The sequence below is a fragment of the Nelumbo nucifera genome, chromosome 2 (assembly GCF_055504915.1).
Source record: "Nelumbo nucifera cultivar China Antique chromosome 2, China Antique-T2T, whole genome shotgun sequence".
NCBI classification, from domain to species: domain Eukaryota; kingdom Viridiplantae; phylum Streptophyta; class Magnoliopsida; order Proteales; family Nelumbonaceae; genus Nelumbo; species Nelumbo nucifera.
The window spans coordinates 29598047-29658994 of NC_142650.1; the positions used below are offsets into that span (position 1 = coordinate 29598047).

Sequence of the window (60948 nt, forward strand, 5' to 3'; positions counted from 1 at the left end):
ACTGGGTTTGGGTCTCATATTTAGCTACCTTAATGTGAAATGACCCGACCCAAAAAAACTGGGTTGGGTTGGGTTGGGTCATGGGTCAAACCGCTGACCCGATTGCAAGTCTAATTGGGATTATTTATGCATTGTTAGAAGTTTCCACTCTTTAATTTTTTCCATTTAGTCTTTACTTTTTATTGTTTACTCTTTAAATTGTTAAATGTTCAAGTTTTTTATTTTATAATTGGAATTTTAAGGTTAATTCTTTTAATTTTGACATTTTTCATATAATTTTTCTTTATTTTTTTTAATTTCAATTATTTTTTGGGATGACCTGAATCAGCCCATGGGTCAACCCTAACCCGAACATTTACGGTTAGGGTCTATCATTTGACAACCCAACCCAAAATCAACCGGAAGTACCTTGACCCAACCCGAACTCAACCCACCTAATCCAATTGCTAGGTCTACTTCCACAATAATCTTCATCTCTTTTTTGCTTGTATAAAGAAACTTGGGCAGAACAACATAGTGAAATCATGTAGGGGTCCCACTTACAACTATAGGAAATCTCTAACAATTGTATCTTATTCCTTCACCAAGTTAATAAAGATTGTATCAAGTTCAAAGCTAGCTATTTATGGTCTTGAGAAAGGTAAATTGGATATGAACCCAATTTACCATTTCACCAAGCAATAGCCCTTGCATTAGGTTCCCTCATCTTTTCTTTTCTCCTCTAATTGCCTATATAGCATCAACAACTAAGCCACTTGGCATGATTTTCCATCAAGAACAAATTCATAATTTATGAAATTTAAAATAGAATTATGCCTAATACCTAATTGACATAAATACACTCCCCCATGGGAGTCTTATATTCTTTAGATTTTTTTTTTTAACTATAGGCAAGATTTCATAATTGGGCCAAGTAGGGAGTTCCATACACAACTTGCTCTATTTGAGAGATATGTAAGGATGATATTGTCGAATCAAACCGTTTCAACGAAGGGGAGATTATCTAGACATGCCAAGTGTCTAATCCACCAATCTACATCAGCTTTGCACTACACTTTGTATTGGTATTTTTCCAAAAAAAAAAAAAGTAAGCTAATATTTTGGATCAATTAGGGGTTGACGTTAGATATCAGTTGGTCCACTATAAAATTTGTTAGACAAATTTACACCTTACTAGGGGTTGGAAATACTTAATTTGCCTCCAAATGAACTGAATTTCATAATCTATATTGATAGTTGTGATCTCTAAAGTGACAGTATTGGGAAAAACTTTAATGTTGTACAATTCGAGGTATTTTTGAGATACACGATCGCTTTCAATGCACAAGGAGAGAGAATATAGGAGAAAGCTTTTTGTGTTGTTTCCCACATATGACACCAATCTGATGTTGTATGATTTGAGGTGTGTTGAATCGGAACGTAGGAGATAATCCTTATAACTGGATGAAGTTGAGGTAGAAGGACGAAGTTGTGCAATGAGGAGATCTACAAGAAGAAAGGAGTCAGAGGCCCAAGGATGAGGTTCTCGAGAAGGCACTCCGATGCTCAAGTCAGTAATAAGGTGATGAAGTTGGTCAAGCTAAGCTAAAGAGAGCAAGCTAGTCTGAGCCAAGGAGAACAGTAAGAGAACAAGGGAGCTAAAGAGTTCGGAGAGTTGAGTATTCGTGTTGTAGCCAGACAGGCTCTTTGTGGGGGTTAACAGGATGAGGTCGCCCACCAAGATCTTCGAGAGGCTCTGCCTTCCTCGGTGAGGGCGCTTCTCCTTGTCCGTGTAGAACTTTACTTCTCTGCGAGGTCTTCAATAACGTAGTAGTCCACTTGGGTGGGTAATGTGCTCACATGGTCTGAAGACATCGGCCACGAAAACGTCTGCGTAGCAGCTTTGGCTAGCTAGAGCACCGCCCGAACAGTGAAGAACTTAAAATGACACGACTTCCTTAGATGCCCATATATGTATAAGCACTACAAAAATTCAAATCCAATAATAAGTTATTCTTCCTTAATTTGCATTGAAATATATGAATAAAGCTAATTATCAATCCTCTATTTTTGGAACAGAATCATTCTTTCCCAAAAAAATCATTATGTGATAAATATATGGTAATAAAATTTACTACCTAAATGGTATGTTCTACCCAGATCAATATCTAAAACAATGAAAGAACAAAAATATACTTTTGTTTCTCAACTATTAATCACTTGAATAGGGAGACAAAACATTGTTTATATGTTCATAAATATTATGCCAAAATACCTTAAGTCAAGATTGACTCTAACAAATCTCAAGGCATTTTAATTAACATGAATCGAAAAGTATCACATTCATCAATGCCATTATGTTACTTATAAGTATGATTTCATGTACTTTTCCCTGCTAAATTCCCACAAATAATATTCTTAACAAATATAACACTCAAACATCATTTTCCAATACAAGGAATAGAAATTTAATCATATAAAAATATCACATCACATACATATAAAGCTATAATTGGCGTTGTAGCCTAAGCCAATATTCTTGAATTGAATTCCTGGTTTGACTAATGAGATTTAGAGCAAGCTACATATATATATATATAGAGAGAGAGAGAGAGGGAGTAAGAAAAATCAAATAAAGAGGAGAGACAAAGAGATTGAGAGGTTTATGAAGAGATAAATTGAAAAAGAATGAGGGAGAACAAGAGATTGACGAAGAGAGAGACTAAGAGAGAATGAAGGAGATTGAGGGATTGGCCAAGAGAAAGATTGAGGGAGAACGAACAATTGACAGAGAGATAGAATAAAAGAGATTAATGGAGAGAGGGGCTATGAGAGAACATGAGATAGAATGATTGAGATGAGAGAGAACATAAATATATAAACTATGAGAGTGAGAGAGCGGAAATGATATGAAGAGAGGAGGGAACGAAAGAGAAATAGAAAAACCTTGTTTTCAAATCACCCAGCATTAAAGTCAATTTGGGTATAGGTGTTTTGCTATGTTCAACATGGATTGAGAGTTTTACGTTGGCAACAACCACATAAATCTCCAATGACATGGCATGGTTTTATAATTTGAAATGTTGAACTGTCTATTAAAGTTTTGAAGGTTTATGAACCAATCTACAACCTAATTTTAAATGTATAACCACCTGACTATAACTTTCCAAGTACTTAACTCGAGTATGGATGCAAATCGAATTAGGCTGAGTTGAGAATTTATAGAATTTTGAAGAAGCCCAAGCCAAAATCAAAATTGGAGCCTAATATACTCCAGTTCTTGAAATTCTTCAAATTAGGCAACCCAGCTTGTACTAATAAACTGAGAAATAAACAATATGAATGTTTCCTTAAAGCTCCCCTAAATTGTCTAATAAGAATTATGGGGCCGTTCTATAACATGAATGTTTCTATTTTTCATTTATTTTTTAAATTGCCATGTCAGCATAAAAACCAAACCATATTCCCAAGCTGTGTTTTTGTTTTAAAAAGAAAAAACAAGTAGATTTTGTTCCAAAAAAACAATACTTGTTTTTAAAACCATCAAGATGATGGGTTTTTAAACAAAAACAAATAATGTAGTATACAAATTATGGGAACATTTGGCAAGTCTTTTTTATATGGCCTTTCCGGCTTTTCAAAGCTTGCTCCATTTGGCGATGAAAGACGAGAAGCCAAAAAGACCTATGCCCTAAAAATCTCATAAAAGCCCAAAATGGTAAAAAACTGAAAGCTTTGAATGAAGCTTCTTGTCATTCTACACCCAAACTCTTTTGGCCATCTAGGTTGTTGGAATATCTTCCTAAAAAGACTTGTTGATGGCATCTATGTAACTTATGGAACATGATATTAAATAACCAAATGAAAACATGTTTTTGGTTTCCAATTTGAAAACAATAAAACCAAGTACATGTTTATTGTGCTTTTGTTTGTGATCTTGTTTTGTTTTGGAACTTGCAACAACAAAAACAATTCAAATTGGAGAACACCCCTAAAAGTATCATCACATATCAAATATTTACTAAACCATCCCCTAATTGTTATTAGCTAATGTGGCATTGCTAGACCTTACTTCTACTAATGAACCAAGGTATTGTCTCTTAATCCACTATCTAATGACCACTCAATGCGAAGTATTGTGCAACGACACCCATTATTATATTTGGAATCCATCATTCATTTGATAAATTGGATTTGATTTCCTATTTAATTTTTTATAGATGATTTTCTATTTAATTTAGCATATTAAATCAAGTTTAATGTGTAATTAATGTCCCACTTTATCTAAAAGAATGACACTCACATCAATTAACAACTTGAAATTATATGTGGTAAATCTTTTCCTTTTGCTGTCATTCCATCATTAGTCTTATTTTTCTTGTTTTATTATTAGTTATTCTCATAGGGGTATATTTGTAATTCTTCTTTTTTACTATGTTTGCTGTCACATGCCTATAAATATCATTAGGGCATTGTCGGCCTAGATTTTTCACTCTCTTATCTTTCTCTATTTTACTCTCTTCCTCTATTCTCTTATCTCCTCCTCCTCTTCCATTATCCTACTAAATCTTTGTGAATACATAGTATCAAAGCGGTGATCTTGCAATTTGGGCAATATAAAATTGTATATCGACTTTTGTTCTCCATGCATTTTGTCCTTTTTGGAATGTAAAGGGAGAAAACCTACATTAAACTAAGCCTAATGCTCAATTTGGAAAGAGTATAAAGACAAATATGTATAGTACAAATACACACAAAATAATACAAAATACATGATTTTGCACTCTACATATTTGTATTTGTACTCCTTCTAAACTAACCCTAAAGGCTTATTAGTTTGAAAAGAGTGCAAATACTAACATGTACAAAAGTTGTATTTGCATTCTTCCTAAACTAAGCCTAAAAAAACAAGAACTTACAATTATAACCCCTAATTAAATGTAGACAATATCAATGGCAATGAAGATTGCTTTTGAGAATGAATATGAAATTGACAAAGTGCCAAATTAAAACCTAAGCCAAAGTTTAGACATATCTGAAATTAACTTAATCTTGACTTTGGATAAGCTTTTATTTGGCCTAGTTGGAAAATGCCAAACTAGAATGTAGATCATATTTTAAAAATCATTGAAATTAATTAATCCCAATCCAAAAGAAAATGTGTTGAGCATTCACTTTTTTCCTTGTAAGGTCTTAAAATACCATCTTAGACCACACATTTAGAATATTGGAGAGAACTAGAGGTGCAAGTTGGGCCAAGTTATCTATACTATATTAAATAGTGCTAAAGGCCACATCAACAACCTTCCCATGCGTCCTTTACCCATTCCTTGTGTTCTTCTTGAACGACTTCTCCTTCCTCCTTTCCCCTATCCTTGCTCTCTCATTCACTCTATCTATCACTAACAATAAATCATGTGAAAGTGGGAAACTCTCCATTATTTAAAATGAAATCTCTGTTTCTATGTAATCTATTTAATTGTTTAGTTTTTTCCTATATTTACTATTCTATACAATTAATTTGGTTGAATAGGTCAAAGGACAATTTCATAAGACTTTAAAAAAACTCCCTAAACATAACCCAGTATCTAGAAAAAGTTGGGGTAAGATTGAATATTTTCCTTTTCTTTCTTTTAAATTGCATTCAATGTTGAGTTAATTTCATTTTGAGTTCAATTTTCCTATCATTCCTTTTCTTTTGTTATTCTTTATCAATCTTTTTGGAGATACAAAAGCACAATGGATTCAAGCATTCAAAGGATTCAAATAGGTCAGTCATGTTTATGGGTGTCAATGGACCTGTCTAGTCCAAAACCAATTTGGACATATTAGACAAACCAACAAGGCCTATATTGGATTGGACCAATCCGGTCCACAATATTTATTAGATTGCATTGGACTAGTCTGTCCATAATAAATTTATATTGGATTGGGTTGGATTAAGCCAATACGTGGTCCATTGATATAAGATAAGAATATAGCTATCAATGGATTGGGTTTGGATTGAAATCAGTCTAAATTAAAACGAATTTGAATAGATTGGATGGTCTAGACATTGAATTGGACCAGTCCAAAATATTCATTGGATTGGATTGGACTTGATCCATTTGTAATGGACTCACATTGAACTGGATCAAATTGGACAAAATCTAGTCCAATTGACAGCCCTATTCACATTGTAGACTTGCAGCACTTTGCTCTCCTCCAAGAAAAACACACTTTCAGGTATATACTAGTGGCAACGGGGCCCTGTGCGATGCATGGGAGAATCCGATATCCAATATGATGATAAAATTGATTTAAAAGGAAATGTAAACCTTATATTACTAGTAAATGTGCATGTGCTTTGCATGTGGCAATTTTAAATAATGACAACAACAACATCATCAACAATTATATATATATATATATATATATATATATAGGTAGTTCATTTCCTTTCAGCTTAAAGACTTGTATAAAATCTTCTTACTCTATCGCTTATATCTATATTTTCAATTTATTGTGCTAATTGAACCATTACTTGCCTAGAGACCGATCAAACTAATTGAATAGTTACTTGATCAGGATTTTAGGTTCATTTTCTACCAAATTGCTTATTTGCAAAAAAGCATTGACTTAACCAACAACATGGTGACCTAGCTAATCAAACATTGAATCGTTCAATTTGTTTAGTAGGGTGATGGAATAGACATTAATTTTCTTTTTTTTTCATATTTTTTGTATTCAATTTCTACTATTCATAAAAATTCTTCTTATTTATTGTACCTAAAAACTGGTTTTGTTTCCAAGATGATTTTGAATACATAAGTTTTTATACTATTAAAATCAAGGTTTTTAAAACCGAGTCGGACAACAAACTGTTCAAGGGTCTGGTTCCCAGGTCGAATGGTCCAACTGTTCGAACCGAATAAACAACCCATTCTGACAAAAAAAATAGAAAATAAATAAACAAATGGCCAAAAACCATTGGACGGTTCGACCACCCAGGTTAGTGGTTAGCTGACCAAATCAATGGTTTTTGGCCAAAAGATGGTTCTAGGGTAAAATGATGCCTGGTTCCCGATTTTTTTGGTCCAGTTTTGAAAACCATGATTAAAATTGTTATTCGCAAATTTAATTAGTGAAATTTTATGACAGGAAGCAAAAATATATTAAACATATGATTCTATGAGAGAAAATGAAAGTTAACCCTAAATATGAGACCTAACGAGAGAGAATATAATGAAAATGAAAAATAGTATTCGATTTACAATTTATATCTTCATAATAGAGAGAGAAAGAGAGAGGGGTCTTTTAAGTCAAGAAAAAGTCCAAAATCCTTAAAGATCTATTGCCACTTCTTATAGATTACAAGTAATTTTTAATTCATCTACAAATCAACATGTAGCTCCAAGTGTCTAGAGTAATTAAATTCATCCAGCTAAATACTCCTTGCAATTTCAATTATAACTCATTAAGTTCTGTAATTTATAGATGTCTATTTAGACACATTGTGAGTTATTTAAAAAAACCAGACATGTTGTTTAGATATTTAAGAAGCATAAAAGAATTCCATTTTTATCCTCTTATATAATCCAACAAGAAATTAACAATGGATGACTCAATTTTTTATATTTTGATCTCATTTTAATAATCAACAACATACTTGATTTGCCCTCAAATTCAAATACAAAATCATTAACACAAAGGGGATAAATACTTCTTATAGATTTCCAAGAACTCTAGGGATTTTTAGTGATTATCCCAAAAAATAAAAGTCACTAATTTGTAAAGCCGTTTTTTAACTTGTCTTACAATTGCTCCCTTGCCTTCTCTTGGGCCTTAAAAGAATTGACTTTGAATTTTGTCAATCTTTTTGGGGGTATGTTCATTTGAACATCATTTGAAATAGAGGAATTACATTTTTATTTTCTTTTTCTTTTTCTTTTTTTTTACATGGGGCTACACATCAAGGGCGGTCCATTCCCCAGACCTGTAACCCCCAACTAGGAATGGCAATGGGGCGGGTTCAAGGTGGGGATTATATTCCCCATCCCCGACCCCGATTATGAAATTAACCCTTGTCCCTGTCCCCGATCCCCGCCGAGGATAAAATTTGTCCTCCATCCCCAATCTCCGATGGGGATGGGTTCCCCGCGGGAACTCGAATCCCCGAATTTTTTTAGATAACAATATTTATTTGAAAAATAAATTTACTTAAAATAAATACAAATTTAAATTACAATAATTTTTAAATATGTTTTGATATATATAAAATAAATAATATAATAATATATACACATAATTGGGGTCGGGGTGGGGTGGGGATCTCAATCCCCATCCCCGACCCCGATTAGAAGAACCACATTCAAAAATTATTTGATAAGGATCAAATCTTTAATTGTGATGTTCAATTTCCAATCCTAAATTTTCTTCTTAATTTTAATTGTGATGTTCAACGCTTTCTTATCAATTATGCCTTGAATAATTGGGGTACCAATGTATTTTTCTTTATTTGTTGATATTGAGATGCTCATAATCTTAGAATTCAAATTTTAAACCCTATATGGATTTTTTTTAAATGACTTTTTAAAATGGATATTTCGGATAAGACCCTCTCAAACATCTTGAGATTGAGTAGAAACTACTTATAAACCAATGGAAAATCTAACCCAAAAACCATAGTCAAAATTGTGGAACCACACTCAAAATCCACATTTTAAAATCATTAAATAGTGACAAATGAACCTACTTTAAAAATGACCAAATAGCAATGATTTTATTTAGTATTAATTAAGAAAGAGTGAGAGATGCATTTAGCTAAACACCCCATGAAATTTCAGTTATAATTTCATCATTAATTAAAAGAAAGATAAATACATCTAGCTAAACACTCCATGAAATTTCAATTACAATTCATTTAAGTAATTCATTTAAAACAATCAACAAAATATCAAATTTGTCATCAAATTCAAATATTAAAGCATTAATACAAAGGAAAAAAAATTGTCCAACTAAAATTCCATAAATTTTTAGGGGCTATTCATACTTTTTAAAGTAGTATAGATTTTTCCATTACAACGCACACTATTATATGTATATGAAACTGATGAAACGCTTTTCCATTGCATCGTTTTGTAATGGATACAAAAGTCGAATCTCCATTTCCAAATAACACATACACCCTAAATAGTAAGATAATGCAAGTAAAAAATGGCCATAGTTAAGAACCATCTCAATTATGAATGAAGAAAATTCCTAAAAGAGCACACTCTCTATGGCCCATGTCATAAAAAAAATGGTTATATATGGAAATTAAAATACCTAAAGAGGTTTAATGGACTTACTAACAGCTTGCAAATCATTAATTGTCTCAAGGATCTTAAAACACCCATGGCTTTTGCCCACAACTATAGTTAAGGGCATCTAATGACCCCTTTTCTTTCTTACTTAACAAGACCCATGCATCACACGAGTCCTAAAGCTTGGTTACACATGCCAATAAATTAGGGGTCAAAGTTAACAAAGCTCGTGCATCGCACAAGGCCTACTAGTACACCATATGCATGCCTATATATGTGATTGTTATGCAATTGAGATAGACTTTCTTGTTCTGCTTATTTTATTTTTTACAAAAATAGCAAAATATTGATTTAGTCGGCAAATCATTGGCCCATAATGTATAACCATTGAACCATTCAATCCGGTCAATGGTTAGTGGTTTGCCTTTAAAGAGAATATACAATAATTTAAAACAAAACAAAACAAAAACACTTTTATGTCTTATTCCTATTTCGTAAAGAGTCTTTTACTGAACAATGTAATGTTTGTTTTTTTCTTTTTTTTTTCCCTTTTCATTTGAGTCTTTGTCCATAAACTCCTCATTTGATCCCTTAATGGAAGCAAGGCCCTCTAATAGAGATGCAAACAGATTGGATTGGACTCGAATCAGGGTATATCTGAATCCGATATAACACTATTAACTGCAAATTCAATCCGATATGAAGATTTGATTGGATCTCATAAACATGGATTTGAATTCGAATCCGATGAGACAATCATATTTTTCGGATTTGATCCAATTCGATATGATTTATTTAATAAATAAATTATTACAAAATATAACAATTTAAATAAAGAAAAACAAAAAATACAAGTATCTTTTCAACTATTTTGATTACATATATATTATAAAAAATAAATAATATAACAAAACTACAAAAATCAATATAAATAATATATATGTATATATATCAAATAAAATATGGGTGATTTGAATGCGATCTAATTTTCCTGTTCGGATCCTATTATCTGATATGAAGATAAAAAATGGGGCTTTTTGAATCTGATAACATATGATCGGACTTTGGACTAGATTGAATCATGATCTGATCCATTTTGCACCCAAACCCTCAAAGTCTATGCAAAACATGGGGAGTGCAAATGGATCAGATCATGATTGAATCCAATAAAATTGGATTCAAATACCCATTGTCAAATTTTTAAATCAAATTAGATCATAAAGTAAGATTCATTTTGAAATTGGATCAAATTGTCACCACCCATATCCAAACCTATATATATATATATACACGTGTATATATATGTTACATATAAATAAGTATATGTTTATATATTATATATAAATATATATTTTATAAATATATTTATATTGCATATATCGAATTGAATAGGATTCTTATTGGATTCCGATAAAATGATACGAATTGAATTTAAATCAGGGAAACCACAACCAGTGACTATCATCTTGAACGGTGGACAACCAATATTGAGTCTATCATGTTCACATCAATCTCATTCCACTATCTTTAGTTTGAACTTTAATCTTCAATTAGGTCGAGTATGTTAACCTTTTTTCTAGGTTATAGCTAAGGAATTGGAGGTCTAAATTGTGCAAATGATTTGTTAATGTTGGGAAAATTAATTAACATTTTAGTTTTTTATTAATTACTAGTAAACATGTACGTGCATTTGCACGTGATAGTATCTCCAAGACAAAACTATTTATAATTCATGGGCAGTTTTTGAACAGTTATAAGTGGACAGTTTTTTGAGTGAGAATAAATGACATATATGCCCTTTTTATGCCCGTTGTATGCTGCTTAGATAAAGGGTAAAAATGTCTAATGAAAAGTACAGAAAATGGGACTATTCACTCTTTTATTAGTAGTATATATTATCTTATTTATAACATCATGAGTTGATTTCTTCATAGGCAAAAGCAATTACGTTTTATTGATATTTATTTAGAACATTGGAGTTGAGGCAACCCATGCCCAATATTAAGATTCAAACTTCAAGCACAGGCCTGGCCCAATCCAAGATCAAGTCCAAATTTATTAATATAGGCTCAATTGAGTTTAACCCAACACTAATTGGGTAAGTCTCAAGCTCGGGTTGGATTGGTCAGGTTAAAAATAATTTTTGATTGCATTTTTATATAAGCAATTTTTATTGGGCTTTGGAGCCCAATTATAATATTTACAAAAGTACACTATATAATTATGAATTTCACTACAATTCTATACAATTCAAAATGACAAATACCTCCACTCTAAAACACCTACCCCAACTGTACTGTGGGCTAAGGATTCTTAAGGTGTGCTAAACAGTCATTCTTCATAAAATTTATTAAAAAATGCATATTGAGATATGGATTGAATTGGGTTAGGCCGGGCTAAACCGAGCCCTTAACCCAAGTTTAGGTTAGGCCTGCACCTCCGTAATAGTATCCACAAAATTTGACTTTAAAAAGTAATTGCATCAAACGCGAGAAAATAAAAGTAACTAGAGATTGCTTGCGTCCGCACTGCACACCCTGAGAAAGAGAAGTAGAGAACAGAGCCAGAGCCAGAGATAAAAGGAGAATAAAGCACTTACAGACACTCTCCTCTCTCCCTCTCGAGGTTTCTTCCCTCGAAAAAAGCTCCCATTGAAACCGCCCGTCTCAGGTAATTTTAATGCTCCCCTCTTGTTCAATCAAATTGATCGATCGCCTTCTTATTTTATTTTACCTTTTTTTAATATCTTGTATGCGATTTTCTTCTAAAGATCTTTGCTTTAACGTATCCGATGATTTACCCAGAGTAGGATTTAGATGCAGGCCTTCGCCATGGTTGTTTCTGATTTTTTAAAACGTAAGCTTGTTAGTAAATTGTCGACCTAATCCGTTAAATGCGGAAAGATCTAATTTTAACCAGATTTGAGTACTGTTAGGGTTTAATTGGGTAGGATTTCAATGCGGAGGAAGAAAGTTGCAGATCGGGCTGTAACATATCGTGTGGACTTGAGTCGTTTGAGGACACCGGAGTTACTTGAAGTTCTGGTGCTTTGTCAAGTTCAATCGAGACTGGAAACTGAGCATCGATAGAGGGTTGCTGTGATAGGCTATGTTAAAAGTTCTTGAGCAGAAAAGAGTGCAAGCTGGTAAAGTTATGAATTATGGGATGAATTATTGCTATTTCGAGTACGCAGCAATGAACGATTGTAATGCAGTTCAATGTTACGTTAGTGTTGTGCACCACAATTTGGTTTCCATTGGAAATTATGAATTAATGAGATTGGTTAGGTAGTGTTTGCATCGTGAACTTCCAAGAGTAGCCCGTTCTAATCCGATATGGTAGGGTGATGGCCATCAAATTTAGTTTAAGGCAGATGAATGTGTAACATGTGTGCTGGATGCCTGGATTGTTTTGCCTCCTTATAGGAGAAGCCCAACAACATTCAAAAAATATGAACAAGGTGAAATGCTTTACATGATTAATTTACTCAGATTTGTGGACGTGTGCATCCTAGCTTACTGGTGTTAGACTTGATATGCAGCTGATACAACACTAATTGCTGCCTGGATGCTTTTATAGTATTACTGTATTAGTATTTTTAAAATGTATAAAATGGTATGATTTAGCAAATGATACCTTAAAATTTCTGTACATTTTAGAAGTTTAACTAAATTTTGCTTTGGCAAGATATAAATATTGAGCAATAATCCATTGTTTTAAAAAATAAACACAGAGGCCAGAAAATGCAAGCATATTAAATGGGTATTGTACTCTGTCATTGTCCAGAATCTTAGGAAATGGAGACTCATATCCCTTTTTGTATCTGTATTTATGTTGATATCTTATCTGGACATCACAAATTAAACGACAAAACAAGAATCCAGTGGTGGAAACATATAACAGCGGTTTTCAGGCTGAAATTTGCCCCACCAATAGAGGATGATGTGCAGATAAATTTGGAGTATGTCTGTGCACCAAAATGCCCTGTGGAAAATTCCTTTGTCGTTTGTGTCTGTTCTCCAAACGTGTCAATGACCAAATCTGTATCATGTGGAAGATTCTCCATCTGCCTTATTTGGGATGATGGCTCTAGAGTTTGAAAAAGCAGCATTACCAAGAATAGTTAAATTGTAGTTTTCTCAATTATCACCTATCTTTTCAAGGTTGTTTTTGAAACTCTCTCTATATATTATTGATGAAAGTACCCACCAGATAGTCTTTTGGACTAGTGGTAGCAGTGCTTGAGAATTATGCCTCTAATTCCTCTAGAAGTGTTTATTCTGATGCATTGTTTCTTATTTTGACACAGTTTTTCCTTGTTGGTTTCTGTCAGGTGCTAATTGGCATTCCTGGAAGGATGGGAAGTAATGATGCCAACGAGTTAATGATTTCTGGGAGTGATGAGGCTGAATGTTCTGAGGCCACTGTGGAGATAAAGATAAAAACATTGGATTCTCAAACATATACTTTGAGAGTGAATAAATGTGTAAATACCATTTTTTTCATTGTTAATTCTAGTAATCATTTTTCTTGTTGTCTTCAGTAGTCCAATTTTTTAATCACTTCTTTTCTAAGGGTACAAAACTCTGATTATTATTTTTTTTGTACCATGCAATTTACTATCAGGTAGTTGCATTTTATTTCTCTATTTGTGCATTAATGTTAAGTTAAACATTTTGCTGCATTTATTTTTTATGAAGTATTTTAATCCACTAATATTTATATATCCATAAATGTGCAACTGTAGAATTGCGTATTTCTCATCTCAAATGCCACTCTTTTTATTTGTTTATTTATTCTTTGCTTGGGAGAAAAATTGTCTAGAATGCAATTATATTTCTGTATGCATGTGGTCATTATCTGTATGCGTGTGGATGGATTCTTTGTCACGGTATCTTCCATCTTCCAATGATGAAATGTTCTTGGTCATTCTTACACCGTCAAAGTTTTATCTCTCTAAAGCGGCATTGAGCTGTTAAATTTAGCATTTTGTTGTTGTTTTTTTCTTTTTTTTTTGATAATTGGTAATTATATTCAAACAAGGAGAGATTCCCTCCAAACTCTACAAAGGCTTTGCAAAAATGCTATGATGTTAGTATGTTACTATCCAAAAAAGCAGATATAAGGATCAAGGATTCAAGCCAAAAACAATCCTCCACTGATTCCTGAAATTCTTAAAGGAAAACCCTGAAAAGCTGAAAGGCATAAAAATTCAAATTCACCAGAACACTTTCAGCTTTTGACTGTTTTCTCCTTGCCCGGGACTGCATTTCTGTTCAGAGTTTCTACGATTTCACTTCCACCAAACACTCCAAGTCTCCAACAGATGGAGAAAGGAGTCAGGTTCCATATGATCCTTCCTCTTTTGCTGACAACCAAGGATGGCCAAGCTGCAACCAGATCTGTCAGCTGAAAGTGGCATCACCCAAGGGCGGTTAAGGAGCTACAAGACACATGACCAGATGCCATACCTGAGGGGACAATATATCAGGATGTGATTGGCTGATTCCAGGGCAGCATTAGTGCATTACACTCAACCTGTCAATTGTTAGGATTTCCTCCAAAATGGCAGTCCATAGAAAAAAGGTTACCTTGGAAGGAATATGAGCTTTCCTAATCCATTTCCATTGGAGAGACTCACCCCTACAATCCTGCTGAACCTCATAGTGTGAGCTAATGGAAATCCTCTTTAGCTGCAGACCATGCTTTGTGGTCTTGGGAACCTGTCTGAATTTGCATTTGCATGAGACTGATCTGCTCTAACAAGGCCATCAACCTGTCTGCTTCTCAATTGAATATACTACACATAAAAACAGGTCACCACTACTTGGCCACCTATAATTTCATAGTAATTCATCAATGCTGCCTCTTTATCCCTTGCTAATCTGAATAAGGATGGATATGATTCAGACAATGGGCTATCCCCACGTAAATGGATTTCCAAGAAGAAATTCAATCCCCCTCACCAGGAGCAAATCTGATAAATTGGGAAAACTATTGCTACCCTTCATGATCCCCTTCCATAAACTGAAGCCATAAGATGCAATGACAAGTGCTGACTCCTACCCAAAAGGAAGACTACCATATTTTTGATGAATGGTCTGTCTCCATAAACCCTCAGCTTCTTCACCAAAATGCCTAAGCCATTTTCTCAGTGGCTTCATTCATATGGGACAGATATCGAATTCATAGGCTCCCTAATTTATAAAGCACGCATACCTTGGGACCAGGCATCCAGGTGGAACTTTTTTCTCATCATTGAGACTCTCCCATAGAAAACCTCTTCTCAGTTGCTTCATTTGAGTTAAAACAGAGGGTGGAGCTTTGAACAATGATATGTAGTATATTGGAAAATTTGATTAGGCACTTTGAATGAGTGTTACTTTATCCCCTTTCGACAAATAGCCCTTCTTCCAGCTGGACAGCTTCCTCATCCTCTCCAAGACAGGATCTCACGATTCTTTTGATCTACAATTCACACCTAGTGCAGGCCCACAAATTTATAGGGTAGTGATCCACTCCTACAGTCCAAAGTTGCTACTTACTCCCCAATGTTTGGCACATTCCCGAATCCCGACAAGGTTTACTTCACTCTTTAAATTAATTTTCAACCCTGAGACTTCCTCAAAGAATATAAATAAGCATCCTAAGAAGATCATATCCTATTTCTCTGCCCTTGAAAACAGGATGGAGTAATCCACAGGTTGAACAAGGGCAGTGGGCTGACTACTTTCCCTGACACTAAAGCCTTCTAATAACCACCCTCCATGGCTCTATTTACCGTTTTTGAAAGGGATTCAGCCACTACAATGAAAAGAAATGGGGAGAGAGGATCATCTTGTCTTAATCTTCTTTTCCTTGCTAATTATGCTTTTGGGCTGCCATTTACAAGGATTGTGAGCATTGCTGAAGATAGACAAGCTTCTATCTATCCCTCAAATGCGCCCCAAAATCCATTTTCTGCAATAATTAGTCCATAAAATTCCAGTGGACATGGTCATAAGTCTTTTGCATGTCCACTTTGCAAATAAAACCTGTCACTCCTTGTCTCTTAGAATCGATGCATTCATTGGCTATTAGAGACATGCCCAAAATCTGCCTGCTATCTACAAAATCTCCTTGGGATGGAGATACAGTGGAGTTCAATACTTTTCTGTCTCTGTTTGCCAGCACTTTGGACAACACCTTGCAGATGCTCCCACTTAGGCTAATGGGACAATGGTCTTGGATATCTGATGCCCCTGCAGTTTAGGAATCAAAGATATAAAGGTCATATTGGCTGCCTCCTATATGTTTGAATTTGCAAGAAAATCCTGCAACCAGTACATGTAATCTTGGTTCCTTCCGGGGTGGACGAGAGAGTGTGGATCCCAATTGCAAATTGCATTTTTACCTGTGCTTCCTTCTTTAATTGCCTAATTCATGCAGATGATAATCCAATCTTTCCATCTAACGAGTTGTGGTCAAGCTTGATTCCCCCTAAAGTGGAAGATTTTCTGTTGGGAGGCAGCCAAGCAAATCATACACACTTGTGAGAGACTCCAAAGAAAGTGGAGAAACTGGTCAATTTCCCCTCATGCGTGTGTTCTTTGCCTAAAGAATGGTGAAAATACTAATCACCTTTTACTATGCTGTTCCTATGCTTCTTGGGTTTAGCAGTATTTCTTTTCACTGGTTGGAAGAGAATGAGTAACACCTCTTGAAGTGGTTGATTTGTTCAAAACAGGGATGATGAATGGTGCCACGCAAAGGCAGGCAAAGAGTTCTGTGGGATTGTGTAGAGCTGTCTTGTGGGGGTTGTGGTGCAAAAGGAATGCGAAAATCTTTGAAGAGAAACACAAGCAGGTTGAGGAGCTAATTGAACTAATAACCTTAAGAGCTGCGCACTGAGCCATCAAATGTAAAGAATTTTCTGTTGCATCTCTTAATGATTTATTGAGAGGTTGGAATATTGTATAGCTGGTTTCTCCACAAGTAACCCCCAAAGTCTTTGGTGTGGACTCCATTGGCAGTACAGAGGTATAATTTTTATTTCAATGGGTGCTGTTTGGGCAATCCGGGAATGTCTGGAGTGGGAGGAGTGGTGAGGGACAGTCAAGGCATCATCATCCTTAGTTATTTGGGTCCAACTGGGGAAGGAAATTCTCAATGAGGAGAGTTATTGGCTCTAATTCAAGGACTAAAGCTTATAATGATGCAAGGGTGGAGGAATGTGAAGGTGGGAGGTGATTGTCAAACATTGGTACTCAGACTCAATCTCCTTGGCAGTTCATACCGTTCGTGAGACTGGCCTGCTCTCTAGGTTAGGACCGTTGGTGAGACTGGGCTGCTCTCTAGGTTCCAATTTGAACCCCTCATTCAACTGGGTTCCTAGGAGTGCTAATACAGCAGCAGATTCCTTGGCAAGAGCTGGGGTGGGGAGTTATGCTTTGGTTTGGGGTTGCCCTGGACCAGGATGTATCCTGTAATATTTTCTCTTGTTTCTGAGTGGTTTTGGTTTTGCTTTTGAGCTTGTATTGTTCTTTGGTCAGCTGCATTGCTCTGGTGTGGCTGGCCCATGTCCCTATTTAATGAAATGACTTCAGTTATTTATAAAAAAATCTTCCCTCATGAAGTTTCCAGCATCTTTTGAAGAATGCAATTGGAAATTCCTCAGGAAACATGTCCAAAGTTTTTTTTATTTTTTTATTTTTTTTGATCACTAACAGTTTGTTTTTCTTAATTTTCTGCAGATTTTTTCCCACTTTTTTGTAGCACCAAAACAAAAATAATCATTATTGGGTTTGGGGGAGTAATAAGAGATGAGAATGGTGTTTTACTTGCAATTTACTCCGGCCCAATAGGGGAAATGGGTTCCATTAGGGCGGAACTCAAGCCAGCAGTGGTTGGGGTGCAAAAGGCAAAGGATATGGGGGTTGATAAACTGGTTATTGAAGGAGATTCCAAAGTGATTGTAAGCTGGTTATCAAAATGAGTTGCAGCAAACTGGAACTACAGAAATGAAATAAGATGTTTTGACTGGTTTTCTAGAGATTTGCAACTGGTAACTCAATGGGTACAAAGATCAGCCAACAATTATTTTGGGCTCAGTTGTAGTAAAGTATGACTTGGATTTGGTATGAGATAGCAAGGGCTATGTTCATGGCTTTTATTTTACTTGTAAACCAACAACTTCTTGTTGTGCTTGGTTGTTCTTAATTAATAAATTTTGACATATTTTGTTAATAAAAAAATAAATAAATAAACAAAAGATAGTAAAAGTCTTCTATCAGTAGGTACGACTACCTGCCATTCTGGTTTGCAATCCAATGTTCCCGCCATAGAAGAAAATCAAGAGATTAGAGTTATCCCAATCCCGTAGACTCCTTTTCCTTCTTGTCCCTTTTATTGACAAGGTGTAAAGTGTATTAACATCAATGAAAAGGGCTAAAACTCTTGCATGACATTCAATTACTAACCATAACACTGATCTGTGTGCGGATCAATGTTTTCAGATGCATAAGAGGTTGTATCCTTCAAAGTGTAACTCAAGACAAGATGTCCTCAAAATGTGACAAGGTATACTGATACTCAAGACTTTTGAAGTTTATAGTTTGTGTGGCTCGAAGTGCAGATGAACCATGCATAAAAGATGCACTCCAACCCTGAAGCATAGTCGCATATACAGTGGGGCTGTAGGGGACAAGACAAAACAAAAAATTGTGAAAATAAAACCTATTTTGGGAAGAAGAATGGGGTGGGGGGGGGTGGGACCCAGCACATATACCTCTGGTGGTGGTAGTGGGTGGATCTACTCTTGCTGCCTCCTGATAATCTGTCAATGAAGAGACTGGATTTTAGTATGGGCATTCCTATATGGAATTAGATGGCATTCTTCCCTTTTATGAATTATTGAACCAAGGTAATGGAAATGGTCACATTGAGTTGTCTCTTAGTCTCCAATCTTAAGTGTACCTTGATTTTTTTTTGATAAATGAGAGTAATTTTATTGAAATAAATATTAGAAATAGAAGCAGCCTAGGAAGAGGCACGAGATGTTACCTCCCCCAAGGACTGAATCATAAACACTAAACATGCCCAAACCTTAGATACAAATTACGAAGTAGCCCAAAACAGATCACCCCTTGACACCCCTTGCTTGGCCAGAGAATCGACCATTACATTTGCTGATCTACTAACCCACTGGAACCTAACGGTCATATTTCTTGTTATCCATTTAACTTTCTTTAACTGTAGCCCCAACAAACTGTGTCTGGGCTATTCAGCCAGCCCACTACTACCTTGGAATCTCCTTCTACTAACAAATTGTTCACTCCTAATTGACTAGCCATTTGTATACCTTGTATTGCTGCTAGTAGCTCTGCCCTTACAGAATCACCTTCATCCACTGGTCCTGAGAAAAGAGACAACATATTGCTGTCTTTATCTCTCAGAATCCCTCCAATTCCGGATGGCCCTGGGTTACCTTGGCAGCTGCCATCAAAGTTCAATTTTACCACTCCATCCGGTGGGGGTTTCCATTCAACTTGTAATTTGTTCCTAGTGGAGACTGTAGAAGCCATTGTTTCCCAATTTCTCCTTAAGTCATCAAAGGAGAAATCTGCCAACAATTGTGAAGATTGCAGCCATGAAATTGTCTTTGCCAATATACATTCCTTGACTCCAGCAAGACTCCTTTCCTTTTCTTGAAATATTCTAGCATTTCTCTCCTCCCATAAAATCTACAAGCTGGTGGCTTTGATACATTTCCACATTATCTTCCCCCTTTTTGTCAATCTCCCAAGAGCATCTGGAGTGAACAACAACTTTACTTAAGAGGGCAAGTTCCACCTGCACCCAAATAAAGAAACAACCCAGTTCCAAATATTGGCAGCAAAGGAGCACGATATCAGCAAATGGTTACAGTCCTCACCCTTCACTTTACACATAAAGCACCAATTTGGGGACAAACATAAAAAAGGTTTCTTCTTTTGCAAGTTTTCCACAGTATTGATCTTACCATAATAGGCTTCCCAACAGAACACTGCTACTTTGGGGGGTATTGGCCTTGACCAAACCTCTTTAACAGGTAAGATCTGAGAGAAAGGGTTAGAGCAAAGGGCTTTAAAGAAAGACACGCAAGTGAAAGACCCAACCAGGTTTAGAGCCCAGACTCTTTTGTCTGGGTTAGTGGGGTCCAGACACACCGAATCTAGAAGCAACAACTCTGAGACACAATGAAATTCTTCATCCCTTAACCCTCTCTGAAACCCAAAATCCCAATTTAAAGCCAAAGGGCAAATCGGGGCGGGGGGGAAGGAACCAAGAAATGGGCTTCTTTTTAAAGAGGGAGATGGAATAGAGAGAAGGGAAACGGTCTTTTAGGGGTTAAGTGCTCACCCAAGTATCCTCCCAAAAAAGAATAGAGTTCCAGAACAAGCATCGTACGTTACAAATCTGAGGAATTTAGGGAGAATGCCAGAGATAGCCTTCCAAGGTGTTGTGAGCAAAGCCCTTCGGGATACCCCCGCATCCCAACTTGATTCAGAACAACCATGGATACTTTTCACTACTTCATGCCACAACCTCTCCCTCTCCAGGGGCCACCTCCGAAGCCATTTACCTAAAAGAGCCTCATTCTTACTCACCACATTCCCTAAGTCTAGTCCTTTTTTGCTCTGACTCACCACCTCCCACCTAATCAAGTGATCTTTTTTCTCTTCACCAAGTTCCCATAGGAAGTCCCTCATCAGTTTTTCCAACCTCTTTGCCTCCTTTTTAGGAATTCTAAAGACTGACAGGAAGTATAAAGGCAAGTTGGCTAAAGTTGCTTTAATCAAAGTAACTCTACCACCCACGGAGATGTAGTTCCTCTTTCAAGCTGCCAATCTTTTTTCAAAATTTTCAACCACCGGAGTCCAGAACCTACTTTCTTTTGGATTTGCACCTAGAGGAAGTCCTAGATAGGATAGAATCCATTGAGAGCAAGTGCATTCTAACAAGGCTGCTATAGACTCCACCTCCTCTCTGTTCAAATGAACCCACACAACACAACTCTTCTCAAAATTTACCTTCAAATTTGAGGCCTTCTCAAAGTGAATTATTATTATTTTTTTGATCAATAACAACTCAAAGTGAATTATTAAATCCTTCAGATTCCTATTGATAAAAAAAAAATCCTTAAGATTCCTTACCTCTGTCAGATCACAACCTTCGCAAAAGATTATTATATCTGCAAATTGGAGATGGGTTACTGACACTCTGTCTCTACCTATTCTCCACCCTCTTAGGGATCCAACTCTATCTGCTTTTGAGAGGAGTCTACTAAAAGCATCAATGACTAAAGTGAAAAGGAAAGGCGACATGGGATCACCTTGTCTCAAACCCCTGCTAGCTGGGAAAAAATCAGTAACTACCCTGTTGACTAGGATGGAATAATGGCAACTTCCTCATTCTGCATCTTTCCCATAATTGATTCACCCTTTGCATTTTTCCTACTTTGATCCCCTGTTTTTGCTGAACCTTCTTGAACCTCACCCTTCCCTCCCTCTTCCTCTTTTCTCTTATACTCCTCCAAAAACATACAGATCTTATCCCAGATCATCTCTAACTCCTTTTTCTGTGATTCTCTTCCCCTTACCACTTCCTCTTGTTCTTTGCCCCCCTTGTCCCTTCCAATCATGGCTGCTGCATCAAGTTGAGCTGCAGGAGTACCTGTTTCAGGCAGAAAACCCACATCAGTACCATAAAACGAATTGACACTATTACTTGAATGGTTGTGGGAAGATGTCAAAAACTCTTGAGGGGAAACACATAGGGGCAAGGTCGCGGTTAATCCTTCCAAAGAAGATGACTGTGGGTTCCCATTGTGTTCAACCAATGTTGTTTTAATCCTTGCATCAGAATTTTCCTTTGTAAGTTGTCCCCTTGATAACTCTGTGATTGGTGACCAAGGTAATTCCTGTTCCTTTATTCCTCTATCAGTGCTGTGTTGCTCTAGTGAACTGGAGCTAATTTAAGAACCGGTGTCCCCTGCCTCTCCTCTGTAAAATCTGTGGTAAACCCCAAATCCGTAGGTGATAAGAGACATTGAGAGTGCATCTTCTGGGCTGAAACTGAAAATCCAAGTCGTCGTTTTCCAAAAAAAGCAGCTTGGTGTGAATGCTCTCATCACAGAGGGTTTTGGCTTTTTTCAGATCCACACTTCCAATACTTGAGGAGTCTTCAGACTCTGAATCTGAGCTACCTTCTTCCTCCATCGCATAGATCTTAACTATGTCCGTAAAGACCTGATTTACTGTCTCTGGAAAGAGGGAACTCCTTAACTCCGTTGTCAACGAGTGCTTCTTGAACCTCGGATTGTGCCGTTCCGAGGAGAAAACTTTTGTCTTCTTGCTTGGAACCCATACCCAGTTCGAACTTGCTGCTCCGCTGCTGCTAGCTTTCTCCCCTGTGAGCGGTAGAAGAGAAATTCTCATGGGAGACGATGATAGACCATTTTTTTGGTCCATCGTCCTCTCCAAACCTTTGGTCACGTGCCTACTTAAACTGGAGCATGGCACTTTAGAAATTGGGTCGACTCTTTTTAATCCGGCTGGCCCATTCGTAGGAAAAGGGCCCCTTAATTTTTGATCGGCCTGGGCCCAGCCCCCCGACCAGAAAGGACCGGTTCACAAGACTGGCTTAACCCCTGAACCTTTGCCTGCCTTAGTTCAGTTTCTTTTGAAATTTGAACTCCTGGCACAAGTTTACCTCCAATTAAGCCTCCTGTCACCGATTGAACATAGGACTTGCCATCCCTCAGCCCACCCTGCCAACTTTCCCCAAATAGTTAAATTTTTTTCTTTTCTCTCCTTTTTCCTAGTTGCCTCAGAAGACTTAGCCTTTTTGTAGTGTCTACTTTGCCTTGCATACCAAGCAACCAGGCTTGTTCTGCCCCTTCATCTTCCTCCCTTCTTCCCTCCTTCCAAAGATGGGCTTCAATGGAGGTAGCAAGCCAAATGGGGTATATTAAACCCTTTGAAACAACCTCTATCTTCCATGGGATGTCATTGAGTTTAACACCACCTAAACTCACTGCAACTGAATAGAGATCACAATCAAAAACACCTTATAATTTTGCATCACAGATTAAAGCTATTGACTGTAAAACTTCCTCCTTCCAAAGATTGAAAGGTAACCCAAGCACTTTGACTATTACATTGTCTTCAATCTCAAAGCATTTGGTGTTAGATAGAGGACACCAACCCGAGACTGTAGCAGCACCAGCCTCAGAAAGAAAGTTTAAAGATGAAATCTTTTAGGACCAGCCCAGATGCAGGCCCGGTTATGGAGAGCCAGGCCTAGGCCCAGGACACTTCGGACCCAAGTCAGCACACCCCACGACTCAGGCGAGCAGCGCCTCCTCTGAGATTTGTTTACATGCGCCGTCCATGTCCAGAGATCTGAGCAGAGTTTGTTGGGTTGTTACAAGCCACTATCGGCAGTTATAAATATTTGTAGCAATCAATTGAGTGGCATGAATGAAATAGTTCAGAGTTTCTCTTGTCTCTCCTCTTCTCTTTTCTTTCTCTCTCTCTCTCTCTCTCGTTCATTTCAGGAGGGTGAGCTCCCTCGAACCAGCTCTTCTTCTGTAACATGACTAGCAACCCTATCAGTTGGTATCAGAGTCTAGCTTCCATGCCGACGACCAGAACGACGGTGGCTGAGGAGAGGATTGACCGAATCGATGGGGAAGTGCGACAGACCACCAATGAGTTGAGAGACATCAAGGAAACACTCTCAGCATTGGTTGGTTAGTTCGAACGGCTGTTAGTGGCACCCAGAGCTTCAGAGGTCGAGGGATCCAGTAGTAGCAGTGGAAGCCGGTGAGGTGGAGTCTTCCTTGTCAAGGCTGCCAAGATCGACATCCCATTGTATTCAGGTGATGACCCCGTTCCCTGGATATACCGGGTTGAGAGGTATTTTGAATTTCATGAGACCCCTATTGAGCAAAGAGTTCCCATTGCTGCCATTCACATGGATGGCGAAGCAATTATGTGGTACCAGTGGTACCGGAAGACCCATCCCCAAACCACCTGGTTGGATCTCACTAAGGCTCTACGAGTGAGGTTCGGACCCTCTAGCTATGAGAACTTCAATGAGTCCCTCTCTAGAGTAAGGCAAACGGGAATGGTAAATGACACCAAAACGAGTTTGATGGGGGATTGAGGGATGATATCAGAATTGAAGTAAATACCATGTAACCAGCTGCGTTGGTTGCGACTGTTGGTTTAGTCAAATTACAAGAAGAAAGGCTGGATCGGCTCAAGAAACTGGGAAGGTTTACAGGACCTCAAGCGGGCCCATTACAAAGGAACCCCTACCTGAAAATTGAGCGCAATCCGGGCCCCTTACTTCCAGTAGAAAGCCTTATGTGCCGATTCAGCCAAGCTTCTTGTGAAAGGAAGAGGAGAAAGTTGGGGGTTTCAGCAATAGACGGAGGAAAGGGAAGAAAAGGAGAAGGTCGACTAGGATAGTCAGTCATAACCCTAGCCGCCAGCCCCTCATTCTATTTATAATTAACTTAAATATGCGATATTACAAAGATGCCTCTAGTGGGGCGGCAACTCAAACTAAGTACTTACAATTCTTTTAAAAATAAAAAACTAATGGGCCCAAGGCCCAACAACTTCTTAATTTAAAAGAAAACAATCTAAACATAAATCGGCCCACTCAACACTCCCCCTCAAGTTGGGAATAGATGTCATACATTCCCCACTTGCGTAGATCATGTTCCAGCTTATTCTTTGCAACACCTTTTGTGAGAACATCAGCAAGCTGTAGATCAGAAGAAATGTATGGAAGACAAACTTCTCCAGAAGTTACCCTTCTAAGTGCTCCTTCAGGCAGACCCAGATTAACTATTTAGGGCACATCATCTCCGACGGCCAGGTGCATATAGACCCAGAGAAGATTGCTTGCATGGTCGCATCGGCTAGGCCCAACTCCCACGGGCCCTCAGGGGGTTCCTTGGGCTTACTGGGTACTATCGTTGCTTCATTAAAGATTATGGAGTCCTGGCGGCACCACTTATCAGCCTACTGAAGAAGCATGCATTTGAGTGGAATCAGAAAGCTGATGAAGCCTTCCAGTTACTTAAGAAGGTTGTGACCACACCTCCAACGTTGGCTCTTCCCGATTTCACATTAGAATTTGTGGTTGAAGCGGATGCCTTAGGCAAAGGGGTAGGCACAATCTTAATGCAGCAGGGCCAACCATTGGCCTTCTACAGCAAGGCCCACTCTCCCCAGGCCCAAGCCAAGTCCACATACGAGAAAGAACTCATGGCAATCGCGCTGTTAGTGCAGAAGTGGAGGGCATACCTCCTGGGCCGAAGATTCATTGTGCGCACAGACCACCGCGGCATCAAGCATTTGCTGGAGCAAAGAATTCTGGGCCCTGACCAGCAAAGGTGGGCCTACAAGTTACTGGGCTACGACTTTATCATTGAATACAAGCCGGGACCTTCTAATGCTGTCGCCGACGCACTCTCACAGGTGGAAGACCTTCACATCACTGTGGTGTCACGACCAACTTATACCTTGATGGACCAGTTAAGGCAGGAAGCCCACAATGACACTCACCTAGCCTAGATTCGGGCCCAAGTTCTTAAGGAACCAGCTCTCACCGATAGGTACACTGTGAAGGGTGATGTTCTCCTTTACAGAGGGAGAATGGTGATTTCTGTCAGATCCAACCATCACCAGGAGTTGCTACGACTCTTTCATGACTCAGCACAAGGACATTCAGGGGCTCTTCGTACCTATAAACGTTTGGCCTCGCACTATTATTGGAAAGGCATGAAGCGCGTGGTGAAGGAGTATGTAGCGAGATGTGCTACTTGCCAACAGAAAGAGTTTGGGAAGAAGTCACTATGGACTTCATAACCGGGCTCCCCACCTCTCAAGGGAAGTCGGTAGTGCTGGTGGTTGTGGACAGGCTGAGTAAGTACGCACACTTCATTGCCCTCTCCAGACCTTATTCAACGTCCACTGTGGCTCAAGCTTACATTTGGGAGGTGGCCAGACTCCACGAAACTCCCCTCTCCATCTTGACAGACCGGGATCCCATCTTTATGAGTTCTTTTTGGCAAGCTTACTTCTCCGCTCAAGGGGTGCACCTACTTCACTTGACCAATTATCATCCACAGACAGACGGGCAGTCGGAGGTAGTCAACCGATGTTTGGAGACCTATTTGCATTGTTTTGTGGGAGATAAGCCCAAACAATGGGCTCAATGGTTACCGTGGGCCGAGTTCTGGTATAACACTACATTCTAGGTATCAGCAGGAACCACCCCTTTCAAAGTGCTCTATGGGTGTGGCCCTCCATCTATCATACCGTATGAAAAGGGAACAACATCTGTTGCTGAAGTTGAAAGCCAGCTTTCAGCAAGGGACCAGATACTTAAGACCCTCAAGTTCCATCTTCAGCAGGCCCAACAACGTATGAAGATAGCTTATGATAGGAAGCACCGAGAATTGGAGTTTTCAATTAGGGATTGTGTATACTTGAAACTCCAACCATACAGGCAGGCGTCCCTAGCGAGAAGGTCGACCCAGAAATTATCTCCCCGGTACTTTGGGCCATTTCAGGTGGTTGAACGCATTGGGGCTGTTGCCTATCGACTGAACCTCCCTGCAGAGTGCCAGTTGCATCCCATATTCCATGTTAGCCTCTTGAAGCCTTGCCTATCTTCCTCCGATGTTACCAGTCCCACACTTCTGCCGTTCACGGAGGCCGGTGGAATAGTGTTTGAACCACAACATGTTAAGGACATCCGTTGGGTGAAGAAGGGCAGCAAGGTTCACAAACAAATCCTGGTCGTTTGGAAGGGGCTGCCACAGGAGGGTTCTAATTGGGAAGATTTTGACTAGTTACAGAAGCAGTTCCCTACCACCAACCTTGAGGACAAGGTCATTCTTGATGGGGAAGGGGATGTTAGGACCGACCCAGTTATGGAGAGCCAGGCCCAGGCCCAGGACACTTCGGACCCAGGTCAGCACACCCCACGACTCAGGCGAGCAACACTTCCTCTGAGATTTGTTTACACGCGCCGTCCACGTCCAGAGATATGAGCAGAGTTTGTTGGGTTGTTATAGGTCACGATTGGGTTGTTACAAGCCACTATCGGCAGTTATAAATATCTATAGCAATCAATTGAGTGGCATGAATGAAAGAGTTCTGAGTTTCTCTCGTCCTCTTCTCTTCTCTTCCTCTCTCTTTCTCGTCCATCTCAGGAGGGTGAGCACCCTCGAACCAGCTCTTCTTCTGTAACACGACCAACAACCCAATCAAAATCTCTACTTTATCTTCACTTAGATCTATCAAAGCTTTACAAGTTTCATAAGGAGTAATCACCATCGGCTTCTGCAGGTTTAATTCTTTGAGTATCGCCTGAGCAATACCTCTCCAAACCCGTGGTGGACTTGAAGTTTCAACCACAAATTTCTTCCCCCAATCCTCTTTTTCTGCTGTTGCTACCAGTTTACAAAATCTTTTTCCTTTTTCTGCAATCATCCATTTCCTGTAAGTGGGTTCTTCCTTTCTCTTGTGATTACCCCCTTTCTTTTCCTTTACTGCAGCCTCTACTTGTTTTGTTTTCAGCTGCTGAGTAAAGTCACTCAGTACCTCTGCGACTACCTTCCATCCAACACCCTGTTTACCTTGTGGGAAACAAGCCAACTGCTTCTTTCTTCCTCCAAAGAATTCCTGCAGTGTTATGTAGCATTCTTTTGTATTCTTTTTGCATTCCAACTCATAGCTCTTTCTTCCATCAAGGTTGAACTTTGTAAAGTTCAGTTGTTTACCTTTGGAGCTTGCTTCTGAAACAAAACTCTGCAACCATTCAATCACTTCAAGACCTTCCAACAATATTGTTGCTCTCTTTGCCTCCCTAATCTTCAAGCTCTGCTGGCCCCTGATCCTTATCTCTTCAAATAAGAAATCTTTTGCTTCAATCTTCATCACTCTCCTCCATCTAGCAGCTTCTACAAACCTATTCTCCATCTTCTTCTACAGATCCTCAATGTTTATAATCTTGAAAGCCAAAAAATTAAGCGTACCTTGATTTACACTCCTATAATTACTAAATTTACATGTCATATACTTTGTCTTAGTCCTACATATTTTAAAACCTTTGTTTCTAAGGCATTTGTCCATAAGCTTAATTTTTCCTTTAATGCTTCATTAGTTTCATCAATTAAAACAATGTCTTTGCAAACAATGTGCACCATGCAACTTCCTCTTGAATATGTTTAGTCAATTCATCTATGTATGCAAATAGATAAGGGGTAAGTGCTGAACCTTGGTCAAGATCCATAGTAATTGTAAACTTTGAACTCTCTCTAACTGGTGTTCTGACATTGGTTGTTGCCCCCTCTAGGAACTCTATCATATGCCTTTTCTAGACTAAAGAACACCATATGAAGATCTTTCTTCTTCTCTTTGAACTTTTCTATGAATTGTATTAAAAGAAATATAGTTTCCATGGTTGATCTTCCTGGCATTAAGGCAAATTGGTTCTCTGATACACCTGTTTCAAGTTGTAATCTTTGTTCAATTATTCTCTCCCGAAGTTTCACAGTGTGGTTCATACGTTTAATCCCTTGATAGTTATTACAACTTTGTATATCACCTTTGCTCTTAAATATAGGCACCATACCATTGTTTCTCCATTCATCATGCATCTTCTTTTCTTATACTATCTTATTAAATAGCTTGGTTAGCCATAACAAACCTACCTCCCCCATATCTTTCCATACTTCTATTGGAATCCCATCTGGTTCTAACGTCTTTCCCTTCTTAATCTTATTTAGTGCCTCCTTTATTTCACTAGGTCTAACTCTACAAAGGTACACATTATTTTTAACACTACTAATATTGCTAGATTCTCCTCCATTATCATCCTCTCCCTGCTAAATCTCTACCTTTCCTTTTTTCACCTTTGCTAGTTTATTATAAATTCTTTTTTCTCCCTCTTTAGTATCTAATTTATGGTAAATTATCAGCCTTACATTTAACTTTATTCACATTCTTTTTAACTTTCTTATGGTTTTATATTTTTCCTAGTTTTCCACATTTTAGCCTTTTGCCATACTTTGTAGCATGCTTGTTTTAATCTAATTATATTTTGAACGTTTTCATTCCACCAAGTTTCTTTAGTACCTTGCTACTTCCCTTTATATTCTCCTAGGACATCCTTTGTTACTTTCTTTATATTGTTTGCCATTCCAATATCTTGTTTGGGTGGATCATAAGGTCTACCAAATCATCTGTTGACAGCCTTCATTGGAAGGTGTTGTGAGAATAACTTTTGTATTAGGGAGCTGATTTCTAGGATAGAAGTTTCTTATTCTTTTGTTCTCACATTTATGGATGGCTTCAACCCCTCTAGGATTGTTTTTTTTCTTCGTATATGTTAGAAGTAGCTATTCCCATTTGATCTTAAATGAAAAGTTTGTAATTGATAAATATTTTGTGAGCAATAAAAATTAGAAAAATATTTTTTTTACCTCTGATTTCTGGAACCTGAGAACACTTTTCTTCCTTATTTGGTGCCTGATGGTAAGTTATTAGAGATTTGTCAAGCATTATCCATCTTTATTAGCTTAGGCATTGAATAAACTTTTGTGTTCTCAGGTACCCGTGCCTGCATTGAAGGAACAGATTGCAACTATTACTGGTGTGCTGTCAGAACAGCAACGCTTAATATGTCGTGGAAAAGTTTTGAAGGATGATCAACTCCTTTCAGCTTACCGTATCCTTTTTCTTTAGTTGATTTTTTTTTAGTAGTTTTGCGTTTCTTTTATTTTTCTGGTTGTTTATAGTTAAGGTCTGAGATGCTTTAACTTGTTACTGGAAAATAAGGAAAAATAAAAGAAAATAGGAAAAAAGGGCTTTGTTTAATTGAGCTGAGTTGAAGATAGGAAAAAGATTGAAATTCTTAACTAGTTATTTTTTTCTTCATTCTGAAATACCTTGCACCAATATGCATATGTAGCGTATTCACAATTTTTTTTTCAAGTATTTAAGGTATTCTGTTTGATGCTATTATTTCTTAGATGTAATATGTGAATATTATATTAGCATTGGACATGTCTGCAATTAGTTGATTGAATCATTGAAGTTACCTCTACGAATCTGCCTTCCATTTTGTTGATAATAAAGGCTTATTTCTATCCTTATTGGATGCATTTGATTGTATCCATGGAAACCTCTAATACATTCAGGATATTACACTGATTAAATTCCTAGTAGTGCTGCTACTCTTTGGGTTTTCCTAGCTTTTAATCATGTCAATCATTGCCAATAGTGGTAGATTTATTTTACACATTAAATTAGTTTAATACAGGCTGTTGCTTCAACTGCCCCCAAGTGTTGAGAGAGACAGGGGTCAAAGATATTGCATTGTCATCTCATTAAATGCTACAGTGGTACAAGGTTCAAAATTTTGTTACGTATCGGCCCGTATTGGTCGATACGTATCGTATCGATGGGTCACCAATATGCGAAATATAAGGAGTTTCGGGGTATGACCTGTTTCAGGGGGTAACCAGGCTTTTAACTGACCCCCTGAACATATTTTGAAAAAAAATGAAAAAAATATAAAAGTGTCAATACAAAGTCCGATACACCCAATTTGGTGTATTGGACTGTATCGAAACTTTGAACCTTGCAGTGGTATATGTTAATAAGTAGATGGCATTAACCAGAAGGTGAAATGCAAATTGAGTTTGGTTATTTAAGATCTCCAACTGCCAGACCAGCAAAGCAGAATAACCTATTCAATCATCATGATTGTTGTGTCACAAATTACATTCAGCTTGGTGCATACAGTGCTTTTAATCTAAGAATTTTAAATTTCAATGTAAAGGACTATGGTGTCTTTATTTCTAACCACTTCTGGCATAAAAACAAATAATTAATAAGCTAGCACTCAAAAGCAGGCTATGACTCAAACTCTGTATATAGACCAATTAATCTTCATCTATAAAGGTGATGATGGCCTATGCTGTAGGACTGAATTGATGGCTCTTTCTATGTCCACTCTCCAAGCACACCGTTTTTGTCATGATGTCATTATCCTTGTACTTTCTCTTGCATAACTGTTCATTTATCTTGTTAAATGAGATTTTTTTTGGAAAAAGGTAACGTAATATTTATTGAAACAAAAGCTACACAAACAAGCTGAGATCAGTCCCAGAAAGGCCGACTGAACAATTCAGCAATTACATATTCCACCAAGAACTGGAATGACAAACAACAGACAAATTACAATTTCTGAACTCCTCAGAGACTGACACCCAAGAGATTAATTTGCCCACAGCTTTCTGGATTAACTCTTCAATACTTCAAGCCTTATTACAGAAAAGCCTACTATTCCTCTCAGACCAGATGGACCATAAGACAGCACTAGGAATAGTCTTCCACACTATCTTCCTTTTTCTTGTTAAGCCCATTAATATTCCAGCAACACAAAAGCTCCTTTATCGAACTTGGCATAACCCATCTTAAGTTCATAGAGCTGAAGAAGTGATTCCACAGCTAAGAAGAAAACGGGCAGTGAATGCACAAATGATCAGTAGTTTCAGAATTGTTCCCACACCGATTGCACGAAAGGTCCAAAAGCTGAATGCCCCTTCTCACAAGATTAGCTCTAGACAAACATTTATTCAGAACCATAGTCCATACTAGAAACTTGGATTTAGATGGGCTAATGGGATTCCACACCTGATGACAAGGGAAATTAATGGCACCCATTCTACAAAGTTTGGAAGCCAAAGACTCGACAGAGAAAACACCATCTGGATTCCACTTCCAATACTACTTATTTTCTGAGCATAAATCAACCTCTTGAGTCTGAAAAATAGTCAACATGTTCATTATCTCTTCCAGCTCCCAGTCGAAAAGATTCCTTCTAAAGATAGGGGACAAAAAAACTGAATCTCCAGATAAGCTGCAACACTCAACAACAGAAGCCTCTTGGTTAGATGCACACTGAAAGAGGAGAGGAAAAGATTCAACAAGAGGGCCATCCAGGCACCAAGAATCCTTCCAAAACTTGGTTCTACTATCATTGCCGACCTTAATTGAGATCCCATCAGCAAGAACAGAGAAGTTCTTCAATACCCCTTTCCACAGAGAGTTTCCCCAACTGGGAGGAGGGCCCCTAGTTCTCCAATTGCCCCACTCCACTCCATACTTACCAACAATGGGAGGTCTCCACTAGGCATCATTTTCAGCCGCAAATATCCAAATCCACTTATAGAGAAGGATAGAATTAAAAGTTTTCAACTTCCTTATGCCTAAACCACCTTCATCCTTGGGGAGGCAGACTTGATCCCAACTAACAAGATGAGTTTTTTTCTCCTCTTCCCAACCCCTCCAAAGAAAATTTCTTTGAAGTTCTTTACGCTTTCTTGCAACTTTGTTAGGAATAGGGAAAAGGGAGAGGAAATAGGTAGGTAAATTGGATAGTGTGCTCTTAATCAAAGTCACCCTACCCCCAAAAGAAAGATATTTTGCCTTCTAAGATGCCAATTTTCTCTCCATTCTTTCAATAACCGGGTCCCAGATTGAAGAAAGCCCACAACTCGCCCCCAGAGGAAGACCCGAATATTTAACTGAAAGGGACGCAATTTGACATGCCAAAATCTCCGCACAATCAACTAAGTTGGATACCTGACCCATTGGAATAATTTGACTTTTGTTCCAATTGACTTTAAGGCTAGAGACCACCTCAAACCAAGATAAGATCCCAAGAATTAAGTCCACCTGGGAGGGAGAAGCATCCACAAAACATAGAGTATCATCTACAATTTGGAGAATGTTAACTTTCTCCCCCTCTGGAGTAATTGCAAAACCTTCTCACTCACCGGATTCGGCAGCCTTTTTACAAAACAAAGTGAGGATCTCCATTACACATATAAATAGTAAGGGAGACAGGGGATCACCCTGCCTAAGACCCCTGGAACTATCAAAGAAGCTTGTAGATTGTCCATTAATCAAGACTGAAAATTTTGGAGAGGTGATACATACTTTTATCTAATTCCTCCAATTTTGCCCAAAATTCATCTACTGCAACACAAGATCGACACACCTTCAGTTGACATGATTATAAGCCTTTTATAGAAGCTATGCAGAAGACTAATCAGCCTGGAATTTTTTATGTTCACTGCACCTTAAATCTTCGGAATAAGGGTAATAAAGGTAGTATTTAAACTCCTCTACAATGAACCTCTCTCATAAAAGCCATGAAAGACATTCAGAATATCCTGTTTCACAAAGTCCCAACATTTAAAGTAGAAAAGATTTGTAAGTCCATCTGGCCCTGGGGATTTTTCATCTGCCAACATCTTAATTGCTGCTTTTATTTCCTCCTCCGTGAAAGGTCTTTCAATGAAGGTGGACTGCACATCACTCAACTATTTAAAGGGAAGGGGCCTAGGAAATGGTCTGAAGAACCAAGATTCTTTATAAAGTTTTTTATAAAAGTTGGTTGCCACTGTCTTCATGTCTGCCTCAGATTCCCCCACCCTCCCCTCCCCTTCCAACCTAGTAATTACAGAAGCTCTGGCTCTTGCATTTGCCATTTTATGGAAGAAGTGTGTGTTTCTGTCCCCCTCTTTTAGCCAAACCACTTTAGCTCTTTGTCTCCATTTGATTTCATCCGTCACGACCAATTTATCATACTTCAACTTCGCTTGAGATCTTTTCAATCTACACTCTTCTGATAAAGGACCCAACTCTTCTGCTGAATCAATTTCCTTTATGGTACTCAGCAGAGCTTTCTTTTTCATTTCTAAATTCTTGCTTTTCTCCAATTTCCAGATCTTTAATCTCACTTTAATGGCACCCAATTTTTTTGCCAGAATGAAAGAGCTGGTTCCCATTACCTGTAAATCTTCCCAAACTGTCTTCAACAAAGGAATAAGATTAGCATCTTCAAACCAAGCATTCTCCATTTTGAAAGGGGCTTTTACTCTATTTTTAGCACAACAAACTAGCTGAATTGGAATGTGATATGAAACTGGCCTAGGAAGGACAATTTGCTTGAAGTCAGGAAATAACTCATCCCAATTAGAAGTAACCAAAAACCTATCCAGTCTCACAAGAGTGGGGATATGTTGATTATTGGTCCAAGTAAACCGACTACCATGAAGAGGTAAATCAATCAATTCAAATATGTTGATGAAGTCAGCAAACTGAGCCATATCCCTGAATCTTCTTCCTCTGGAATTTTTCTCTTCAGCAGACAAAGTGACATTAAAATCACCACCAATAACCCATGGATAATACATATTTCCCCTCACCACAACCATTTCCTCCCAGAACTCCTCCCGCAGATTTCGATTAGTAGGACCATAAACATTTCTGACTTGACAAGTATTCCCATTTGCAAATTTTAGAACTAGGGAAACCAAAAAGTTTCCAATGTGAGAGGAGATCAAGCTACAAACCGACGGATCCCACATGCTCAACAGCCCCCCTGCACTCCCAACTGTCAGTTTAGCTTTCCATCTAACTTCACCCTCCCCCTTGATGCTTCTAACTACTGCAGCTTCTACACTGTCCAGCTTGATTTCTTACAACAAAATGATCTTCGACCTCAACTTCTTTAGGGACTCACACTACAAGTCTTCTTCTACTCAACCCCAAACCCCTTACATTCTAAGATAACAATTTTACCTCCATTACAAATCACAAACACAAAAAACAAACTTATTTCTCAAACTTTTCTCCCCCCTCAAACTCCCCTCACTGCTGCTAGCCTTGTCATTTAAACCCCACGTTAGCCGCATCATTTCTCTGCTTCTTTTGGAATTATTTCCCTTCTTCTTTGCTGCTACATTCCCTATTTCCATGAGAATTCTTTGTTCAACTCCCTCCAAATATTTGATTGTCTCCTCCTCCATCCCCTCTAATTAAATCCTCAGATATTCACCCAAAACCAATAGTTTTGACGAAACCCAGGAGGAAGCACTAGAGGTCACTGGTTGCTTACCTCTCTAAATCGGCCGGTTCATCACCGTTCCACTGTTCACATGCGGCTGCTCTGCTATTCCAGCACCCTCAGTGCTAGCAATTACCTCTTCTTGCTTCCACCTAAGCTCTAAGATGGTCTTGATCCTCTCCCCTGCCTTCGGATTGTAAACCTGAAACCAACATCGCTATCGGAGCCACCTCAATCAGGGAATCTTCCACTCTTGACAAGGCTAAGTGAAGAGCTTCCAAATGAGTCTCTACCCCAAGAGAAGCAGCCGGTGGAGACAGAGGATTCGAAGGAAAAGATTGAGAAGCCAAAACTCCCTCGCCGTCCTTCGATTCCACCCACAGAGGAAACGACTGTGGGTTTTGAGAACCCCGGTTGACCCCTAAACTTTTTGGTGGTTGGCTGGACCACCCAGGGTCCCTATAACTCAGGTTGCTGGGCATCCTTCGACTAAGAGGATGCCTAGGCTCACTGATTGCTTTGGGCCCAGGCCCAACACCTGAAGTAGGGGGGGCTTGACTGGGTTGGAAGTGGCGAAACAAGCTCATTTCCTTCTACTAAATTTTCTTGGGCCAAGCAATTCTCGAAAATAGGCGTCTGGCAGTCTATCCCTTGATTTTTTGGCAACGAACCCTCCCTAGGTGCCACATGCATCTCAACAAGACATTGCTTAATCAGATTTTTATTGTCCTCAACTCCCAAAATTTGCTCGCTAGCCCCAAATTTTGAATTTTGAATCCCACCCCCTCCAAACTCCTCAGTTGCCTCATCTGGGCCCACTGTGCCCTTTGAGATCGAACGACTTAGGTTAGAATTGAGCTTGTCGCCATCTTCTCTACCAACGACCGCTTGGGAACTCGACCGAGCATGAATCTTCTAATGCAACTCACCAACAGATGTTCGGGGTTGGAAACTTTCACTAGTATCTTCCAGGACCAATGTACTAGTAAAGTCCGAACCTACTCTCCCCTCTCTCTGAAAACTCCCAAACCCTTCATCTCCCCCTCTCCATCTACAAATAGTCAGCAGTATTTCCGACCAGATTTGGATGGAAAACAAGACTTCCCCTGCTACAACTTCAACCTTGTTCAAAATGGAATCCCCTTGTGTACCTTTATTCTAACCCACTCACAGGTAGCAACCTCCGGAGGCGAATCGTCAGTCTCGATGAATCCCCCACAAACATCTCTGATAGCTTTTATTACACTTGGACACCAGAGAAGAAGGGGAAGACTGAACACCCTGATCCAGATCGACTCCAAGTCCTCACCTTAAGAGAAAGGATCCGGGTAGGAGCATCCTGCACTTGCACCCCACCAGTCCAACAAGAGCGAATTCATTTCCAGATGCCAAGGCCCATTACGTAAGACTCGTTCTGCTTCAGCTCTCGAAGGGCAAATGAACAAGAAGAGGCCATCTGCCATTTTCTTCACTTTTACTCCCCCACCTCTCTCCATTGCCTACTCACCCATGTCTCCACTTCACTAATCCCCACCCCCACCGAAACCTTCCAACCAATCGGTTCTGCAAAAACTCTCTGCTTGCTTCCACCGCCTATGATTCAGTGACTACAACCCATTTATCATCAAACTTTTTCACCTCCGTCGACCCAAAACCAGGCCAAGCTCTTGCCGCCGCTGCTTTACTGTAGGAAATGGTGGCTCTTGTTCTCGCTTCTTTCTTCTCTCTTCGATACCAGTTACTTGCTTCCCACCTCCTCTTCCCACCAGCAGATTTTCTGGGAGGAAAGTAACGAGACATTTGGACTAAGAACAAACTACAATCACCCAAAACATTCCTAGTAATGGATAAATTGGTGTGTGTGTGTGTGTGTTTAAATATTTAAATTAATGAATAATGGTAGAGAAGGACAGTGTTGATATATTCTTAACTTGGTTTTTGTGTCTTGACCATTTTGAGGTCAATCTCATTTTGGCCATGAAGCTATGCAATTGATATGCAGCTTTTCTTAAGTCAAGAATTGATGTTACTTTTCTTCCATTTGTGATATGCAACTTTTGGAATCCTGTTCTCAATAGATTTTCTAAGAAGTTGGCCAATTAGAAAAGAAATTACATATCTTTGGGAGGTAGAATCACCGTAAGTTCTTCAACTCTCTCTAACTTTCATATCTATTACTTCTTGGTGTTTTGGCTGGGCAAATGGTTAAGGAGATTTGGACTTTGGTAGTTCAGTAGAAGTAGACTTTGGATTTCTTAACTTGGTTATATTGCTTGTTAATCCTTTGATTGGTAGTTCAGTAGATTTGCATTTTGGATTTCTTAATTTGATTTAGATGTGGAAGATGGACATACTTTACACTTGGTTGTCAGACAACCAGTTCCCCCTTCCTCTGCATCCACAATGGGCTTCATTGGACCTGAAGGCTCGCCAGATCATCCAGGTATGCTATGCTTTAAGGCATTCTATAACCTTTTTGACTTGGTGTTTTGAATGGAATACAACTGTACTTAAATGTTTTGAATTATATATATTTTCAGAACAATGTCAACATATATAGCTCCATTAAGCTTCAGGCCTTCAGCTTCTGGTGGATAATTTTGAGAAAATAAAATTTCAATAAGATGGCTTTTCTACAAAATTGAGAAAAGGAGATAAAGGTAGAGCAATAGGTTATGAGACCTTATTCATAAAAAAAATAGGTTATGAGACCCTGCATGTGCTAGGCATGTTAAAGGCTTAACTAGCATATGCTCACATCAACAGTATTTGATTTAATCAACCAACTTTTCTCTTTGCAGCAGTGGCCAGAGGTAATTCATTAAGTATGGGATGTGAAAAAAAATAGTCATGATAAACATGATACACAATTGACTCATCTCGTGCCGTAGCCATACAAGAGACTATAAATCTGATCTATGGCAATGAGGAATTGCTGTTCAACCTTTCCCCTGTTAGTTGTTACTATTGAATTTTCTAATCTATCTACTACAGAATTTAAGTTTGTAAGAATTCATCTCAAGATGGTTGTAATAAAATAGATATCTTGTTCATCATCATACTTGTATAATCCCCATATACAGCTTAGGAAAGTGCCTTTTTCAGGACCAAGGTTCAAAGTATCAATGCACTCAATAATATTGCTTTACGTTTCAAGCAATTCCAACAACTGATACTCTAATTTTTACTAAGTTTCAGTGAACGCCCATCAGAGTACGCATTATTCAACTTACTGCCATTGTGTAAAATTGACAGATGTCCCTAATTCTTAGTGTTTAATGTATTGGCTGGTCCAATAATTATAAAAAATGTATTGACCAGTCCAAAACTGATATGTATTGATACTTTGAACTGTGCTTGGGACAGCGGTTAGTTTTCCAACTGGTCTTGCAGCTGCAACAACATATCCACTTCCCAGTCGTTTGTGTGCCTCTAATACAAGGGATTCTATATTACATGATCCACAACATTTCATAGAAATAATTTGCCAGTGCATCTTTGTTTGCTGCCATACAGAAAAAAAGGGGGAATCCATGTAAAGGGAAGAAATAATTCAACACAAATCCTTATGGAAACAAACACAAATATCGAGTCCAACCTCAAATGGGACATTTTTCTTAAAAGCATGCATCATATAAGGGGCTGGTTGATAACAACTTAAGTTGCTGAACTGAAGGACTTTTTGCTTTGCTTTTTAGTGGAAAAAATAATAAAATAATCAAGGCTATGTTAATCTACTGAGCTTCAGTTTCAGCTATTCAGGAGCCCACAATAGGGTTGTGACTGGGGAGCGGAAGAGGCTAGCTATGATTTTAGTGCAATGGAAAACTGGAAAAAAAATCCAAGGGAACAAGCAATGGGAGTTTGGTTCATGTCATTAAAGTGTTTCATTGTTTTAAAGATAGACTTCTGGGGGTGCATGGCCTTGTAATAAGTTTTAAGAGGGCCTTTAAGAAAAAGGGTTTGAAGGATAAAAAACAGGTTGCAGAAAGGTGCTGAGAAGGTTATTCATCATGATAAGGTGCTGAGAAATAGACTTTGCTCAGCTAGTAGAAGAAAATGGATCAGGTTTGGAAGTAGAGAAGGGTAGTAAAGATGCGGAGAAGGATGATAATGATTGAAGAATATGAAGTTGAGGTGGTTTAAACCGAGTTATAGAGGTAGAGGGGAGCTTTAATTTGAAAAGAAAATGTTGAGACAGAGGTCCGGGTAGCAAAATGTTAGGGCTTTTCATTTTGGGAGGGGGAGGGTTTTGCAAGAAAATTGTTAGGGTTTTTTTTGTTTATATGGCCCTTTCTTGTACATCCTTCCCTTTTTTGAATTATCAATACAAGTTACCTTTTTTTTTCTAAAAAATATTTTACAAGAAAAAAATTATGGAATTGGAAAAGAGCTATCCTATGAATGATGATTAACTTGAGGAAAAGTGATATTTTGTTGTTTATTGGGATGGAGTGAGTTGTATTTGAGGGTTTGGGCCTGAGTTAATTTTGTGGTGATTGTGAGGGATTTGTAGGCAGTTTTTCTTTTATGTTGAGGGTCTAGACAGGTTTTGAATTTATTTCTCAAATGTGTCTGGGAGGGTGTTGAGCTTTCTGTTTTTTGGGGTGATAACTTGTCATCTCTTTTCTATTAATAATTTTTTCTTTTTTATTTTCTACCAAAAAGGAGCCCACAAGCTCCTTAAAAACTTATTCACTAAAAGACAAAGCAATTTGTTTTCAGTTCAGCTACTTCAGCTATTACCAAATGGCCCCTAAGCCTTGTTCTAACTATATGGGGTAAATAGTTGTCAAGGTGACGCCTTGGCGACAAGGCACCCTTTGAGGCTTGCCTCGCCTAATCGCCAAGCAGTTTCGTACTATGTATTATAAAATACTTTTTTATTCTTTATTTTTTGACATTATAATTATAAAATAGGCACTATTAAACTAAAATATTCATTTTGTGTGTTATATATACTAATATCTTTTTATTATTTTCTTATTTGTTAGGGTTTAATCAATACAAACATTGTAAATGCTGTATTGAACCCTCAAAGACTTTAAAACCTGAACCAATAAGTAAGGAAGAACTTAAAATTTTGTCTAATCAACACATTTCTTTTTATTATTATTGCCAAGCACTACTATTTTCCTCTTTTCCTATAACAAAAATAAGGGTTCAGTCCCTATATTTTCTTTTCTTCTTTTGTTCTCATGAATATGTTGATTTGTTGTACTTTAACCAGAACTCTACGTTTTTTTTTTATGAAAATTATGAATAATTATTAAAGAAATATTGTGATGGTACCTAGGGAACTACCCTAGGATCTATGTTTTCTACATAAAAAATCCATCGCCTAGGCGACTTGGCGACAAGGCACCCCCTTGTCGCCTTAGCCTCGCTTTGGCTAGTTGATCACTAGCCACAATTGCTTTATAACAGAGAAGATGCATCTAAAGCACTTTAGTTGATCACCGGCCACTTTACAAGCTAATATAATCATCAGAGGAGTTGTATGTTGAAAAGTCCTGCTATGGTAGTATACAGAGTAAATGCCGTTCAAGGTTTGGGGAGGAAGATGACCCAGGATTAAAGTTATTGTTCGAAAGAGGCTTGTACACTTCTAGGAGAGTTGGTTCGACCTAGAAAGGAGTTGGAAAGAAAGAAAACAGGCTCGGGTGAGGAGAAAACCGAAATAGGGAGAAAAGGGGATTCAATCCTTTGTAAAGACCATGGAATGGGTGCTTGTACGGTGTGTGTTGGCAATTTGGTTCCTCCAAGCAGAGCTATAAACTGCCCGCTTCCCACTTTAATCAATCCAGATCTTGATTTCGAGGGTCCTATTCCCAACGAAAGTCAAACAAAAGGGGTTCAGGCTATTCTAGCAACTCATATTGCGTCTTCTTCCTCCCAAGGTTTGGATTGTTTTCAGGTTCAGTTTTTGGTTACTAACTCTGTTTCCCCAAGTCCTGTGTGTGTCTGGCCTATAGGTGATTCTAGCCCAGCTTTAAAGTCTACCAATTCGTTTGATTCGGGACAAGTGACAAAGATAGTGGGAGAGATAAATTCAGAAGTAGAAGAGAGAGAACTAGGGGACAAAATTTGGGAGTTGATCTTGGAACTATTTAGAATCAGAATGGAAGAGGAGCTGAATGTGAAAGAGGGTAGGGTTGAGGAGGAGATTATTCAATTTCCCAATACAGTGGAGAAAAGTGGATATAGTGGAAAATCAAAAGGACAACGGAAAAAGAAGAAGGGGTCAGGTAAGAAACTAGAAGGAATTGAGAAGGTGGAAGAGTCTAGTAAGCGAGTGAGGGTAGGAAGGATAGAAAAAGGGAGTAAAGAGGGTGGTTTGGTTGGGGCTACCTGATTTGTTTCTCCATGAAGTTAATAAGCTGACATGTAAGAGGTTTGGGGAGTTCAAAGAAAAGGCGAGTGATCAAAGACTTCTTGAGAAGAGAAATGCCAGATGTGGTCTTAATACAAGGATCAAAATTGTCTGAGGTGGACAAGAAATGGGTGAGGAGCATTTGGTCAACAAGAAATTTGAGTTGGGCCTTTGCACAATCGTGGGGAGCTTCAGGGGGAATTATTACTTTATGGAGAAATGAAGTCTGGGAGTGTGAAGAAGAATTAATTGGGAACTTCTTGGTGTCAATAAAATTGAAGAGAAAGGAAGATGGGTGGGCTTGGGTGCTAACTAATGTCCCACCTCTTACAGGGAAAGGGAAGGTTTCTGGGAAGAACTAGCAGCTGTTAGGGGTTTGTGGGATGGCCCTTGGTATTTGGGTGGGGATTTCAACGTAATAAGATTCTTAAATGAGTCCAATAACCCCAGTCGTAGGATTACATCTAGCATGAGGAAGTTTAATCTCTTTGTGGAGAATTTTACATTGCGGGACCTCCCTCTTCAACAAACAAATTTTACCTGGTCAAACTTTCAAGAAAACCCTACTTGTTGTCGATTGGATAGGTTCCTCTTTAAAGTGGATTGGGAAGTTAAATGGGGGATATTAGGTGTTACAGCATTGCCGAGACCTATTTCAAATCATTGCCCAATCAGGTTGTCTCAAGAAAGACTAGATGGAGGCTCGTGCCCTTTTAGGTTTGAAAACATGTGGTTACTTCATCCAGAGTTTCTAGCTAAGGTAAAAGAATGGTGGGAAGTGGACCAAGTGGAATTCCGTTGGAAGGGGTATAGGTTTTACAAGAAACTACAACTCCTGAAAGCTAGACTCAAGATTTGGAATAAAGAGGTTTTTGGTAGATTAGAGCAAAGGAAAGTGGAAATCAGTCAGAGAGTGTAGGAGCTAGATGGACTAGAAGCTGAAGAAGACTGGGGGAAGAGGGTAGGGTGGAAATATGGAATTTGAAACAGGAAGATCTTCTTAGGAAGGAGGAGATAAGTTGGGGACATCAATACAAGGTTTTTTCATTCGTTGGCAAATGGGAGGAGAAGGAAGAATTTTGTTTCAAAATTGGAGTGGTATGGGCAATTGCTGACAAGGGAAGATGATATAGCTCAAGCTTTGGTTAATCACTTCAAATTAGTGTATGACAACCCAGGGAGACCTAGTGAGAGCTTAGAGGACTTGGAGTGGAGGGTGGAAGATAGTGTCTTATTGGAATCTTTGGAAAGAAGATTTGAGGCCCAAGAAGTGAGAAATGCAATCTTCTCCATGGGTCGAGCTAAAGCTCTTGGGCCTGATGGTTTTTCGATGGCCTTCTATCAAGATTGTTGGGAGATAATTAGAGAGGATTTGTTGGGGGTTTTTGAAGAGTTCTATGAGAGAGGCAAATTTAACTCAGGGGCAAATGCAACTTTTATTGCCTTGGTTTCTAAGAAGAAGGACGCTCTCCGACCAAAGGATTTCAGACCTATAAGCCTGGTGGGAAGCATGTATAAGATCTTCTCTAAGGTCTTAGCGCCAAGATTAAAAAAGATCCTCCCATCTCTAATCTCACTGTATCAAGGGGCCTTTGTAGAAGGAAGGCAAATTGTAGATCAAATACTTATTGCCAATGAATGTGTTGAGGTGAAGAGGAGGAGAAAGGAAAAGGGGTTGGTTTGCAAATTGGATCTTGAAAAGTCATATGACATGGTGGACTGGGGTTTTTTACTAGAGGTTCTCGAGGGGAGAGGGTTTGGGGAGAGATGGTGCAGTTGGGTAAAGGGATGCATTTCTTCATGTCATTTCTCAATATTGGTGAATGGTGTAGCTAGGGGTTTCTTTCCTGCAAAGAGGGGTATTAAGCAAGGAGATCCATTGTCCCCATTCCTCTTTACCCTAGTAGTTGATGTGTTGAGTGCCATGATTTCGAGGGCCGATGCTAACAATTTGATAAGAGGTTGGAGGATTGGTAGGGAGGAGGTGGTGGTCACACACTTACAATTTGCAGATGACATCATCTTGTTTTGTGACGGGGAGGAAGGGGAATTACGGAACTTAAAGAGTCTAGTGCTTTAATTTGAAAGGAAGTCCAATCTTAAAGTGAATTGGGGAAAAAGTTGTGTGGCAGGGCTCAATCTAGGCGGAGAGGAGGTGGATTCCCTAGCTAGGATTTTGGGGTGTGAAGTGGGGGGCTGGCCTTTACAATATTTGGGGCTACCACTGGGAGGGAACTCAATGGTTGAGAGTTTTTGGTACTCTGTAATTGAAAGATTCTCCAAGAGTTTAGCAAATTGGAAGAGGAATTACATCTCTTTAGGGGGTAGGATAACCTTAATCAAGTCAACCTTAGCCAACCTGCCAATTTATTTCCTGTCTACCTTTAGAGTACCAATGAAAGTAGCTAACCAGTTAGAGAAGATAATGAGGGATTTCTTGTGGGAACCATGGGATACTAAGAAGGATCACTTAGTGAAGTGGGAGGTGGTTTCTAGGAGTAGGGATGATGGAGGCCTTGGGTTAGGAAATATAAGATTATGAAACATGGCTTCGTTGGGGAAATGGATTTGGAGACTACCGATGGAACAGGACAGACTTTGGTCTAGAGTGATTGTTAGTATTCATGGATTGGCAGATAACGGCTAGGATGCAGGACTCGACCCTGGGGCTTCTCAGTGTTCTCCTTGGAAAGCTATTCAAGGTATTTTGCCTCTTATGCTTCCTTATTTCAAGTATGATGTCTGCGCTGGAAATAAAGTCTTGTTTTGGGAAGATGTTTGGGTTGGTGAAAACTTCCTTAGAGATAGATTTCATTCTATTTACTCCTTGTCTGAAAGCAAAAGAAAAGTGATCTCTTCAGTGTTTGTTGATAACTCTTGGGATTTGGGCTTGAGAAGAGGTCTAAGGGATTCTGAAATGGGGATGGTTGATGATTTGATCACTCAGTTAGGGGAAGTCTTTCTTGATCAGTCCTGTAGAGATAGCAGAATTTGGAATCCTTCCCCTTCTGGTTTTTCAATTGCTCTTCTTTCTATAACATTTTGCTTCAAACCTCTAACCTTGTAGGGAATTTTCCTTCAAAGGAGGTTGGGGTAGCCCTATACCCCCTAAAATTCAGGCCTTCTGTTGGGAAGTGGTACTCCAAAAAATCAACACCTTGGATTTATTGCAGAAAAGAAGCCAAATATGTGCCTCTCCCCCCATGTTTGTTTTCTCTATTTGGGTTCTGGTGAGACAATTTCACATTTACTAATCTCATGTCCCTTTGTGTTCTTTATTTGGTCTTGGTTCTCTTCTCTCTTTGGCTATAGGTGGACTCCCTCATCAAGCATGGTGAACCTCTTTGATCCAACTTTTTATAGGCAACCAACGGTTCGTGGAAGGATTATGTGGAGAGCCACTAGAGCTGCTGTCTTGTGGTCAGTGTGGGAGGAAAGAAACAATAGGATCTTTAAAGGCAGATCAGCAAATGGTTTTGCTGACGCCCTAGCAAAACAAGGGAGGTGGGTGTTTGGTCCAAGTGGGTAAGGAGATCAGCAAATGGTTTTGCTGACGCCCTAGCAAAACAAGGGACTGCAAGGGAGAGTCGTTTTTGGGTAGTGCTGTAATGTTTGATGTTTATTGGATCAACCTTTTCTAATAAGGGTTGAATTCTGTATTTCAGGTTAATTTGTCTCTAATGAAAGTTATCGTTTCGGATAAAAAAATTGCATATGGGTGATAAATGTCTCTTCTGCAATTGATGGCATAGTCCAGTACAAGCAAAATTTTGTCTTGATAGCACCATACCACTGAATCCGGGTCTTTTAACTAGCCCACCACCACCTTGGAATCCCCTTCAATCACTAGGTTTTCCAAGTTCATCCCTTTTGCAGTCTGAACACCTTGTAGGACTGCAAATAGTTCAGCCCTTATAGAGTCTCCATTCCCCACAGGTCCTGAAAAAAGTGCTATCAGATTTCCTTCCCTAATCTCTTATGACTCCTCTAATTCTAGACGGACTTGGATTGCCTTGGCTACTTCCATCAAAATTTAATTTCAAAAAACCTTCACTAGGAGGTGCCCATAACAACCTTGTTTTTGTCTTCTGCACTGAACTAGAAGTCACTGATAACCGGTTCCTCCAAATATCATCGAAGGAGAACCGTCTAAAGAGATCCAAAATTAATAGCCAATGTATAACTCTGGTTAAAAACACAATCCATAATTTCTTATTTGCTTCTCTGCTTCTCTTGGAAAATCGTAGCATATTTCTTGTTTTCTTCTCTCGATATTATTCTTCCCCTTCCTTTTGGCCACACAAAGGTAGCTGGATCAAACAGTATCTTAATCTCCATTGGCATGTTCCACCTGCACCCAAAGAGAAAAACCACTCCCAATCTCCCCTTTTTACTTTCAAAATTCAATTGATATTGGTCCTCGTAATCCTCAACATTTGGTTTTTGTAGTTCCAGCCCTTGAAACTTCACCGGTGGTGGATAATGATCCCTGTGAGGTAGGAGAAGAAGATGGGAGAGGAGATAAAGATAGGGAGGAGGGAGGAATCTTGGCAGTGAATCAAGAGAAGCTATCAGAGAAAGAAGAAGGGGAAATTGGAACTGTTGTCAGTACAGAAGAAAAGGGGAAGGAACTTAGTGGATTAGGTGAGAAAAATGATGAATGTAGAGAACCACTCAAATTAAAAGGGTAGGAACAAAAAGAAGCTAGAGGAAAGTTCACCAAAGGGAAGGTCTATCTTAGAAAGGAAGATAGGAGATGACAAAAAAAGAAAAAGAAGAATGAACGAGGTGGAAAAACTAGTTTGTGGAGTATCCTATGAGAAATCTGTAAATAAGAATAGGGAGAAAAAAAGAGGAGACTAGGACTGGGTAATGGGAAATGGGTTAGACAAAAAAGTGGAATGGAGATTCTTATTGAAATGTTAGAGGATTAGGGAGTGCAAAGAAAAGGAGAATCATCAGGAATGTGATAAGAAAAGAGAGGCCGGTAGTGGTCATGCTCCAGTAAACAAAACTTTCGGATTTGGATGGAAGATGGATAAGAGGTATCTGGAGTAGTAGGGGTCTAAGTTGGTCCTTTGCCCCATCTTGGGGTGCCTTGGGTGGTATCCTTACAATTTGGAAGAATGAGGAAGTTGATTGTCAGGAGGAGTTGATAGGACAATACTCAGTATCAATAAAAGCCAAGAGGATGAGTGATGGAAGGATGTGGGTGCTAACTGATGTGTATGGCCTGAACTCATATAGAGAGAGGGATACATTCAGGGGAGAGTTAGCCACAATTAGGGGCCTATGGGATGGTCCATGGTGTTTGGGTGGGGATTTCAATGTGATAAGGTACACAAGTGAGACAAACAATCCCAATCAGACCATAACAAGTATGAGACATTTCAACTCCTTGATTGAATCCCTAGAATTGAGAGAACCTACCTTGTTGCAAGCCTCCTTCACCTGGTCAAATCTTCAGGAAAGTCAAGTTTGCTCAAAACTAGATAGGTTTCTTTTCTCACTAGATTGGGAGGAGTTGTGGGGAAACTTAACACTAAAAGCCCTCATTAGAGTAGCCTTGGACCATTGCCCTTTAAGCCTCTACCAAGAAAACCTTATTGGAGGCCCCACACCCTTTAGATTTGAGAATATGTGGCTAGAAGTTCCAAACCTTTTGCAAAAGGTAAAAGATTGGTGGTCAGAAGGTGGAATAAGGGCTAGAGAGAAGGTGATGAGATTCTCCAAGAAGTTGAAAAGATTGAAGGAAAAGATCAAGGAGTGGAACAAAGAGGAATTTGGAAATCTTGAGGTCAAAAAGGAGGATTTAGCTAGGAAAACAGAGAAGTTGGATCAAAAGGAAGCCAATAAAGAATGTGGGCCGGGGGATAGAGTCGATAGATGGATCTTAAAAGTGCAACTAGAGGAGATCCCAAGGAAAGAAAAAATTTCTTGGAGACAAAAATCAAGGTGTAAATGGCTTCTAGAGGGGGATGGAAACACCAGATTTTTCCACTCCCTAGAAAATGGGAGAAGAAGGAAAAACCAATCTCCATTATAGAGGTGGAGGGAAGAGTAATAAACTCAAAGGAGGAAATTGAAAGGTGCTTTGTGGATCATTTCAACTCAATCCTGGGATCCTTTGTTGAAAGCAATTTGGATTTGGGAGAATTACAGTGGGATAGAGTGCCAAAAACCGAAGCTGCCCTCTTAGAAAGAGCCTTTAGTGTAGAGGAGGTCCATGAAGCAATTTTCTCGATGGATAGATCAAAAGCTCCGAGGCCGGATGGTTTTTCAATGGCTTTCTATCAAGATTGTTGGGAAATCATGAAGGACGATTTAATGGATGTCTTTGTTGAGTTCTATCAAAAAGGGAAACTCTCTCCAAGAGCAAATGCAACCTTTATTGCTCTAGTGCCAAAAAGAAAGAGGCCAAAACCCCTAAGGACTACAAACCGATAAGTCTTGTGGGTAGCATGTACAAGATCATTGCTAAAGTTCTGGCTGGTCGGTTGAAGATAGTCTTGCCATTTGTTATTTCACAGAACCAAGGAGCCTTTGTAGAAGGGAGACAAATAGTGGATCAAATCTTAGTGGCAAATGAATGTGTGGCAGCTAAGAAAAAACAAGATGGCAAAGGTTTGGTTTGTAAATTGGATCTAGAAAAAGCTTATGATATGGTGGATTGGTCCTTCTTGTTGAATCTCATGGAAAAGATGGGTTTAGGTGAAAGATGGAGATTGTGGATTAAAGAATGTATTAGCTTGGCACACTTCTCTATTCTCCTAAATGTGGTAGCAAAGGATTTCTTCCCGACTAAAAGAGGACTGAGATAAGGTGATCCCTTATCCCCATTCTTATTTACTATTGTGGCTGAGGTTCTGAGTAGACAAATCATCAAGGCTGACCAAGAAAATCAGTTTAAAGGTTGGAGGATTGGTAGTTCAGAAGTGGTGGTGTCTCACTTGCAATTTGCAGATGATACAGTCATTGTCTGTGAGAGCTATGATGAATCCAGTTTGAGGAATCTGAAAATTTTGGTGGACAAGTTTCAACAGGCCTCCAAACTAAAAGTAAATTGGGGGAAAAGTTGTGTAGCTGGAATAAACATAGGGGAGGGGGACATCCAAGCCATGGCAAATTAGCTAGGCTGTGAAGTGAAAAGCTGGCCTTTAGAATACCTAGGTATGCCCTTGGGTGTGGCAATAAAGTTTTATTCTGGGAAGACTGGGTTGGGAATTTGCCTTTTAAGGATAAATTTCCAGACCTCTACTCTTTATTAAACCTTAAAAACAAACCTGTTGCTAGGGTTGGCATACTTTCAGACTTGGGTATCTCTTGGGACTTTGGCTTTAGAAGGGGGCTAAGGGAAAATGAATGTGAGTCCCTATTGCTTTTGCTATCAACCCTTGAGAAGGTCTATTTAGATCAAACTACAGCTGATAGTAGAGTATGACCCCCAACTCTTGATGGTTTATTTTCTTGTGCCTCTTTCTTTGGTTTGCTCACCCATTCTGATCCTTTGGGGGTGAACTTTCCAGTGAGAGAAATTTGGTGTAAACCGATCCCTCCTAAAGTGCAAGCCTTTTGTTGGGAAGTGTTCCTAGGGAAGGTTAACACTTGTGATGTGCTACAGAAAAGAAGGCCAAATAAATGCCTCTCTCCTTATGTGTGTGTCCTCTGTATGGATTGTGGTGAAACCCTACCCCACTTACTCTTATCTTGTTCTTTTGTTTCTTATATTTGGGAATTTGTTTGTTCTCTCTTTGGATGTAGATGGGCTCCCCCACAAGATGTGGTAAGTCTATTCAGCCCCTCCTTCCTGAGGCAACAGAAGAAAAGAGGAAAGTGCTTATGGAAGGCAGCAAGAGCTTCTGTGGTTTGGACTATATGGGAGGAAAGAAACCAAAGACTCTTCTATGAAAAAAGTAAATCAATGGAGGAAGTCATTGAAACCACAAAAATCAGAACTGCACATTGGGTGATGACCATGGATCTATTTAAAAACTTCTCCATGAATGAGATTCTAAGAAGCTGGACTGAAGTAGCACAGACAGATGTACCCAAAGAAGTTGTGAGAGCAGAGTGGAAGCCACCTGCACTGAGCAAACTAAAACTAAACTTTGATGGGAGTTCCTTCGGCAACCCGGGAAGGGCAGGTATAGGGGGTGTTATTAGAAATCATCTAGGTGAAGTTGCGGCACTCTTCTCAGGACCAATAGGTATTGGTGACTCAATACAGGCTGAATCTTTGGCTCTACTTCAAGGTTTAAAGATGGCTGAGCAGATTGGTACAACAGATTTAGAAATAGAAGGAGACTCACTGCTGGTCATTTCTTGGGCTAAAAACATTACATCAACACCTTGGAAGCTCAAATTTATATACAGAGAATTTGACATAAATGCAAGGAGGTTCAACACTCAGTTTGGTTGGGTCAAAAGGACTGCAAATGGGTTGGTAGACACCCTAGCAAAACAGGGGGAAAATAGATCTACCTTGTATTGGGCAGAACTGTAAATGCTTTGTAGTGTTTGCAGATTGGGTTAATGCTTTCTGCAACCTATAACTATTGTATTTCAATATTTCTCTGTTTTAATAAAATCTTTTTGGTGATCAAAAAAGAAAAAAACAAGATTCACCATCCGATTTACATAGAGTGCACCAATTCAGGGAAATACACAGAAACAACCTCTTCTTTTGCATGTAATCCAGAGTGTTAGCTTTCCCATAAGCCACTTCCCAGCAAAAAAAAAGCCTTAATTTTTGGGGGAATCGCTTGACACCAAACTTCCTTAGTAGGAAAGAGAAGAGGGATAGGGGATTGGCAAAAAAAACTAAAACACCGGAAAAGAGACCTTTAGGACTTGGACACCAAAACCTTATGTCTAGTTTTGGAGGCTCTAAGTAGACTCTTTCAAGAAGCAACAACTCTGACAGACAAGTGACTTCTTCCCTCAATCCCCTTTGAAACCCTAAATCCCAATTATGGCCCAGAGGCAAAATAGGAGGTGCGAGAAAAATTGAGATGCTCTCATTTTTATACAAGGAGATGGAATACAAAGAAGGAAACAAATACTTTAGAGGCTGGTCCCCCAACCTGATATCTTCCCAAAGCAAATTAAGTTGCCTGAACAAGCATCATACTTGATAAACTTGAGGAAATGAGGAAGAATGCTGTGAATTGCTTTCCAAGGTGCTGCCAAAGTAGCCCGAAGTGATACACCAGCATCTCAACCATTCTCCAATCTCCCATGGATACTACCCACCACCTTATGCCATAAGCTATCCCTCTCTAAAGGCCATCTCCATAACCACTTCCCCAATAGATCCACATTCTTCTCTCACGTTCCCAATTGCTAAGCCATCCTCTTTCTTGCTTTTTTACATGCATTCTCCCATTTAACTAGGTGATCTTTTTTGGACTCTCCCGGCTCCCAAAGAAAATCCCTCATGATTTTTTCTAACTTCTTTGCTTCCCTTGGTGGAATCCTATACATAGAGAGGAAGTAGATTGGTAGGTTAGCCAAAGTTGATCTTATTATAGTGATCCTACCTTCCAACAAAATATAGTTCATTTTCCAAGTTGCCAATCTCTTCCCACATCTTCGGATGATTCTGGTGTGGTTTGAGGTGATTTCAGGACTACGGCTGAATTTCCAGAAAAGTGAAATTTTCTCAGTTGGAGAGGTCAACAGCATCCAGGAACTTGCTGTGGAGCTCAGTTGTAAAGTGGGAAAGCTCCCTTTCAGGTTCCTGGGCCTTCCAGTTGGAGCAAAATGCCACTCCAAGTCCATTTGGGACTCAGTGATTGAAAGACTAGAGAAGAAGTTGGGGGGTTGGAAGTCCAGATATTTGTCCAAGGGAGCTAAGACTACTTTCTTGAAAAGTGTCCTAGCTAATCTACCTATTCACTTTTTATCATTGTTTCCAATCCCAGCACAGGTGGCTGAAAGGCTGGAAAAATTAGAAAGGAATTTCCTCTGGTGTGGGAAGAATGGTGAGCAGAAGATTCACCAGGTTAAGTGGGAAACCATTTGCAAATCTGTTTCGGAAGGGGGTTTAGGTGTGAGAAGCTTGAGGCAGGTGAATACTGCTCTCTTAGGTAGATGGCTTTGGTTCTTCAATTCTAACCCCCGATCTCTTTGGAGGCGACTAATTGTGAAAAAGTTTGAAACTAGAAACTATTGATGGGATCCTGGGCCTGCACCCACTTCTGCTGGCTGCTCTGTTTGGAAAGGAATTGAAAAGGCTTATCCTCATTTTGTCCAAGGGGTAAGGCTAAAACTAGGGGATGGCAACAGGATTAGGTTCTGGCGAGACACTTGGTGCAATAGTTCTTCTCTAGTGGAGACTTTCCCTTCACTATTCCTTATAGCAGAAAATAGGGATGTGATGGTGGCAAATCAGTTTGAGTGGTGTGGAAATTCAGGATACTGGTGTCCAATTTTTAGGAGGCATCTCAATGACTGGGAAGTCTCAGATCTGCTAGAGCTGCTCCAACTAATTCAGGATTATCAACTGAATCCAATTCAGCAAGATTCCAGAATTTGGAAGTGGGCTAGGGATGGGAGGTGAAATTCTTTTATTTGAAGCTGAATGCTGGTTCATCTCAGGCTTTTCCATGGAAAGAGACTTGGCTCCCTCACATTCCTACTAAAGTCTCCTTGATCTGGACAGCAGTTCATGGTAAATGTCTTTCTAAGGAGCAGTTGAACAGGAGGGGTCTGGTGCTGCACTCCATAAGATGTGTGATGTGCAGTGAGGAAGATGAATCTGTGGATCACTTATTTATTCATTGTAAGGCTGCTCATTTGCTGTTCAGCCATTTCTGCTCCCTGTTAAATGTCAGGTGGTGCTTTCCCAAACCTCTAGCTGACTTGCTTTTCCCTTGGAAGTTGACGGGCTTAAGCAACAGGGATAAGGTGCTGTGGTGTGTTGGGTCCTGTGGAAAGAAAGAAATAGTAGGATTTTTGAAGGTCAAAGGTGTTTGGTGCTCCTTGGATGAGTTGGTGGTTCGGGCAATGGCTACTATACATTCCTGGCTGTCAGCCAAGGACTCTTTTAAGCATATCCCTCATCATCAGTATTTTGATCTGGGTTTTTTGTTTACTTGATTTAGTTGGGTGTCTCTTGTATTTATTCTGGAGAGACCAGTTTTTCGTTGGCTTTTCTGTATAGTTACTGGCTGTACATGGAGCGTTATGTGGACCAACAGCTGTTATGTTTACAGTTGTACTCATTAATACAATTACCTTACTTTTTCTCAAAAAAAAAAATTTCTTCCCACATCTTTCTACAATTGGGTTCCAGAATATACTTTCCTTAGGGTTGGTGCCTAAAGGAAGACCTAAATAAATCAACGGCCATGGGGTGATGGGACACTCTAAGCAATCCGCTACCAAGTTTAAATCATCATCCTCCATGTTAACCCCTGCTATAGACGTCTTAATTTTTTGTGGACATAAAATAGGCAATTACGCAATGTTGGTCCCACTTATCTCGGTATTGAGAAGGGTGGACTGGATATGGTCCTAACCTTCGGCATTTTTTGCACAAAGTAGTCACTCTCAGACTCAAACCCATTTTCTCACGCTTGCCAGCCTAAGATTTTATCTTTACACCAAGTAATGGCCCTTCTTAAGCTTTTCATAGAGATATACTACATTAGTCATTATTATTAGGTGCAAAAATTGGAAAAATGATCATGTATGTTGGATTTGAAAATTTGTTTCCTTTATTTCTTTTTTGATCTGTAATCATTTTATGGGAAAATTTATGCTTTCGACAAGCAAGATCCATGTCTAATCCAATATCCATCTGATCATTACATGCACTTTCTCAATACAGTAAGCAACACTTAATGTTTGGCTTTAACTTTGTGATCTATCCTTATTTTTGAGAAAGCGATGATTTGTGTCAATAACCTTAAGTCACAATTTTCTAAAAGACCTGAAAATTGGCAACTGATCCTATGCCATTTGCAGCAAGTGAACCTACCACAAACACCAGCCATAGCCAAGGTAATCAGGTAGCTCATAGTGTGGTACTTGGGACCTTCAATATTGCTGATCAAGGGGATGGAGTTCTTCCAGATATCAATCGGGTAAGATCTAAGATGATAATTCCAAATGGAACTGAAGAAATCTTTGTTTATCTTAATGAAATCAATCCACTTTATTGACACTTCTGTTTATTTATTTGTTCTGAATGAGCAGATTGTTTCAGCAGTCCTTGGTTCTATTTTCACCAATATAGGGAGTGGCAGTGAAGGGGCTAACCATAGGGTAATTTTCAACTAGCACTAAACCAACTCTTGTACTGTCTCCAATAGATTTGATTTGAAAATTATTACAGCAATGCTGTTTTTATGGAGACAACCACCTATTGTAGTTTTTCCCCTTATATAAATGAATGGTGTAGTTTTCCAAGAATTACTGTTTGATCCACATATTTTTGGATCCTCTCAGGACTTGAATTTTAGCTTAGTTGATATAATTGTTTATAAAACCACTCCGGACTGGGTGGTTGGACTGGTTAAACCATGACCCAACCCTCTGGCTGGTTTGGCCATACATTAAAAAATGTAGTTCATGAAAAACCAGCTGACCAGACAGTTTAACCAGAAAACCAGTGAACTTGTCCCGGTTTTATGAAACTGCCTGGGTCCATTACTTGAATGGAAACTCATATTTTGAAGAAAATATTGTGCATATTGTCTTTTTACCATTAATCCATTTCTTCGTTTGCATTTATTTGTGCCTCTTTAATGTATTTATTGCTTTAATATACACATATTTTAAAGAAAATGTGGGTTAAGAGACTTGAACCCTGGTCATTTATTTTAAAATTTTAAAAACAAGCCATCAATCCACCACATGCAAGTATAATAATATTTGTGAAATATATGATACGTAGTATTTATATGACCTGTAAAATATATATGTATATGCCATGTCATCACGGTTTGACCTCTGGTTTAACTGCAGTTGAACCTCTCCCTTTTCCAGTTCTATGTCTGTTCTCTGAACATTGGTTGATATATGTTGGGAAAAATATCTTTAGCCAAAAGAAGTTTGTAGTTGATTTTGCATTACAAATGCTCAAATTTAATCTTTCTTTGGCAGGAACCTGCTTCTGAGAGGCTTGAGAGAACATCTGGTGCTAGTGTTCCATCAGATTCAGTGCGAAGTCAACCTGGTCAGCCCACTGCAGGGGTTCAATCTGATCCACTGCATGGTGCTTTCCGGCTTCCAACCCCAGCTTCTTTGGGACCTCTGCAGGCACCTGTAAGTTCCAGGCCTTTTTGCTTTATATAATCTTGTAATCTTCTCCCTTGCTTTTACTTGTTCTGTTTTGTGTTTGGGGTGTTCTTTGTGCATGATATATCCTTGCCAAAGATTTGAACCCATACCTCTGCCTTTGTAGGTTATTCCTGATTCTTTAGCAACTCTTTCCCAGTACATAAATCGTATGAGGCATGAATTCCGTGTCATTGGTGGGTATTCTTTTCCATTATTGGATCCCTAGACCTTTCACTTGTTCTAAGTTCTTTGCACATAGAGGTGGTTGAGAATGTGTACTAATTGCAGCAAGGAGCCACAGCAGCAACAGTCAACCTGCTAGCACCCCTGGCAATGAAGGAAGGGATTACGATTCTGCCTCGCGCTCAAATGAAGGGCAAGCAGGGCTGCCTACACCAGCATCACTGGCGGAAGTAATACTGTCTACAAGACAGATGCTCATTGACCAAGCCGGAGAGTGCCTATATGTATGTACTTGGACTGGTTTCTATATGTATTCTTGGAGCTTCTTATTTATTTATTTATTTTTTAATTTGTGATGTTTGAGAACCAATCTGCCTACTTTCTATTTTCTAATTTTGTTATAGGTACTGACACACTGCCTCCTGTGAAATAGTGAATGAGTAGATGATTTGTAGGGTTCTATTAATAGTTCACATGAATCTAGTTGCAGTTACCCTCTCAAGTTCTATAAACATTGACAGCTATAGTTTAGGATGGAGACATGAGCTCCTTACAGATCCTCCTGTTTCCAATTTACTTCTGCCTTTCCTTTCTGTTTGTTACCATTCAAGTCTACTTCTGCTGTAACACAATCTCTGGCGTCATCTTATATTTTCCAGCAACTTACAAGACAACTGGAGGATCAAGGAAATATTACTGATCCACTGATGCGGATGACCATTCAGTCTAATGCAATGAGGTCAGGAGTCTTTTTGCAAAATTTAGGTGCTCTGTTACTTGAGCTTGGTCGGGCAACCATGATGCTGAGAATGGGCCGTACACCGGTAAGTCTTTTTTTAATTGTTAATGTATTCTGCTGTATTCTCCAGAAATAAATGGAAAATTTATACAAAACCTAGTAACATGAGTCAAATTTTTTACACAAGTCCGAGGCAGTTGTTAATGCAGGACCTTCAGTTTTCATATCAAATTCCGGACCCAATCCTATAATGGTGCAGGTTAGTCTTAACCCCTCAAAACTTTTGTTCCTTATAGCTAACACATTTCTTCCTCCGAAACTAATTAGGTTTTACTTGAACAGCCTCTTCCTTTTCAACCAGGAACAAGTTTTGGTGCAGTTCCCATTGGAGCTGTACATCCTGGCTCTAGTTTGGTTGGTGGTACACTTGGTTCTGGTTTTATTCCGAGGAATATTGACATTCGAATACGTACAGGTACCATTTTTTTATGCCTAAAGTTTTGTTGATAAGTTAATTTTGGGTGTGCTCAAGTCTTCTAATTATTAATGTCCATTTTAGCAACTGGATCTTCAGTTCCCACAGCTAATGTTAATCAAGGGGAGCAGGCTGGTGTACGACAACCTTCGGGTCCAACAAATTCAGTGAGACCTTCTGGCTCAGCTTCAGGGGCCTCAGGTAGTCCATCCTTTGCTGGAGAGTCTGGAGTAAGGGTGGTACCAATTAGGACAGTGGTTGCAGCAGTTCCAGCTCCAGTCAATCGCCCAGCTTCTGATTCATCTGGTAGTTCCATAGGGTTATTCTATCCACTTCTTGCTAGGGTTCAACATGTAACTTCTGGGCATTTCAATAGTACAAGAGATTCTCAAGTGTCTGGTGACCGCCCTCCTAGTGTTCCTGAAACTGTGCGACACCCAATCCCTGAATCTGTAGTTCAAAACCAAAATATAAGCTTACATATAGGTACTTCAAGAGATGCTGATTCAGCAAATGTGGTGGTTCAAAATCAGCAAGGTAGGGTATTGAGGTTTTCATTTCATTTTGCAATTTAAATGGTACTTGCATTCTGTTTTTCATTTTTTTGCCATTTTGATTGCATGTTTTGAATCTGGTTAGATGCCTAAACTGTATATTCTAAAGTTCATAGCAGTCAATTTTTCCATCTAGTTCAAATGCAAGCATGCTACATTTACACTTCTTTTCCAAGCATCTACTGAATCTAAGGCTTTTTCCTTTCAATGTTCCTCGACTCTATTAGACTTGGAAGTTATATTCTCTTGAATAAGCATCACCTTCAGTTGTCTAAATGGCTTAATATCCATTCCTACTTTTTTCTGCAACAGGGGTCTCATTTTTAGGTTATTGCTTCTAGGAAATGGCTTAACCTGTTAGCCAACCCATTCCCTTGTAGCAAATTAGCAATGTAGTGCATCACTCCCATGGAAATGTGCTAGCATGAGACTGAAATATCTAGACAGGATTCATAAGAAGATTTTGCGAAAACATTTATTTTTCTGTCTATTTTGCATGCCACTTCTTCATCCATTTGTGGCACTGTAGAGCCTAGCCAAAAACAAAAGAGAAAATCTCAGGCTTGCACACATAATTTCATTGTATTTGCTGAATGTTTTAAGGTGCCTAGAAGTTCTCATTAATTAAACTATACGAGAGATCTTTTATGATATTGAATACTAAAACTGTCAAAATCATGATGCTGTGTTGTTCATGGTGCAGTTTCATCTTTCTTTGTACATGCCTCGTGTTATGGAAGCTGGCAATTGATTCTAATTCCTAGGGCTTGTATTTTGATTTATTTAACCTTTTTGCTGTTAGTTATTTGTTACATATGCACTTGTCTTCTGGACCTGATTGCCCAAATTTACATGTTTTCTTCAGGATCATTACCAACTTCCAGTTCAAGACAATCACAGCCATCTGATTCTAATAATAATAATAATAATAATAATAATAATAATCTCTCAAGTGGTAGGATCCAAAATGGTCAAGAGTCTGCAGCACATATTTCCAATAGATTTGATCAACTGTTAAGGACCATTTTCCCTGGTGAGCAAATCAGTGTTGGTGAAGCCAACTTCCCAGGCATGAGTACTGGCTCTGCTACAGAGCATGTAGGGACAGCTGGAAGTACTGCTAATGCAAGAGAGGCAACATCGAGAGTGGAATCTGATGATGGGATCTTCTTATCTAATTTGCTTCGCCAAGTCATGCCTGTGATATCCCAAGTCACAGCCATAGAGCAAAATGCTCCATTGCCAGAAGGAGTAGGTGCTTCTGAGCATAGAACTGCACATGATTCTTCAACACAAGTAAGTGCATATTATTGAAGAGGGTCCTGAGGGAGAGAGTAAAAAAAAGGGAAAAAAACTAAAAACCTGCTTTTTTTGAGAGAGAGAGGGTAATGTCTATTGTATTAGTTGTGTAAACGGATAGCTGGACATGAGAAACATTTTTTTTAATAAATGACACAAACATGAAGAATAAAAGTAAAAAAGAAAAAAGGCTTCCAGTTTCATTGATGGTATCAGGAAAATGGTGCCACCTTTACTAGGGAAAAGAAAGGGAGGTGGGAAGAGGGGATGGGTGTTCTTGTTTTGCTCATTATTATAATATGTCTTCTTTATATCACCAATTTTATTCTCATTAAAAGATTCCATGTGTGTAGACCACAGAGAGCTCTAATTCTGGGACCACACGTAGGTGCAGTGACAACCTGCCAACCCCTCCAGATTCAAAACGTCAGAAGGTTTGTTTTCATCTCTCTCTCTCTCTCTCTCTCTAACATCTATCTATCTAGGTCTTGAGTATGATTCAAGCTTCTTGTATAAAATGATATAGACCATACTTTTAAATTGGAACCAACAAACTTGTTGGGAACATGATGCTGATTGCCTCTAAACCCTGGTCCCTATTAGCGTTAGAACAACTAAGATACCTAAATATAAGATATTTAAATGGTAAACTATACATTTAACTATTTCAGAAAAGTTTTTTTGGACATTTAAGGTCCTTAAAAGATACAACTTGTGGTTTGGTTTACCGTCCTTTACATGGCACAATTGAGGGAGTGTTCTCTAATGTGAATTGTTTTCCTTGTGAGTTCCAAAAACAAATCTAAGCTGTCTGGTTTGAAAACAAATTGGTTCCTAAAACTAAAACATAGAAAACATGTTCATAGTTGTGTATATGTTTTTTGTTTCTAAAATTCAGACAAAAAATTTGCTTTTGAATTTGTGGTTTAAAGAACATGTTTTCATCTGGTGTTTGATATCATGTTTCATAGATCATATGATATTTGTACTCCAAAATTTGTTTTTATTTTGGATACCATTCTTTTGATGGTAAAAACATGGATTTTTTTTTTTGAAACAAAAACTGATTTGTTTTTTTTCTTCTGAAAACAAAAACATAATTCAAGAAAGTGTTACAAGTTTTTTTTGCTGATGTGGCGATTTTAAAAACAAATAAAAAACATTCATGAACGCTCCCCAAGTGGGAGACCCACCATTTTAAGGATGCTATTTATTATCTAGATCTTAGGAAATAGGATACATGACTATGACATTGTTTAGTAATTCATAGGAAGATCCAAAAGAATGTATAACAGGTTTACAAGAGATTTTGATATAGGCTTTATGGAAAGGTGATAGTGACTTGTCAAATGGTGCATTCTACTTGCCTATACCTTTATTGTTTACAAGAGTGGACATAGTAGACATTCCCTAGTGTCTTACATTTATCCCATGCAAATCAAAGTGTTATAAACTATAAGTTTCTTACAATAAAAGAGGCAGAGGAGGGAAAAGAGAAGAAATATATTAAGATAAGTCACTGATAATTACTTGTGCTCATGTTCATTTTTTGCTTTAGTTATAATCATCAAAATTGTTCAAAGGACATTAATAATTGATGTTAAAAAAGGAGGGGGTTAAAAGGATCAACTAGCATGGAGTGGGGGGCACTAGGCCTGTGGGTCAATATGCAAAATTGTGATGTATTATTCATTGTGGTTCTGAATATCAGCTTTGGCCGTTGTATTGGTTAATGATAAAAGCCTGAACAAACTAAAGAAGAAGGAAAAATTGTCTGTTGACCAATCCACTACAATTATAGCACTTGATCTTGGATTACCCACAAATTACTAGAATTATAGTTTCAATTAAAAAGAACTATTTAGAATTCTTTTTATGTATTAGGTCTAACTAGTTCTTGTTTCCAAAATGGATGTCCATTGGAAGTTGAATTACTGTATAGGTTTTTGAAGCTTGGTATTGTTGTTGCAGAGGGAGTGAGAATAGTCTGTCCTGAGGTTTACTTCTTCGGTTGATCTACCAACTGTATAGATGGATGCTGATTCTGGTTACAAGATTTGATGCTCTCATCGTACAGGTAATTAGAGGCATGACTTGTTTCTCCCTTCATGGTTGTCACAGCGGTAGGATGTATATCTTGAGCATAGTCTTTATTTCTTTACTGCGGGCAACATGTGAAAATAATGTGATACTCGGTAACATGGGCCTTATCTTGAAATTTATTCAATTTATATAAATACCATTTTATGACACTCACATTCAATTCCATCTGTAAAAGCCTGTGAGCGTATGCTTTAGTCTTTATTTTTGGTTCTTTCTCTCTACACAGCTCAACGAGTGATCGTGTATTTCAGATGTTATACCTCTCATCCATAGGAAAAGTTGATTTGAGTCTCTGCCTGTGCCGCATAGGTCCTTTTGGGTCTCCGTCATTTACTTTTATTTATTTTTGTTTTGTTGTAAGCACAAAGAGCTACAAGTGACGGCACCTAGCTCCATCAGTTGTAAAATGATTATTTTGTCCGGGTTGAGGGAACCTCGCCCTTTTTCACTTATGAAATAAAATTAATCTATCCGGCTGGTCTGCCCCCAATTGATTTCCCACGATTAGCGTTGTGTTCTGTCTCTGGGATATGTTTTAGTGATTCTCTTTCGATCAGTATAGCTAGGCCAATAAGCTAATCAGCTGTGCTTGGGCTGTCGGATATTTAAGGTATATTGCCATTCATATGGACCACATGGGATTGATTCTCACTACCTGGACTGAATTCTTTTATACATTTTAAATAAGATTCGGAGAT

The 60948-nt window shown here is 38.8% G+C and overlaps 1 protein-coding gene across 10 annotated transcripts; it reads left to right on the forward strand.

The window, feature by feature from the left end:
• The first annotated feature begins 11790 nt into the window (after positions 1-11790).
• On the forward strand, positions 11791-60740 carry LOC104588575 (ubiquitin-like domain-containing protein CIP73). 10 transcript variants are annotated; one of them, XR_016082489.1, is made up of 18 exons: positions 11791-11933; positions 12183-12408; positions 13597-13749; positions 29924-30041; positions 37573-37680; positions 53581-53699; positions 53812-53880; positions 54721-54882; positions 55022-55091; positions 55186-55364; positions 55740-55904; positions 56007-56078; positions 56162-56294; positions 56379-56831; positions 57714-58144; positions 58501-58581; positions 60119-60224; positions 60477-60740. XR_016082489.1 is itself a non-coding variant. In XM_088898054.1 (17 exons), exons 3-17 carry the CDS (start codon positions 13621-13623, stop codon positions 60125-60127), a joined length of 2298 nt encoding a protein of 765 aa, XP_088754180.1. In that variant the 5' UTR covers positions 11791-11933; positions 12183-12408; positions 13597-13620; the 3' UTR covers positions 60128-60403. The 10 variants fall into 10 exon arrangements, 4 of the variants coding, with proteins under 4 accessions (XP_088754180.1, XP_088754179.1, XP_088754181.1 ...); XR_733822.3 differs by having other exon boundaries at positions 12199-12408; XR_733823.3 differs by lacking the exon at positions 12183-12408.
• Positions 60741-60948: the final 208 nt, after the last annotated feature.

Excerpts from the sequence above, each read along its gene's own strand:
- LOC104588575 (XM_010246564.3), top strand. The coding sequence starts at position 12,661 with ATGCCTGGATTGTTTTGCCTCCTTATAGGAGAAGCCCAACAACATTCA. Across the intron at positions 37,681-53,580 it reads AGGCTCGCCAGATCATCCAG|CAAGTGAACCTACCACAAAC; the intron begins GTATGCTATGCT and ends TGCCATTTGCAG. Across the intron at positions 56,079-56,161 it reads CCAATCCTATAATGGTGCAG|CCTCTTCCTTTTCAACCAGG; the intron begins GTTAGTCTTAAC and ends TTACTTGAACAG.